At 62.6% G+C, this 68,532-nt stretch overlaps 1 protein-coding gene across 1 annotated transcript; it reads left to right on the top strand.

The window, feature by feature from the left end:
• The first annotated feature begins 14,271 nt into the window (after positions 1–14,271).
• Positions 14,272–43,636, top strand: TNK2 (tyrosine kinase non receptor 2). Its single transcript, XM_065410969.1, has 15 exons — positions 14,272–14,334; positions 18,681–18,858; positions 19,208–19,278; positions 21,925–22,134; positions 22,820–22,975; positions 23,534–23,811; positions 24,275–24,401; positions 25,987–26,133; positions 27,132–27,226; positions 32,947–33,141; positions 35,729–35,820; positions 36,831–36,935; positions 39,630–40,936; positions 42,874–42,969; positions 43,505–43,636. The coding sequence occupies exons 1-15, from the start codon at positions 14,272–14,274 to the stop codon at positions 43,634–43,636; spliced, it is 3,252 nt and encodes a 1,083-aa protein (XP_065267041.1).
• Positions 43,637–68,532: the final 24,896 nt, after the last annotated feature.

Raw genomic sequence — 68,532 nt, 5'->3', positions numbered from 1 at the left:
CCTGGGGGCTGGACTGTTCTAGCTCTTCCAGCACCCCGCGGGAGCAGCAGTGCTGTCATTAATCCTTGCTCTGGTAACACATTAACGGCCCCTAGTGCCTGCGGGGGTGGGGAGGCAGCATCCCTGGGGGCCGGGACTGCCCAGGACCCAGCTGGGGGGTGGCTACCCACACAGCACACCTGGGAGCAGTGGGTACTTGGCTATCGGCTGTTGTAGTGTCCTTTGTCCGGTCCCCTCCCATATGCCTGGGGAGCTGTACGAGGCAGGGCGACCCCCGGCCCACTGACAGACATGGGAGCTGAGCTGCCCCAGGTGCCCACAGCTCCGCTGGGGCTCAGCGGCAGTGGGTGGGGGGACAGCTCCCCTGGTGCTGTGGGGAAGATAATGCCTTGGGGCCTGTGTGCCATATGGGCTGTGGGGGGGACTCTGGGGTTGAGGGGGACTGTCTGCATGTGCCTTTGCTGCACCGTGGGGAGTCCCCCAAGCTGCCGAGATGAGCGCGGCCCATGGGGAGGGGGCTGTGGGGACCCAGCTTCTGTAAGCCAGCGGCTCTTCACCCAGGTGCCCATTCCCCTCCCAGCAGTGGGGCGCCGGATGCCACGACGGGATGTCAGTGTGTTGTGGGCAGTGGGGCCTGGGGAGGGCGGGGGGGCAGGATGGATCCGTGGGGCACCTCCTAGGGGCGGGTATGAGGGGCTGCTGGAGCCAGGGCAGTGCCGCCTACCCCTGCTGTATCCTGGGAGCAGGTCAGCAGCGCCCTCCCGGGCCGGCACAGCTCCCCTGTCGGGGGTCCCCTCAGACGGGTGGCAGGGAGCTCGCAGGCAGCAGGGGATGTTAGGGCGGGCGTGGGATTGGCCCTGTGTCACTGCGGGCGAGTGGGGCTCGTTCTGCATGGTCCCCTCTCGCCTCCGTGCGCTGGGGCCGGATGGTGGAGTCATCGCAGGTCAGTGTCCCTTTGACTCCCGGCTCCATGACTCACCAGCGCCCGTGGGTGGTGTGGGCAGCTTGTGGGTGTCGCTTGCCGGAGAGGTGACCCAACTAGCAGGGCTCGTGGCAAAGCCGGCTCCCCAGGGAGTGTCCCTGAAACTCTGCCTGGCCCTGCCCCGGGAATGAATGGCCTGCTCCAGCTGCTGAGCTCACTGCCATGTGACCAGCCACCCGAGAGTGGCAGACTGTAAACAAACGGCAGCCGGCTGTGCCACTGAGCCCTGGGACTCCAGCCCTGGCTGGCGAGATGCAGGAGGTGAGTGGTGATGCGCCAGCCCCCACCGTGCAGGCTGCACCAGGTCCTCTGCCTGTGAGCTCCCTGCCACCCGTCCGAGGGGACCCCTGCTCGCAGGCCCTGGCAAGTTGCTGGGGATTTTAAAAGGCCCCCTGTGCCGGGGATGTGACCGGAGCCTGAAACTGACCAGGCTGGGTTGCTGGCATTGCCTAGCATGCCAGGGGAGCAGGACCCCCCACCCCCGAGGTGAGTGACACCCGGAGGGTTTGCAGTGATCATGGTGGGAGTGTAACAGACAGATCTTATCCTGGTGCTGTGTGAGGAGCAGTGGGGTTTGAAGCGTGGCAGGCAGGGGGTGGGCTGCGCACAAGGTAGTGGTGTGGGACAGGACACGTGAGGCGGGTGGTGTCTGGGACGTGGGGCCTGGGCTATGTGGGGGCTGGAGAGTTCCTGGCTGCCTCTGGGCTAGTTAGTGAATCTCTGTTCCCAGTGGTGGCAGGCGGGTGGGTGTCTGGGGAGGAGCTGGCCCTCGGCCGATGCTCTCCTTGGTTTGCCGGGGGGTAGGAGCTAGCTGTGTGATGGGACATCTGGGCCCCCCATTGCAGGGACCCCTCACAGGCACCGTCAGTAGATGGGCTCAGCTGAATGGGCCACAGGGGCCGAGCTACCCTCTGCCCCCAGGAGGGGCTGGGTGCGGGGGCCGTTTGCTGTGCCGGGCTGGGGCACGTTCACTTGGTGTTTGATAGTAGCCCCCGCAGACCCCGCTTGCTGCCGGGCAGGCGAGGTGTCCATCCCCATACTCTGCCTGTCAGGTCAGAGCTGGCATAGCACACGTGTAAGTCATGGCTGCCTGGCATGCCAGTGCTGTGACACACGTGTGCAGACAGGATGCGCCTCACCAGCTTGTTACAGCCCCCGGGGCTCTTCCCAGAGCTGTAACGAATCCCCGAGCTCCCTTGGGCTGGGCTGGGCAGGTCCCCTCTGAACGCCCCCTGGGGTGAACCGCCCTATGGGGAGCTGCGGGCTGCCCTGACATGGACAACGAGACAGCAAGGCGAGCGTGGGGGTGTATGGGAGCCTGTCCAGTCTGGTGTCCGGCCAACGTAGACAGGACCCACGGCAAGAGGGAGAGCTCCTGAGCGACCCCCTCTGGCCAAGCTGGGAGCTGCACGGCCGAGACACCTTCCTCCCCAGGAGGGTGAGTCAGGCTGCCGTGGGGGAGGAAATGGGGGAGGGGGAAGCTCGTGCCACTTCAGTCATGGCAAGCGCGCTTTAAAAGGGCCCTGCAGTGACACAACAGGGATCTAACGCCAGGCTTCAGGGCAGTGACCGCTCCGCAGCCAGGGGTCAGGAGGAATCTCCCTGCCCCAGTGGTATCGCGTGGCACAGGGATTATGTCCATGGGCTCTGGCCGCCGGAGCAGCCAGGGGGCTGGACTGAGAGCATGACTCTGTTCCAGTGAGGCAAACCCCCACATACCTCCAGGTTGAAGGTAGCTCGCAGGGTCTTTGAAGTGTGGCCCAGGCTTGGGGCAGTTGTAGGGAGGGACTACACCCTACAGGGCACTGTCCCCCCCCCCCCCCTTCTCCCCGCAATGCAGGGAGCATGGAGGCATTGACTGTCTCCGGCCATGCGGGGTATTGAGGGGCCAGGCCAAAGCAGAGTGGGGAGCTCCAGGCTGGGAGGGGCGCTAGCCGGCCGGCCTTGGACATGGGGCAGCTTGGACAGTGCAGGCCGAGCTTCCTGAGGGGGTGCTCCGGGGATCGCTCAGGGCTTCGACTGAGGCCTCAGCCCAGGGATCGTGCGGGGCTGGGCTCTGGGAGTAGACCCGCAGCTGTTGCCTGGGCTCCCAAGTCACTCCCCCCCCCCCCTCCGCATCTAGTCTTCCACTGGCCCTGGGCAGGGCCGGCTCCTGGAGGGAGGCGGCGTGACGCTCCGGCCTGAGAGCGGGGCCACGACTGGGCTCACTGCCCTCCCCGCGGCGGGCTCGCCGCCCTCCCCCCGGCGCTCTGGCCAGCATCCACCTGGCCAGAGCATCTTCCCCTGCTCTGGCCATGGGGGCCTGGCTGCGTGCTGGGAGAAGGTCTGGCAGGTTTGCGGCTGGCCTGGGCGCTGGAGGGGGGGTTCTGCGCCTCCAGGCACTGGTGTCAACGGGCTCAGGTCCATGGTGGGAAGGTTGGGAGGAAGCTCCACTGAGTCAGTTGCTCTTCTGCCCCCCTGTCCTCCTCTCCCCCCCCCCCCCAGGCCTCTGCCCTCTGCAGTGGTGGCTGTTGCACCTGGGCTCGCAAGGGGTTAACATGCTGACCTTCACCTCCCAGGGCAGAGCTGGGATCCTGGCTGGGTCACAAACAAAGGGGAGGGTGGGGGCCTCGCTCTGCGGCCTGATTGTCCCTCTGCCGGAGAACCAGACTGGAATGTGGGGGGTTGGGGAACTGAGCTGGGGGGTGGGAGTGAGGGGGACTGGCAGGGCTGGGGGCAGGGTTGCCAACAGAACAGTTCCGTATTACAGGGGTCCCTTATTCTGTCATCTCTACAACAAGATGAGGAGTTGCTGAGTGCTGCAGGAAATACCCCTGGCGAATGGGGGTAAGTCCCACTCAGTATTGGTGTTAATTTGATGATATGGGGGGGCAGGGGTGCTAAGAAAACAGTCCCTTAGTTTTGAAATACAATGTTGGTGGGGAGCGCAGGGTGGGACAGCAGGGGGCTGTCGGTCGGGACTGAGGGGCACCGGCAGAGCTGGGTGTGGGGAGCCCAGGGCTGGGATAGCAGGGGCTGTGGGTCGGGACTGAGGGGCGCTGGCAGAGCTGGGTGGGGAGCCCGGGCTGTGGGTCGGGACTGAGGGGTGCTGGCAGAGCTGTGTGTGGGGAGTCCAGGGCTGGTACCTGGGGGCTGGGACTGAGGGGTGCTGGTAGAGCTGGGTGTAGGGAGCCCAGGGCTGGGACAGCAGGGGGCTGTGGGCTGGGATTGGGGTGGCAGGGGGATGTGTCGGGGCTGAGGGGCGCTGGCAGAGCTGGGTGCCAGGGAAGGTTGCTCTGGTCTGGGATACATCCACTGCCCGGTACCGATGCCAAGGCTGCGTCGGGTACGTGGGTTGGGCAGCTGATGCTCAAGGTTGGGCCCTTGCTAGCAGGTGAAGGGTTCGTATAACCCAGCCCAGCCCCACGCTTAGGGGCTGCCTGGGCCCCCTGGGGTTCTGCTGTGGGGCAGGGTTGGCTTAGCCAGTGATGGAGGGAATCACACCCCATGACCCAGGTGGGCTACCCCCACCCCCACACACGGGCTGTGCCCCCCCCTAGCAGGGCCGGCCCCCATCCCTCGGCTGTGCCTCTCGCCCCTATTCTCTCCCCCACCCCCGTCCCTTGGGCTGTGCCCGCCCCCAATAGCCCCCCCCCGAACTGTGCCCGCCCCCCGCTCATGGGCTGGGCCTCGCGCCCCTTGCCCCCCCCACCCCGGCTCCTGCCCCTGGCCCGTGCCGGGGGGGCCGAGCCGCCATCTTCCCCCGCTCGGGGCCGCTGCTGTGGCGGCGCCGGGAGCATGTGCAGAGCGCAGGCCCGGCCCAGCCCGGCCGGGGAGGATGCGCCCGCCCGGCCCCTGCGCCCCGCGGAGCGCAGCCGCCTCTCGCCCCGGCGGGGGGCGCGGCCCGGGCTCCCCCCGTGCGCGGCAGCCCCGGGAGCCGGCAGCCGGGCCCGGCCCCGGGCAGACGCCGGGGTCCCCGCGCCCCATGGGGGAGGCGCCCCACGACCAGCGCCCGGGCGGCCCCGGCCGGGAGGAAGACGAGGGGCCCGGCGGGTTCTCCCCGGGGGGCGCTGGGGAGATCGGGCTGGGCAGCCGGGCAGCGCCCTGCCAGCGGGTCAGTACAGCGGGGCCCCTCCGGGCGCGGGCCCCCAGCTCCCCGGGGAGCGGGGCGGGGGCGCTGGGCGAGCAGCTGGGGGCGACCCTTGTTCTGTAGGGCCCTGGGGTAGCAGCGCCCCTCAGAGAGTCCCTAGCCCCCCAAGGAGTTAACCCCTGTCCCATCCGATGCAGGCTGCTGGGCCTTCGGGGATGGTGGGGGGCAAAGGGGCCCTCCTCGTCTTAGTGCCTGACTGCGCTGTTAGTCCGGCGCTGTGGCCCTTCCCGAAAGCCGGGGGATTGTTCTCCTCATTTGACAGCTGGGGAAACTGAGGCACAAAGAGGGGCTGTGATGTGCCCCAGCAAGCGAGAACCTGGGGTCCTGGCTCTCTAATCCCACTAGGACATGCGGCCTCCTCCTTGAAACGCGGGTGAGGGGCTTCTGGGTGCAGCCTGGCTGTCCTGGGTGAGAGGACAGGGGCAGGGCTCTCTGCCCCGGGGCACCATCTGGATCCGGCCTCCAGCAGCTTGGTCAGTTCAGCGCCAACCCTCCCCACTGCTAGCTTGTGCTCAGACCCAGATGGATCCCAGCACCCGTGAATCTGGGCCTTTCCTAGCCTGGCACAGAGCAAACTGCCCCATGGGTTGGCACAGCTGGCAGTGCGATGCATGTCTGGACTGAGGTGCAGCTGGGGGAAGGGGGCTCCGAGCGGGGATGGCAGGAGCAGCTGATCGGGGTTGAGGGGCACTGGCAGGGATGTGTGTGGCGGGGGATCAGGGTGCAGGGGAGTTCAGGGCGGCAGCAGCAGCAGGGGGCTGTGGGTTGGGACTGAGGTGAGCTGCCAGGCAGTGGTTGGAGGGGCCCAGCCCAGGAGCAGCGGGAGGGGGGCAGGTACAGGAGTGGGCAGCGTGTGGGGAGCTAGTCCAGGACCTGGTGTGCTCTGGCCCCTGTTTTCTAAAGCACAGGTGAAGAACTGCCTTGGAAGGAGGCAATCGGCTCCCCATGTGGGGCTGCAGCCTGCCCTGTCCAGCCCAGGACCAAGCATCCTGGAAGCCTGGCTAGCCCGGGCCTGGCTCTGCTGCATCCAGGGAAGGGAGCACGCTCAGAGTGGCTGGATCCCTGGCCCCGGGCCGGGCTGTTCCAGGCAGGGGGTGGGGAGAGCGGGCAGCATGGCACAGGATTCAAGGGGCACCAGGTGCGTGGGGGAGGGATAGAGGAAGGTGGAGCGAGCTGGGCCGGGCTCTGCTGGGCCAGGCTCTGCCCCAGGGCAGTGGTGGGGGCTGCCTGGCCTGAGCAGTCCCATGCGCTTCTGCTCTCTGACGTGCGCTCCTGGGAACCCGAGCCAGGGGTCAGTGCTAGGAGGAGCAGCCTCCCCTGAGGGCTATGGATGCCCTTCTGGGCGAGCGCCCCAGGTGGGCGTGTGGAGCAGGGGTGTTCTCAGAGCTGTGGGGATGGGGGCTGCAGTCACAAGACCCCATGCCCTTCCTGGGGGGGATGCCAAGGTAGCACGCAGCCGGGCCGCCAGCTCGCTGCATCTGCGGTCTTGGACCAAGTCCAGGCCTCCAGCTGTTTCATGGAAATGGGCAGGGCTGGGCGCGCTGGAGCGGCACTGGGGTGTGTGGCCCAGCGTGTGCTGATGGATCCAGGCTGTATCCACACACCATGCCAACGAGCTCTTAGCAGGGCGCGATGGGATCGTGTTTCCCCTGCCTCTTGCCACAAATGCCTGGGTCTAGTCTGGCTGAAGTGCAGAAAATGCAGCAGTGTCCCCAGGCACCGGGGCATTGGTGGGCTCCCAGCTCCCCCTGAGGTGCAGTCGGACCCGCTGCACAGCTGCGTTTGCTGGGAGGAGCGTGAGCAGGTGCTGGCCACGGGCAGTCGGCCGTGTGGGGTGAGGTGTGTGCCCTCGCGGCTGGTGGATTCCAATGCTGCCCCCCCCCCCCCCCCGTTCCTCCCAACCCCACGCCCTTTCCATTCTTCTGTTTGCTTCACGCCAGCTGGGAACCTTGTTCCTTTTGTGGGTTGGGCGTGTTTTAAAGCAACTGGCCCTGTTCACCCAGGGAGGGAGTTTTGCCTAGTGGTTGGAGGAGTGGGGCTGGGCACAGGACTCCTTGGTCCTATCCCCACACTTGCCATCTGACCATGGGCAAGTCATTTAGGCCAGTATTTTTGGAAGCAGACAGCGCCCTGGGGTGCGCTCTGAGGTGCCACGCAGGCTGGGCACCTCAGAGAATCAGGCCCCAGTGGGAGCCCTGGAAATAGTGGCAGCAAAGCAGTGGCCAGCCTGTCACCGTGCCGGCTTCTGGCCTGAGGGACTCGCCCGAGATCAAAGAATGAGTCCAGTCGTCCCAGAGTGGTGGATGAGTGAGGGCCAGGGCCACCCCCTGCCAGAAGCGGGCGCCCCTCCATTGCCATTGGGTGTCTCCCGTGCTGTCGCAGGCTGGCAGCATTGACTGAGGGCTGTTCACTTGGGCTTCGCCATGTTGGGTTGATCTGATTTTGTAGCTCCTTATATTCTACGCACAGCGTGTAGCCTGCGGTCAGGACACGTGTCGGAAGAGATGTTACCACAGTACATTGCGGTCAATTTTTCTTAACATCCCCTCTTGGCACATTCTTGTGGTCCTGTGGCATAGGGTCACTCTCTGGGCACCTCCTTATGTCAAGAGTTTCTTACGCCTTTGGCCCCCTAGGGCCTCAGCTGAGTACCTGGGGCATAACTTCTCCTTTCAACAAGCCTGCCCTCAGATCTGCTTAGCAGGGGGGGACGTGGCTGGGAGAGTGCTGTCGGTGAATGGTGGGGAGCAGGGGGGAATGTGGCTGGGAGGGTGCTGTCGGTGAATGGTGGGGAGCAGGGGGGGACGTGGCTGGGAGAGTGCTGTCGGTGAATGGTGGGGAGCAGGGGGGGATGTGGCTGGGAGGGTGCTGTCGGTGAATGGTGGGGAGCAGGAGGGGATGTGGCTGGGAGGGTGCTGTCGGTGAATGGTGGGGAGCAGGAGGGGATGTGGCTGGTAGGGTGCTGTCTGTGAATGGTGGGGAGCAGGGGGGAATGTGGCTGGGAGGGTGCTGTCTGTGAATGGTGGGGATGTGGCAGGAGGGGCACTGTCCCTGAGCAGTAGGGAGTGGTGGGGAGCAGGCGGGTTCTGTGAATGGTGGGGAGCAGGCGGGTGCTGTCTGTGAGTGGCAGGGAGTGGGGAGGACGTAGCGGGGAGGGGGCGCTGTCTGTGAGTGGTGGGGAGCGGGGGGGGTCTGTCTATGAACGGCACGGGGACGCGGCAGGGGGGTGCTGGTCTGGCTGGCTGCTGAACGGTTCCTGCATGGCCCGGCCTTGGGAGAAGTCATGGGGCAACGCTGAGCGCGTGGTCAGGGCTGGGCTGGTCTCACGCTTTCACCGCCCAGGGCCATCGGTGCCGCCAGCAGCCAGGTTGCCTGTAGAACCTGTTGGGTTCCCAGGCCAGGCATGGGGGGAGATGGCATTGCCGGCTGGTGGCTGGGCCCAGAGAGAGGATGGGGCCTGCGTGGTTCCCTCTGTTCCCTTGCTCAGCTGCTCGTGGCTGGTGGCAGGCTGTGGGAGCAGCGGGGAGGTTCTGGGGTGAGCAGCGCCTGGCCCCATCACTGCCGTGGGGTGGGGAGGGTGCTGCCGCCTGGAGCCCCTCAGTTGGCTTCTTGTGGAGTGCTCCTGGCTCTATCGCCCAGGCTGGAATCTGGCGGGGCCAGGGCACTGTGGGGATTTGTCTCTGCACTCTGTGTTTAACCCCTTCCCATTGCGCTGCGCTCACCCGCCGTCAGGCCCATTTCTCAGCAGGGCTGTGCTCGGTTGACAGAGACCCACAGCCATCAGCCCCCCCACCCCCCGGGAGGCAGAGCAGGGGCATTATTGGGGAAACTGAGGCACGGAGCGACTTGACCAAGGTCACCCAGGAAGTCCGGCAGAGCAGGGAATTGAAACCAAGGCTGCCAATTCCTGGGCCCCTGTCCTCTCCTCCCGCCTCCCAGGCGTGTGCTTTGCCCACTAGCCTGCACTGCCTGTGGTGGGGGGTAGCAGGTCTGCCCTCTGTGTAGCCTGAGGCTTGGGGCCGTGCCAGCTGCACGGGAGGCTGGCTCAGATGCTGGCCTGCATGTTCGCGGGCGCAGAGCTGCAGTGTATTTGCAGCAGGGGTTGGCGGGAGAGAATCTCCTCTGTGACCGTGGCATGGGGCCAGCTGGGAGCCTGTGTCCCGGCCCCCCTTTGTGCCAGTCTGTGCCCCCCAGCACGCTGGCCCTGGGGTAGGGGCGGGGAATCCCCTGCATCCGGGGCTGGCCTTGCTCTGCCCTTGGCATGGCGGTGCCTGGCAGCCCGGAGCTGGCCCCCCTCCCCGCAGTGCTGCCTGGGCCTGCATGCCAATGAGCCCCTCGCCGCAGCTGCAGGGCGCTGTGTAATAGGGGAAGCAGGAGACACCTGCTCCTGGCCGGCTGCCCACCCCCCGCGCAGTGCGGCTGAAAATCCCCTCCAGGCTCCTGCTCCTCGCCTCCCATTGCAGCATGGGGGCTGGAGGCGCTCAGCCCCTGGCTGCATCGGGCCCATGCAGACCCTGGGGGGATGCCCCCATCTCTAGGAAGCGGGGCAGCGACCGTGCTGTGGCTTTGGGGCTGGGCTGGTGGCCGAGCTGCTCCGGGCTGGGAATAGTGCAATGAGTCTGCGGGCCTCAGCCCCTAGCCCTGCTCCTCCTTCGCCCACCTGCTGCTGTGTTTGGAGAGGGGGGGCAGGGCCGTATGATGCTGCTCGGCTCCCCCGTGTGCCCTGAAGGGCCAGGCAGGGCGTCCCCCGGCTCGCTGCGCCCGAATTCCTACAGCGGCTCAGCTCAGTGCAGGGCCCGGACGTGGGCCGTGCCCCCAGGGGGCCGCGCAGCTGTTCCATTAACTGTTCCCGGCTCAGCAGAGCGTGGCAGGACAGGGGACAGGGGGGTCAGACTGCGAAGAGCAGCGCCAGCCCGTGTGTGTGTGCGAAGGGCTAGCGGCGCATGGAAGACAATGAGCCGTGCGGGCTGCTGAGCGTCAGGTGGGGGCTCAGCTTTGGGAGTCAGGTGTGTGGGAATTAGTGCCAGCCCCAAACCTTAAGCCCACTCCCGCTGACACCTGCCCGCCTGGGAGCCTGCAGCTCCACGCCCCAGGGAAGGAGAGTGCTGGGGGCCAGGCGCAAAGGCGACTGGCTTGGCAGCCCAGCTCGGTTGCGGGGTGCCCGTCGCTCCCCCTCTTGCGCTAGGTTTGGGGGAGCTGCAGACGGGATGGTCAAACCCTGAGCACGGCCCCTGAGCGACTCCCCGTGTGTGCAAAGCACCATGGGTAAGACCCAGCCGGCGACAAGAAGAGGAGTTTGGAACTGGGGGCTGATATTGCAAGGGGCTAGGTGCTCTCGGCTGCCAACAACGATACAGCAGGGAGCTTGCTCACAGTCAGTGCTGGCCCCAGTACCCCGGCGTGGCACTAGGGGGCGCTGGCCCCATAGTTAGTGCTGGCCCCAGTACCCCAGCATGGCACTAGGGGGCACTGGCCCCTCAGTCAGAGATGGCCCCAGTGCAGTGCCAGGGGGCGCTGTGCTGCGGGGAGTGGGGTGGCTCAGCAGGGGGCGCTCTCCCCTCAGTCGGTGCTGGCCCCAGTGCAGTGCCATGGGGTGCTGTGCTGCGGGTAGTGGGGGGCTCAGCAGGGGGCGCTCTCCCCTCAGTCAGAGCTGGCCCCAGTGCAGTGCCAGGGGGCGCTGTGCTGCGGGGAGTGGGGGGCTCAGCAGGGGGCGCTCTCCCCTCAGTTGGTGCTGGCCCCAGTGCAGTGCCAGGGGGCGCTGTGCTGCGGACGAGGTTATCTTGGACCCACGTCTGGCAACGGGTGCTGAAGATGCGGGCCGAGGGGTATGAAACCTACCAGGTGTTTGATCTGGGGAAATCCGGCTGGGCCAAGCTCTCTTCCTCCCCCCCCCCCTCTTCGGCAGGAGAGGTCGGAAAGCAGCCCCCCTACTCCGGAGCAGGGGCTGCAGCTGGGCACACAGGCCCTGGGGGGCTGTGGGGTGAGGGCAGGGCAGGGTCTGGACATGGCGCGGGCTCTTCTCTCTCACGGCACCAGTGATCTCCGTGGAGCCGTTGGCTGCGCCCTCAGCCAGCTGTTCTCCCGCGGGACTGGCTGGAACCTCGGGCAAGACAAGGACGCAGTGTTAGGGAGCCAGGCCAGTGCTGCTCCCCCGGCTTGGACCGGGGACAAGCCCCCACACTGAGCCATCTGGCAGGTGCGCGGGGCGGGGGGAGCACAGGAAACGCAGCTGGGGAGGGGGGGACCTTCCTTGGCGTGACCTGGCCGAGTTCCCAGGCTGAATCTCAGAGAAGCAGGGACCAGCCCCGTTCCAGCTGGCGGGGGCTGCGGATGGGCTGTGAGATCCCCTTGGCTGGTGATGCTCAGTGCTCAGACCTGGGCCTAGCTGGGCTCACACGGCCATGGGGGCCAGTCGCTCAGCCGGGCGCTGTGCGGGCCCGAGGGCGGCAGGGCTGGCTGCTGCCCAGTTCTCTGCAGCCGTACGGGGGCAGATCCTGCCCCTGGGTGCATGGCGCACTGGGGTCTCTCCAGCAGGGGCTGGCCAGCGCTCTTCTCACCCACACTGTCTGTGTACCCAGAGCAGCTGGGGCCAGCCCTGCCAACACCCGGCCGTGAAGCCAGCCTTCACTCCCCCCCCACCACCACCTTAGGACTGAAGGGATGTTCTCCTCTCCTCCCCTCCCCCTCCCCACCTTCCCACTCTGCTGTTTCCTGGGAGCTCCCAGGCTCTGAGCAGGCCCAGGGCAGCCACATGCCTGTGGCCCAGCTCTGTAGGGCCAGCTGCAGAGTTCCTGCCCCGCCCTGCTGTGGCCTGCCTCCTTCCCTCCCTGGGGACATCCACCTGGCATTGTACAGCCGGCTCCTGGGACTCGCAGTTCCCAGCCTGTGCGTCCTCCCGGCATTGTAACCTGAGGTTCCCAGCCGTGCTATCCTGTCCATCCTGGCTCGGCTCCGCGGCTCCAGCTGCATCCACACTGCAAAATGACAGGGCTTGGACTCCAGATCTGGCAGGCCTCGGGCTCTGACCCACCCCCTGGCAGGGTCCTCGGACCCCATACCTGACGGGTTTGTGTGTGGCTGGAAGGGGGCTCGGGCTCAGCCTGGGCTTTGAGAGCTGCTTGGGGTCTGGGCGGGGAAGAGAAGTTGCTACCAAGCCAATTGAGGGGCTGGGAATGGGCCGCAGGAGCTGAGGGACTCCCCAAGAACGGAAGCCCTGGAGCTGGAGGTGCATGGAGCTCCCCTGTTTTCACTGGAGGTCGGTGGAGCAATGGTGTCTCTGGCCCTGGTCCTAGCCAGACATCCCTGGGGCAGAAGAAGGCGGAGAAGGGCCATGGCGCAACGAGAGGCTGGTGGCGGTTGAGGGTTAATGAACACGTGGGCCTTGCCTGGGAGAGAAGGGGGGATTCTTGTGACTCAGCTGCCCACTGGCCCCTTCCTACAGCAGGTCCTCCTCTGTGTACTCCCTGGTGGGCAGTGGTTAGTTCAGGGGTTGGTCTGGGGGCTCCCTTCTCAACCTCCGTCTCTCAGCAGGCTCAGGCAGCCGAACTGTGCGCTGCAGAGCCCTGGCTGCAGGCAGAGATTCGTGGGGGGCACTGTTTGGTAGGGTAGCGGCATCTGGCGCTGTGTGCACCCAGAGAGCAGACATGGGCTCACCGTCGAAAGCCCAGGGGCTCCTGGAGCCCTCAGGGGCCTAGTGCATGAGGCTACAGTGGGCAGATCTCAGTGATGCCTGGGGGAGAGATTCCCACATTTACATGGGGTGTTTACTGACTAATAGTGCTTCGCGTGTGCCTGTCACCAGGGTATGTGGGCCCAGGAATGCCTTTTCTTGGAGGCACACTAATAACGTGGCCTGCCAGTTGGGTTAGTAGCTTTCTCCCGATGGGGAAACTGAGGCATACAGCGTTTTCCAAGGCCAAGCAGCATTTCTATGGCAGAGCCAGAAATAGAATCCTGGCTCCCAGTCATCTTGGCTTCTGCATAGCAGGGCTCACAGAGCTGAGCTGAGCTGAGCGGTGGTTCCGAGCCTGGCCAAAGCGAACGAAAATAAACCCTCCGGGGAATGTGAACGCTGCGGCTCGGATATCCAGGTCGCCGCAAGCGGGCCGAGATTTTCAATTCCTCGGTGCAGACTGGGCGCGGGGGAGCGGGCTGGGGGGTGTCGCGGGGAGATGCACGGGGGAGGCCTGGAGATAGGGTGCCTTGTTGGAGGGCTAAGTGAGAGTGCAGGAGACTGTGGAGCTGTGTGAAATCCCGAGCCAGAGGCCCACCGGAAACAGCCTCTCCAGCCCGCAGTTAAATCTGACCTCTTGGCTGCCGATCAAAAAGTGTTCCCTGCAAATACCATCGAGTCTCTGTTCCAGCCAAGCTGGCGGCCGGGGAGAGAGGGTGGGAGCCAGCCACCGTGGACCGGAGCAGAGCAAGGGGGGTGGGCTCAAGACAAACACACACAAGCCCTGCAGTGTCCGGCCCGCGAAAGCAGGAACAGCCTCTCGGCTGCGGGGAGCACAGAGCTCGGCGCCCGCGGGAGGATTCCGGTTTTTTGGACAGAGAAGCCTTTAAAGCGCGTCTCAAAGGCTTGCCGATGTCTCGCAGCCCCTCTGTGCGGATGTCAGACTCAGCCGTGCCGTGACGCTGCGCTCCAGCCGGCTTCCCGGGCTCCCCCCGGTTACTGATCCACCGTTTGGGTTTTACGGAGGAGCTGTCCCCACGCAGTGGAGCCGAGCATGTGTGCCTGCGGGGCCCTGGCAGACTGCCACCCACCTGGCGTGGCGCAGGGGCAGCGGGCTGGCCAGGGTGCCACAGAGAGCCCGTGAGAGGCTGATCTGGGATGACACCCACGCAGGCTCCTGGGAGATTCGCCTCTCGCCGGGCGGGATCCTTTTATTCTGAGTAGAGGCTGTGGCTGCGCTCCACATGCTGGGCAGGGCATGCGGGGACAGCAGCCCCTCACCCAGCCCGGAGCTCCAGCGTACCACCAGGACCAGCGCTCGGGGAACCACTGACAGCCGTGTAATGCCCGTGGCCCCGGTGGGAATCCTGGAAGGGCCCTTCTCCTCTGACCTGGCCCCCTCGCGCCAGTGACTGGGGCATAGAGAATAGGGGTTCCCCGAGCCAACAGCCCCCTGTTCCCACCGGTGCCCAGCGTGGCAGAGGAGAGATGCGTCGCTTCGAGGTGCTGCGCCGCTCCTTCCCGTTCCTGGCCCGTTTCTGGGTCTATCGCGTAAGTCGATTTCGGCTCGGTTCCCAGGGGTGAGTCCCTCAATGCGTCGGATCTGTGTCCAGCACCTTCATCCTGGCTGCTCTGTCCTGGCTGCTGCATGGCACGGAGAGTGAGCCGAGCCCTGGGGGGCTGCGGGATGGGGGGGCTGTGGCTGGGATGGCACACAGCACTGCCTGGCCCACCCAGTCGGACGCCGCCCAGAGACCTAGCCCCTCCCCCTCGCAGGGGCAGAGCTCGGACGCCCCCCACCTGGCTACCGGCTGCAGGGAGCCCTGCGCTATCCTTGGGGCTCCCTGCTCCGTGTGTCCCTTGCACCTCACCGCATGTGTTGGGCTGTGCCCCAGCTTTGGCAATGGGGCAACTGCCCCCCCCACACACACACCCTACGGGAGCTGGGACACTGGCCATGCCCCGGCTGGCGGCTGACCGCACCCACCCTCCGTATTTTTAGACCAGACTATACTGCGGGGAATTTTAATTGTTGGCTGTAACCCAAGAGCTCTGGAGACAGAGCCCCAGCCCCGGGCTGTGTCTGTGGATGGCGGGTGTGTGTGTGTGTGTCTGTGTTAGGGGGCTCAGATTGGCCTGGAGTGATACCCCCTAGATTGGAGGTGCTGCAAACTGAGAGTTGGGAGGGTCCCGGGATGGAGTGGGGGGGGGGGGCGAGGTGCTGGGTCCCACTGGAGGGGAGGGAGGGAACACGCTGTCTTCTGCTTCTCGATCACTGTATGACCCAGCCCCCCATGGCGCCAGGCACTGCACAGACCCAGGTGGGCCCTGCCCCGAAGACCTTACAGTGGGAGTCCGTGGCCGCAGTGCTGCCTGTGCCCAGAGGAGGGGTTCTCCTGGCAGCGTGGGTTGTCCGAGGTTGATGGCAGAGCTCAGCTGGGGAGCCAGGGGACGCAGCCAGGCCGTAGCTGCAGCCAGCCAGGTTGTAGCGTGTCCAAGGGTGGCGTGAAGGGCAGTGCAGGTGGGAGGCATGTTTCTGGAAATGGAACAGGCGGGCGAAGGAGACCGGACAGGGCAGATCGGCAGTGGGATGCATCAGTCGTTGAAGAGCTCTGCCCAGCACGGTGACTGCGGGGCAGCTGAGCTCTGTGGCTGGAGGGGCCCATGGGTGTGGGGCGCAAAGGGATCCTGCCTCTTCCCTGCTCGCTCCACCCAGGGGCAGCCCCGGTGGTTTGGCTCGGGCAGGGCTGGTGCTTTCCCGGTTTGCTGTGTCGTTTCTGGAGCGGATGTCAGGGTGCATGGGGTACGGACAGGAGCATCGGGGAGACAGCCCATACCTCCAGGGGCAGTAGAAGGTTTCCTCTCTAGACATCAGGGAACAGCCCCCTCTGGGAGCTCTTGGCCCTGCAGAGCCAGCCTGGGGTCACCCCCCTCTGGGAGTCGGCCCCCGAGGGGTCTCATCGCTGCTGGGTGCAGATCAGCACAGCCGTGCTGCCCAAGTGGTTGGTGAGTCCCTAGTGGGGACAGGAAGGGTGCCCAGCTGGGCGCTGCCCTGGGCCTGGCCTGTGACGACCTTGGGGGGTGCAGGATGCCAGGGGGATTTTGTCCCCCTCAATAAACACTGCCTGCGAGCCATGTCCCCGCGCAGCCCTGTGGTCCGTGCTAGCCTTTCCTGCCACTCATAGAATCATAGAATATCAGGGTTGGAAGGGACCTCAGGAGGTCATCTAGTCCAACCCCCTGCTCAAAGCAGGACCAATTCCCAACTAAATCATCCCAGCCAGGGCTTTGTCAAGCCGGGCTTTAAAAACCTCCAAGGAAGGAGACTCCACCACCTCCCTAGGTAACGCATTCCAGTGCTTCACCACCCTCCTAGTGAAATAGTGTTTCCTAATATCCAACCTAGACCTCCCCCACTGCAACTTGAGACCATTGCTCCTTGTTCTGTCATCTGCCACCATTGAGAACAGCCGAGTTCCATCCTCTTTGGAACCCCCCTTCAGGTAGTTGAAGGCTGCTATCAAATCCCCCCTCATTCTTCTCTTCTGGAGACTAAACAATCCCAGTTCCCTCAGCCTCTCCTCATAAGTCATGTGCTCCAGACCCCTAATCATTTTTGTTGCCCTCCGCTGGACTCTTTCCAATTTTTCCACATCCTTCTTGTAGTGTGGGGCCCAAAACTGGACACAGTACTCCAGATGAGGCCTCACCAATGTCGAATAAAGGGGAACGATCACGTCCCTCGATCTGCTGGCAATGCCCCTACTTCTACAGCCCAAAATGCCGTTAGCCTTCTTGGCAACAAGAGCACACTGTTGACTCATATCCAGCTTCTCGTCCACTGTGACCCCTAGGTCCTTTTCTGCAGAACTGCTTCCTAGCCATTCGGTCCCTAGTCTGTAGCTGAGCATGGGATTCTTCCGTCCTAAGTGCAGGACTCTGCACTTGTCCTCAGAACGGGGAGCAGACCCTCCGCTCGTGAGGTGGAGCTGGCTGTGGACAGATGCCGCCAGGGACAGACAGACAGGCCCAGGAACATGCTGGCTTTGAGGGGAAGCCAGAACCTGGCTATGGAGCAGGGAGCGCGGGACATCTGTGCCCACGTGCCCAGGCCCCGCTGGCCGCAGGGCCCGGATCGGGGTGGGAGGGGGGCACATGCTCTGTTTTATAACCCAGACCTGTCGTCTCCAGTTTCCATCCCAAACATGGGCATGGGAAGCAGATCCGCCCATGCCTTGGCTGGAGCGCCGTGCGTCGGTGGTGCCAGGGGGTGCTGAGCCCTGGTGGGCGGCAGCGTGAGTGCCTGGCACCCCGGCCAGCTGCAGCGGCGTAGCGCAGCTGTGCTTTTATCCCTCTCTGTGCTATTGATAACCAGGCCCTTCGCTCGCGGGGCGGGGGGATGCCGATGGGGCACCATCTGGCCGCTGGGGAGGGCAGCAAAACCTCCTGGCCCCTTCCCCGCTGCTCTGCCCACTCACTTCCCTGCAGCCAGGGTCAGGAGCTGATCCCAGGTCTGCACAAGCTGCAGCATCGCAACCTGCAGCTTGTTTGAAATGCTGCCTGCTGTGTCCTGTTCCCCCCGCCCCCATGGACCCTGGGACTCCCCCTAATTCGGGCGAGCTCCGTGCTCCCATACCAGCCCAGAGCAGCTCCGCCAGGCTGAGCTCAGCCAGGGTTCCCCTCTCCCGGGCATTGCCCGTGAGCATGGGGCCCGGCCCATGGTGGCAGGGGGAGGGGGAATGCAGCAGCTCCCAGCATGCAACAGGCTTGGGTGTGAGCACATGGCAGGGGGGAGGGGCTGCTGCTCCCAGCATGCACTGCTGCATCTGATCTGGAGCAGGGCAGGGAGCAGTGACCCAATCCCTGGTGCCTGGCTGACGTATGTCGGGGGGACGGGGCTCCCATTGGGTCCTGGTGGGGTGGTTAGGGCCTGTCTTCTCTGCCTCTCATACCCTTGTGGATGGCGCCTGTCGTGCCCAGGGGTCCTAGCCAGGGTGGGGGCTGATGTGCTGGGCACTGCAGGGCCGTGGACTGGGATCCCCACGGGTGGCAAAGCCCTCTGGGCAGTCATGCACTGTGGGGTTTAGTTCTGGAGTGAAATCTCCCCCAGATGCCAGCCACTGCCCGGGCACGTGGGGCTGGCAGGAGGAGAGGGCCTCGGCCTGCCGGGTCAGATGCCAGTGGCGGAGGAGCCGAGCGGCCGGCTGGGGCGGAAGGGTGACTCTGCTGGGAAAGGGGCTGTCACATGACCCCTTGTTATGCCCTGCTGAGCGGTGAGGGGGCTAGCTGGCAGTGCTCCCCGTAGCCCGCCCGGCAGCTGCTGGCACCTCGTCCGGCCCCCTGCAGGCAGTGGGGTGCCCTGGTACCTCTGAAGGCCTCATGTAGCCGCAGATCCCCTCTCCCTGTCTGTCCCAGTCCCCCCACAGCGAGGTCTCTGCTTCGACCTCGGTGGCACTGGGACGGCCCTGCCGGCTCTGGGGTGGATCCTGTCCCTGGACAAGGCGATGGCCAAAGTCTCGCTGGCTTCTCCAGGGGCAAAATCCGGCCCCCGGGAATTTCTGTCCCCCTGGCTCTGCCCGTCCTGGTTATGGCAGGGTGTGTAGTATAGCCAGGTGTGCCCATCCCCGGCTGCTCAGCGACGTGGCTGCTGCCACTGTGACCAGCCTGCAGCCACTGCTTCAGCCGGCGCAGGTAACGGAGACTCTCCTGTCACTATTAGCCCTACAGAGCCTGGGACACCCTCTGAGCAGTACGTCCCACGCTAGTGATGCCTCCAACTGGGGCCCAGGCAGCCGTTCGGGGGAGCCGGGTTCCCCGGCTGGCGTGTGCTGAGCCAGGTCAGTCAGTGCCCTGAGCCGCTGGCTGCCCCCTAACCCCGCTGTCTCTGGTCTCTGCAGACGCTGCCCTGTAGCATGGAGTCGGACGAGGGCACAGACTGGCTCCTGGAGCTCCTGACCGAGGTGCAGCTCCAGCAGTACTTCCTGCGCATCCGCGACGACCTCAACGTCACCCGCCTCTCGCACTTCGACTACGTCAAAAATGAAGATCTGGAGAAGATCGGCATGGGGCGGCCTGGTGCGTATGACCCCTGACCTCCTCCCACGCCCCCAGCCCCCAAGCTGCTCCTCCCTCACCTGCAATCAACGCTGCATCTGTCTCTGCTGGTCCGTTGTCTCCCCCCCCCCCCCCGCCCCCCCCCCCCCGCTCCCGGATCACATGGCTTTGTTGTTGGAGCTCCAGGTTTGTTGTAGGGTTAACACCTCTCCAGCAGGGCCCGTGATCCTCCAGAAAGTCCTGCTGGGCTCCCTCTTGCGGGGTCTGACTGCTCTGGGCTGGGGTGGAGGCAGATTCCCCTCTGGAGCTGGCCGAGGGGTGCCGCAGGAGGGAGCGGGGCGAGCGCTGTGACCGTCCTTTGTCTCTGCAGGCCAGCGGCGGCTGTGGGAAGCCGTGAAGCGCAGGAAAGCCATGTGCAAGCGCAAGTCGTGGATGAGCAAGGTAACGCCTGGGAAGGGGCACCCCGGGATGTGGAGCGGGGAGCTGGCGCAGCAGCCTGGTGCCATGCGGGTATTGGGCCATTCACGGGCCAGAGCCCTGGCACCAGCAGCTCCATTTCACAGATGGGGAGACGCAGAGCGGCCCCGGGACTGGCCTGAGGCTGCAGAGAGTGCCCCAGACACACCAGCACAGCCCTGCTGGGCGCAGGGCAGTGAAGGCTGGAATTTGGCCCGGTGGCTTTAGATGCCCAGCGGCGGCGCCATCTGCTGCCTCCCACAGCCCTCGCCGCTGTCTGTCCCCCTGCTTTGAGGGGTAGGGAAGCTCCCCACGCCCCCGAGCCAGGCTCTCTGCAGGATCCCCAGAGGGGAACATCCTGGGCTAGGGTTGCCAATTTTGGTTGGACATTCCTGGGGATTTCATCACATGACATAATAAAGATTAATCTTTAATTCCTGGAGACTCCAGGCCAATCCTGGAGGGTTGGCAACCTTCGCCTGGGCTGGGGCCAGGAGGCGCTCTGCCAATTGCTGGAGAGCAGGGGAAAGACGTGGGCGGCAGAGAGCCTGCTGGGAAATGTAGTCCTGCCGTTATCTGTGGCGCCGCCCAGCTGGCCGGAAGCTGGACCTGTATCTCCATGTGGGAATCCTGTGTGGGAGGAGGGGGCCAGTTCTCGGAAAATGGGGCTCTGGGACATGCCCCAAGCCCTGCAAGTCCACGGGGAGCTCATTTCCCAGCCCTGGCATTAGTTCGGGAAGAAGTGGGTGGCTGACAGAAATTGACAGTGGCTGCAGGGTCCTTTGATCGCAAGGTCGTGGATTGCAGTGACCGGGCGCGAGGGCAGCGACCGGCTGCCCCCCAACGTGCACGGGGCACCCTGCGGGGCGCAGGGTGGACAATCAGTTTGCTGGCTGGCTGGCTGGGGCCGGCTCTGGCGTGCCCGCTGCTGGCTGGGTGATGGCGTTCAGACTGGGGTTGCTTGTGTCACTGAGCATTGGTGAGTGCCCCTCTGCCCGAGGGGCAGGCAGGAAATTCCTTCCCCTGGTGATCGGTCTGTGCCCCTGGAAGCCAATTAAGCGTTAAGTAGCTGAATACGCATCCCTGCCTGGTGCTGCGTGCACACGGTGCCCCAGAGCGTCCCCTCAGGGTGCAGCGAGTCTGTCGGCTCCCAGGGGGTGCGCTCTGATGCCAGCCCCGTGAGATTGGGGGGCCTAAGGGTGCTGCCCCCTGACTCAAATGGGCGTCTCAGCCAGCGCTCTGCCCAGCCGCCATTCACACTGCCCGTGGCTTGCACCCAGCTTTCGTTCTCACCCACACGTCCGTGGCACACCAAGGGCTGCGGTCCCTGCCATGGAGAGCTGGGTCTCAAGCCAAGACGATGGGCACAGACCAAAGGAGGACGCAGCAGGGTCAGCAGAGTGGGACCGAGGTAGGAAGTGTTCTGGGGCCGTCCGGAGCATGGAGCCTGGCATCAGCCCAGCAATGCGTTCTGGGCTGGCACCCGTTCAGCAGTAGCACAGGCTGTCTGCAGGGAAATGCAGCCACCTCTGGGGCAGAGCATGGCAGCTGTGTATCAGTACCCAGCAGCACTTGGGCAGCCGGGGACAGGAAGTGGTGGAACATCCGCATCCTGCTGAAACTCCCGGGGAAATCAGCGCAAGGGGGGCTGTCATAGCAGGGGCACCTGGCCAGGGCTCATTTGAAAGAGGGCATCTCCTCACACCCCACTGGGGAGCTGGGCTTAGTGCTAACTTGGAGGTGGCAGCGCCCCCTGCTAAGTCACTCATGCCGCTCCCTGGGGCCAGGACCCCCTAGTGCCACAATGGGGCATTGGCATCAGCACTGACTTGGGCGGGAGAGCACCCCAACTCAGCACAGGGTCAGCATTGACTCCCGCTGATACACTGTCTTCCTCTTTCCGTCCCAAACTGCTGGGTAGCTTTGCTGTGTGCTGTTCAACGGCTGCCATGCTCCACCCCAGAGGCAGCTGCATTGGTGGGCTCAGAGGGGCAACTGCAGGTTAAGTGCTGTGGATTCATGGGTGAGGGGCACTAGAGAACAGCTGCCAAGGACAGAGCTAGAGAAGTGCTTGGAGCCTCCCCACCCTTTGCCTACCACGAGGGCTTTGGTGTGATGCCACCCCGGGGGTGTTCATAGCTTGGCCAGACCCAACGGCGTGCGCTACGGGGCTGGAGCAGGCTGCATTCCTCTGGGCCGGCCTGTGACCCTGCCCTGGGGCCCGTCCCGGCCCTGCCACCTCTGGGCTGGCTCTGCTCACACACCAGCCTGGGCTGCCTTTCCCTCCCTCAGCGTGCTGGCCCTTGATGCCAGTTACAAAGACAGGTGCCACTGTTACAGATGGGGAAACTGAGGCACAGAGCGGGGATGTGAGTCAGCGCTGGGGGTAGAACCCAGGAGTCCGGATCCTCCCAATCCTCTGCTCACACCACGAGGCCATGCTGCCATAAAGGTGCTGCCCTAAACCTTCCTCCCACCGTGGGCTCTGCGGTCCCTGATGTCAGGGCTAGAGGCAAGTGTGTGTGGAAGGGTTGCCTGATGCTGGCGGAATCATGGGGCGTTGACTGGTGTTGTCTCTCCACCCCCAAGCCCACGTGCCTGTGACCCACACCCATCTGTCTGTCCATCCAGGTGTTCAGCGGGAAGCGCCCCGAGGCGGAGTTCCCACCCCAGCCCCAGCCCACCTTCCCCAAGCTCTCCAGCCCGCCGCCCGCCGAGGAAGGGCAGCAGGCCCTGACCTGCCTGATCAGCGAGAAGGACCTGACGCTCTTCGAGAAGCTGGGGGACGGCTCCTTCGGCGTGGTGCGGCGCGGCGAGTGGGGCACGCCCACCGGCAAGACAGTAAGGGGCCCAGAGCACGCCAGGGCGAGCCCAGCACACGGCCCGAGGGGCAGGATATGGGGCTAGCCCAGGATTGCCTGGCTGAGGCCCTTCGCTGGGCCGGGGCAGCAAATCCAGGCTGGTCAGTTTCCCCATCGGCGTCGAGTTGGTTTCACTAGCTGCTGCTGGGTCTGGGATTCCAGCGCTGCCGTCGACCCGCACCGGCCCCCGAATCTGCAGCTGGCTCTGCCCCCGCCAGGGCGCCCACCCCCTGAGTGCCAGGCATTGCCCCCGACACCGCTCCTCACTCCTGGCCCACACGGCCCCTGCCCTCCACTCTGGATCTGTCCCTGTTACCGCCCAGGGCCGTGTGGACCTAGAGACTGGACCGGGACCACAAATTCCTTTCATGCAGGGCCTGCCTTTGGGTCCCCAGCCTGAGGCGGTGCTGGGGCCGATACTCTTTGCAGCCAGCGCCACCCCCTTCCCCATCATTCCCATGCCTGGGGTGTGGCGGGGGGGCCCGAGCAGCCCCCGCTGAGCCCCACGGTCCAGCGACCTCCCTGGGCTGTGTGAATACATGAATAATACCAGGACAGTGTCCATACCCTGCGGTGCCCGCCGCTGCGGCCTACCCCAGAGGTGAGCAGATTGGTCCCCTGGGGTGGGAGCTGCCGCAGGGTCCTCACTGGCCCGTGTTTCCCAGCAGCTCAGCGTGGCTGTGAAGTGTCTCAAGACGGATGTGCTGAGCCAGCCGGAGGCGCTGGACGACTTCATCCGGGAGGTGAACGCCATGCACTCGCTGGACCACCGCAACCTCATCCGGCTCTACGGCGTGGTGCTCTCGCCCCCCATGAAGATGGTGAGTGTGGGAGCATGGGGGGGCGTTCAGGGAGGAACTGCCTCTCTGGTGCTGAGAGCTGGCTCCTCCAGGCGGGACGGACCCCCAGGCCTGGGGCGTAGCTGTGTGGGTGCAGAGCCCCGTGGGGCAGGGACAGACCCCCAAGCCGTGGCTGTGTGGGTGCAGAGCCCCGTGGCACCGTGGGGCAGGGACAGACCCCCAGGCCGTGGCTGTGTGGGCGCAGAGCCCAGGGGCACCGTGGGGCAGGGACAGACCCCCAGGCTGTGGCTGTGTGGGCACAGAGCCCAGGGGCACTGTGGGGCAGGGACAGACCCCCAGGCCGTGGCTGTGTGGGCGCAGAGCCCCATGGCACCGTGGGGCAGGGACAGACCCCCAGGCTGTGGCTGTGTGGGCGCAGAGCCCAGGGGCACTGTGGGGCAGGGACAGACCCCCAGGCTGTGGCTGTGTGGGCGCAGAGCCCTATGACACCACAGGAACGGAGCCCATCCCCATGGATTGCCCCCCATCCCGCTCTCCCGGGCTGGGGCCTGACTTGACCCCTCTGCCCCATTCGCCCAGGTGACGGAGCTGGCCCCGCTGGGCTCCCTGCTGGACCGGCTGCGGAAGAACCAGGGCCATTTCCTCCTCTCCACGCTGTGCCAGTACGCCGTGCAGATCGCCACGGGCATGGCCTACCTGGAGTCCAAGCGCTTCATCCACCGCGACCTGGCTGCCCGCAACATCCTGCTGGCCTCCAGCGACCTGGTCAAGATCGGCGACTTCGGGCTCATGCGGGCGCTGCCCAAGAACGACGACCACTACGTCATGCAGGAGCACCGCAAGGTGCCCTTCGCCTGGTGAGCCCCGCCAGCGCCAGCCGTGTGCATTTCGCTCGCAGCACCCCCTGCCAGCTCGCCTGCCCGCGGAGGGGGGCCCAGTAGCTGTGGGTGGCTCTGTGTAACGGCTCTGTGCCCCCCCCCCGCCCCCCACGCCTCCTTGTCCCTCCAGCTGGGCGCCGGGGAAGGCCGAGAAGCCGAGGCGCTGGCCCTTGTGGTGTCTGTGGACCGTGGCAGAGTCTGCACCCGGAGGCGGAGGGGAAAGGGCAGCAGGTATCTGCTTTCTCTGGGGTGGAGTCTGCCTGGGGCGTCCCTGCCCTGCCAGCGCCGTTCCAGGGAGAGGGAAGTGGCGACCTGGGAGGCAGCTGGCTTGGCTGGCCCTGGGCCCCTGTGTGGGGGGACCCCGGAGGGCTGGAGCTGAGCGGGGAGCTCTGCTCCGCCAGGCTGGATGGGGGCGCCAGTAACTGCGAGCCCTTCTCTGCAGGTGTGCCCCGGAGAGCCTGAAGACACGCACCTTCTCGCACGCCAGCGACACCTGGATGTTCGGGGTCACCCTCTGGGAGATGTTCACCTATGGGCAAGAGCCGTGGGTCGGTCTCAGCGGCAGCCAGGTACCTAGCACGGCCCCACGCCGCGTGCCCTGCACTCTCGGGCCTGGCCCCTCTGGGAAGGGGAGATACCCTCTACCCCCAGCATATGGGGATTGCTGCCCCGGGCCCAGCCAGCATCGCTCGGGCCCAGCCGGCCTCACTGAGCTATGGCCCCCCAGGGCCGTTCCTGGCAGAGCAGGAGGGAGGGGCTGACGCAGAGCAAGGGGGCGTTGGGGCCTGGAGATCCCAGGGAGTTTTTTCAGGGGCTTCTGTCCCCTAGTGGCACACACTGCACCCCTGAGGGAGCCTGCAGGGGAACATCTGGCTTGTGCCTGTGGGTGCCTGACGGGGCAGGTGCTGTGAGCTTCTTCCACACCCAGCTCTGCCGATGCCCCTCAGTCCTGACCCGCAGCCCCCCACTATCCCAGCCCTGGGCACCCCACAAGCAGCTCTGTGGTGCCCCACTCCCGACCTGCAGCCCCCCACTATCCCAGCCCTGGGCACCCCACACGCAGCTCTGCTGGTGCCCCTCAATCCCAACCCACAGCCCCCCACTATCCCAGCCCTGGGCACCCCACATGCATCTCTGCAGTGCCCCACTCCCGACCTGCAGCCCCCCACTATCCCAGCCCTGGGCACCCCACATGCATCTCTGCAGTGCCCCACTCCCGACCTGCAGCCCCCCACTATCCCAGCCCTGGGCACCCCACATGCATCTCTGCAGTGCCCCACTCCCGACCTGCAGCCCCCCACTATCCCAGCCCTGGGCACCCCACATGCATCTCTGCAGTGCCCCACTCCCGACCTGCAGCCCCCCACTATCCCAGCCCTGGGCTCCCCACACGCAGCTCTGCCGGTGCCCCTCAATCCCAACCCGCAGCCCCCTGCTAGCCCAGTCCTGGCCCTTCTTCATCAGAGATCCCTGAAATGGGAATGGGCTGAGACCTGCCTGATGGATTTTGGCTTGGGAGCTAGGGCAGGGTTCGAACGGGGGCTCCAGGCTGGGGCGCACGCACATTGGCCCCGATGCCCCCGTGCAGGGAGGAGTGGTGTGGTTAGGGTGCCCATGGCCCCTCAATTCTGATGGCTGGTGCCTGCCCCTGGCTGTACGACTCCCAGATGCCCGTGCCCTGTCCTGTCCCAGGGGCACCCTTCAAGCCAGGCAATTTGATTCCTGCTTTCGCTGGCGGCTTGATGCCCGTCGGTCGCGCCGGAAGGGGACTCTGTGCCCCCCACCTGACCCAGCCAGCCTGTGTCCCGCCCCGCGGCTAATCCGTGCGGCTCGCCCGGCAGGATTCCTTGCTGACGGGGAGGGCCGGGCCCCATGTAATACCCCGCCGGCCCTGCCCCCCTCGGGCCTCTCCTGGGCAGGACTGAGCCCCGCCCCGCTCTGCCAGCGCCTCAACCAAACCCCCGTCGGGCAATCTTCCTCCTGCGCCTGGCCAGTCTCCGCTCCCGCCTCTGCTGCTGCTCCCGGGGTGCCCAGGTGTGATCCCGTCCAGCCCCAGCACCTCCCCTGCCACGGCCGCCCGAGCCCCCTCTGCTCTGCCCCCCGCCCCCCCCCGTGCCTGAGCCTGACTGCGGCGTCTGCCCTCCATGCCCGCAGATCCTCCACAAGATTGACAAGGAGGGCGAGCGGCTGCCGCGGCCCGAGGACTGCCCGCAGGACATCTACAATGTCATGCTGCAATGCTGGGCACACAAGCCCGAGGACCGGCCCACCTTCGTGGCCCTGCGCGACTTCCTGCTGGAGGTAGGCGGCACGGGGTGGGAGGGCGGCTGGCCCAGGCGTGCATGGGTCCATGCCCCTCTGTGCCATGCGGCCCAGGCGTCACCCCCAGAGCTGTATGCCAGGCACCGAGGCCCTGCAAATCCCACCCTTCCCGGAGGAGCCGTCGGGGCCAGCGCTGCGGGAGCCCAAATACGGGCCAAGCTGCTCAGAACTCCGGGGCCCAGCCCCGTTGGTTTCCCGGGAGGCTCTGGGCCTAGGTGCAGACTGTGGCCCATGGGCCTGCAGGTGCTGGCCGAGCCGGCCAGAAGGAGCCCCGGGAGCTCCCCCGTCTCTGCCCCTCCCTGCCGGGCCCCTGCACTCTGCAGAGCTGCGGGGGGGAAGTGATGTGCCCCCGGGGGAGCAGCCAGGCTGAAGGGGAGAGGTGCATGCTGGACCCGTTGTCTCCGTATCGACGCTGGGGCCAGGCTGCGCTGCCCTCCCCACCCCACCCAGCCTTCAGCCTCAGCTCTGGTGGGGGACAGACTCGACTTGGCCGCTGGCCAGCACCCCGTGGGCCTTTGGCAAGGAGCTGTGCTGTGCCCAACCGGGGGCACCTCTGGCCTGGAGACTTCCCCTCCTCTGCTCAGCATGGCGCTAGGAGGGGAGTGCGGCCTGGTGGGGAGAGCAGGGGGCAGGCCCCGCTGCAGAGTCGCAGTTAGGAGCTCTCTTGTCCCCCCGGGGGGGGGATTCTGGCCGTAGGGGTGGCCTGTGCTCAGGGGCAGGGAGGGTGCAGCGTGGCTCCGGGCTGGCTGGGGCAGCTAGCTCCATTCCTGCGAGTTGGCTGCTTCCTGGCCTGTCGCCAGCCTGGCCACTTGGGGCCCAGGACTCTGGATCTGGGTGTCTGGCCTATCACAAAGGGCCCAGGCTCCTGCTGTGAGCTCTCACCCAAGGGGTGGGTCAGGCCCGGCCGTAGCGTGGACGGCTCTGGGGGGGGCCTGCCGCTGCCGGCCCTCACCCTCACCGGCTCTCTGCCTTCCCAGGCCCAGCCCACGGACATGAGGGCCCTGCAGGACGTGGAGGAGCCGGAGAAGCTGCACATCCAGATGAACGACGTCATCACAGTCATCGAGGGCAGGTATCGGCGTCCCCCCACCTCGCTCCCCTCAGCCCCCCCTTCCCTGGGGCGGCTCCACGGCCGGCCCCTCCCCCCACCCCGTTCCCCTCAGCCCCCATTCCCTGGGGCAGCTCCACGGCCGGCCCGTCCCCCCACCCTGCTCCCCTCAGCCCCCCCTTCCCTGGGGCGGCTCCACGGCCGGCCCCTCCCCCCACCCCGTTCCCCTCAGCCCCCATTCCCTGGGGCGGCTCCACGGCCGGCCCCTCCCCTCACCCCGCTCCCCTCAGCCCCCCCTTCCCTCCATGCGCTGAGTGCCCAGGTTGGACGGGGGGGTCCTGGCCTGTCAGTGGCCAGACTTGGCTTCTGACCCTGGCTGTGCCCGCAGAGAACGCAGCCCTACCTAGTCCCCCAGCTGTGTGTGTCCCCAGACTGCTGTGCCGGGTGCCATGACAGCCCGTGTCTGCTCAAGGGCAATGGGCCAATGGCAGAGCTGCGGGGGGGGGGGGGGCAGAGGGCTGTGGGTTGGGGCTGAGGGGTGATGGCAAACCTGGGGGAGGGGCAGGGGGCTGCGGGTCGGGGCTGAGGGGCGATGGCAGAGCTGTGGGGGAGCCCAGGGGGCTGGGAGGGGGCAGGGGGTTGCAGGTCGGGGCTGAGGGGCAATGGCAGAGCTGTGGGGGAGCCCAGGGGGCTGAGGGAGACAGGGGGCTGTAGGTCGGGGCTGAGGGGCGATGGCAGAGCTGGGGGGGAGCCCAGGGGGCTGAGGGGCAATGGCAGAGCTGGGGGGACAGGGGGCTGCAGGTCGGGGCGGAGGGGCAATGGCAGAGCTGTGGGGGCAGGGGGCTGCAGGTCGGGGCTGAGGTCCAGTGCGAGGATCCTCCCTCTGCCACAAATGGGGAAACTGAGGCCCAGTGAGGGGAAGGGCTATGCATATGTTCCCACAGCGAGTCAGTGGCGGAGCTGGGACTGGAAGCCAGGAGTCCTGCCTCCCAGCGCCCCTGCTCCGACCACTCGACCCCACTCCCTGCGAGTGCCCACAGTGCCAGGGCAGACACCGTCCCGTCGGAACTGGCCCTGCCCGTCTCCGGGGCTTGTCCCTCGGCTGCGGGGCCAAAGGATGGGCCCGGAGAGGGAGCCTCGGTGCCCAGGTGCCTTTCCCGCCCGTGATATGCTGTGAGCCACTGCTCTGCCTTTGTCCATCCCCCGCAGCCCTGGGTGAGTCACTTCCCTGGGTGCCGCTGCACTTGTTAGTTTGCCTTTGCCCTCCCTTGTGTGCCGCCGGAGCACTGCCCTTGGCGCACACGCCCCCGCCCCCGCGGCCAGTCCCGCTGCCCACGGTTATCTGAGCCGCCGGGAGCGGGAAGTCACGCCGGGGCTAATCTGGGACGACTTCCCAGAACTGAGCAACGGGGACGGGAAGGGGACAGAACAGCTGCTCCTTCCTTAGCCCCAGCGTGGAGGGTCCCAGATGCCCCAAGCCCCCTGTGCGCTGGATCGGTGGCTTATGGGTGGGTAAACTGAGGCACATAGTGGTGATTGTGACCGGAATAGAGCTGGGATCTCTTAAATCCCAGGAGCCTCCTGCTTCCCATCTGCTTTGCTGCTGTCCTGCCCCCACGCTGCCCTGTGCCCGTGCTGGCACAAGGGGCAGGGGTTGAGAGTTCTGGGCGTGCCAGAGAAACTGGTGCTGCCCATCCCGGGCCTTCATTCCCAGGTGGCCCCCAGCGGAGGGCTGGAGAGAGGACAGGGCATTTGGAGACTCTCCAGAAATGCTGAGCTCTCAGGACCGAGCGAAGGGTTTGGGGGGCTGGTGGAGGGGCCGGGGGCTCTGCAATGGTAGAAGCGGAACCAGGTGCAGAGGGTCTCAGCATGGGGGGGCAGCGGGTCCAGGGGGCCCTGCTCCAGGACAGGCAGAGTGCAGGAACGTGGCTAATTACAGAGCCCCATGGTGCGTTTGGTGGTATCCCACCCAGGGGGTGTTTGTGCGGGAACACGTGTGTGTGTGTCTAGAACACACCCCATGGGATGTAGACACAGAATCCTGCCAGCTTTCCCCTCCAGCTCTGCAGGCACCCCTGAATCCGAGCCTGCAGCCCCCCGTCCTGCTCCTCTCCCAGCCCGAGGAGGGGGATCCCACCCCGCCCCGGCTCTCCCGAGGGCAGCAGCCTCTGCTGCGGGGGCCGTGCGGTTCGTCACGGCAGACGGGATGAATCAGGCAGGACTGTGTGTCTTTAGGGACCGGCGATGACTCTTGCACGAGGGCTGGCAGTTTAATTGCAGGGAGGGATTCGTCAGCGGAGCCAGAGCGAGGGTGTAGTTAATGCAGAACCAGTGTGTGCACGCCGCCCCGATTGCATCATGGTCTGGGGCCGGGGCTGAGCTGCTCCAGCTGCCGGGTTCAACCACTTCCAGGCAGACGCTCTCTGGGCCACACGCCGGGAGCACCCTGGCCCCGGCGCGGGGCTTGGCTGGGCTGCCCGCCCGCAGCGAGGAGCCGGTTCGGCGCACGCCTCGTTCCCCGGGAGACCCGACGGACCCGTCCGAGGTGAAAGGCAGGCTCTCCGGGGCCACTGCCTGCTGGCTTGGGGCTGGGGTTCTGCTGCGCTGGGTCTGAGGGGGGCTAAGGCGAGCACTGGCCGGGGGCCTGGCGTGTGCTGTGAAAGGGGCTGCGGGGGCTAGAGGACAGAGCCCAGGACCAGGACGGCGAGTGTCTGTGTTCTCGGTGCAGTGACCCCTCGGGGAGCAGGTGGCAGGCACGCTGCTCATCCCACCCGTGCCTCAGTTTCCCCTGTGAAAGGGGAGGGCCGTGCTGGGCGGTGGGAAGGGTGAAGTAGTGACACGAGGGAAGGGAAGCAATGCCGGTCGCTGAGTGCTGCTTTTGCCACGGGACCGTTGGCATCAGTGGTTCGGAACAGTGACCGTGGAGAATCCGGGAACCCGGATGGCAGCAGGTGGTACTGCCCTGTGGCATCGTCCTGTTCCCAAAGCACCAGCCCGAGCAGGCGGAGTTCGTGCTTTGCCACTGCAGTTGTGGGAGCTTCGGGCCAGGCCCGACGGGCTTGGTAAGGGGGTGGCTTGTGCACCATCTGCCGCCGCGCTCTGAGGGGCTGGGAGGGGACCCGGCTGGCTGAGAGCCAGGACATGGCCCAGCACTGCGGCAGGCAGAGGCTGGCAGGGCGGGAAAGGCGGCTGCCTAGGGGTTGTGCTGCAAGGGCGTCTCCCAACCGGCCTTGGCAACGTGATTCCCTGTGGCCGTGTGCGTGGGGCCGGCCTTCCCTGCCCGAAGCTGGGGGGGGGGGTCTAGTTGTGCCTCAGTTTCCCTGTCTGTGACTGGTGGGATAACTGACCTTCTCCTTGGGGATTCTCGGCCATATGAAACTCAGAAGCTGCTGGCCTGTAGGGCCAAAGGGAGCCCCCAAGGGGAGAACAGCAGCCAGCTGCATGACACGAGTTGTGTCCTTTGTCAGACCTGCTCCATCCCTCAGGGAAATGGTTCCCACAAGCCCTGGAAGGCTGTATATACAGTGGGACCTACGTTAAACCCATTTGCTCCTGGCCAGAGCCCACATGGGGAAATAGAATCCAAGTTAATAATACAGCAGGACCTACCTTAACGCCCGTTAGGTTCTCTCCTTTGCTCGGGCCAGTGTGCGGGCCCCTAGCATTAAACACGAAGGGCTGCGAACTTTGCGCCCTCGGGGCTGGGCCCAGCGTCCTGGCTGGGGGGCGCTAGATGGGCCCAGCGGGGGGTGCCAGAGGAGAGGGGTGGGCTCCTGGCCATGGGGCACTGGCCCCGCGGGGAGCGGAGGTGGCTGGGGTGATGGAGGGGGAGAAGGAGTGGGGAGAGCGATGGGGGCCCTGGTGGAGGGCTGTCCTGCTGGGGTGCAGCTCCCGCAGGCGAGGGAGGAGGCGCTGGTGCCGGCGGCTTGCTCAGGGGTCCGGCCGTTGAGTAATATCCTGGGCCCCGGAGCGGAGCCGGGGCTGGGCCGGGAGGCAGGGCTGCCAGCCGCCGGCTCCTGCCCGGCTCGGAGGTAAACAGGAAAAGGGCTGAGCCGGGCCTGCAGTGAGTCACAGGTAGTTCCAGGAAACGCCAAGGCTCAGCCTGGGCGGGGATCCCGGCGCCTCCTCCCTCAGCAGCCAGGGGAGGGACCCAGGGATCTGCGGGGGTGGGGGGGTGCTTCAATCCCTGTCATTGATAATACCCCCCCCCCCGAAAGCTTTACAAGGGGGTCTGTGTTCTCCCCCCATGACTCGCCCTCCGGGGGCTTGTGGGGCTGCTGCTGAGGACGGGGTGATGTTGGTGGCCCAGTAGGGGGCACACTCCATTGGTCGGTGCTGAGCCCTGCACCCCCGCCTGGCACTAGGGGGCGCTGCACTGTGGGGAGCAGTAGGGGGTTGGTGGGGGTGCTGTGCGGAGCGATGGGAGGGTCGACAGGGAGTGGGGGGCCATCGGGGGGTGCTGCGCTGCAGAGAGTGGTGGGAGGGTTGGCAGGAGGCACTGCGCTGCGGGGAGTGGGGGGATTGGCGGGGAGCGGTGAAGGGTTGGCGGGGGTGCTGCATTGCGGGGAGCAGTGGGAGGGTCAGCGGGGGGCGCTGCGGGGAGTGGTGAAGGGGCGTCGGCGCTGCATTACAGGGAGTGGAGGGGGGGTCGGCGGGGGGTGCTGCATTGCGGGGAGCGGTGGGGGGTGCTGTGCTGCGGGGAGCAGTGGGGAGGGTCGGCGTGGGTGCTGCAGGGTGGGGAGCGGTGGGGGGTCAGTGGGGGCGCTGCATTGCGGGGAGCAGTGGGGAGGGGTCTGCGGGGGGCGCTGTGCTGTGGGGAGCAGTGAAGGGTTGGCAGGGGCACTGCGCTGCGGGGAGTAGGGGTATTGACAGGGAGCGGTGGGGGGGGTCGGTGGGGGCGCTGCGCTGCGGGGAGCGGTGGGGAGGGGTCTGCGGGGGGCGCTGTGCTGTGGGGAGCAGTGAAGGGTCGGCGGGGGTGCTGCGCTGCGGGGAATGGGGGGATTGGCAGGGAGCGGTGGGGGGGTCGGGGGGGGCGCTGCGCTGCGGGGAGCGGTGGGGGGGGTCGGCGGGGGTGCTGCATGGCGGGGAGTGGGGGGGGGGTCAGCAGGGGTGCTGCCCTGCAGGGAGCGGTGAAGGGTCAGCGGGGGGCGCTGTGGGGGCAGTTCATTGTGGTCCTTCTCCCCTCAGAGTCAGCGCCCCAGTGTGGTCCTAGGGCTGCTGCTTGTGCCTCTTTCCGATTTGATGGGTACCTGAGGTCCCAGCCAGCGGTGGCCATTGACCATCCCACAGCAATTCCTGGGGCCGTCGGGCGTCAGGCCAGTGTCCTGGGCAAACCCCACCTGGGGCATTGTACACAGCTCCCCAAAATCCCCCAGTGCAGTGTTGCTGTGCCGTGCTAAGCAGCTGCCACCTTCCACCCCAGAGGTGGCTGCATTTCACTAATGGGTGCAGTGATTCCGCTCGGGCCAGTGACAGCCTGAGGGGCGGGGAAGTGCAGATCTGCTCCTGGCTCTCGAGAGGGGAGCGGGGCACATTGGTCCCAGCTGGGACCTGGGACACAGGACTCCGGATTCTGCTACTGACTGGCCGGGTGAACTTGGGCGAGTCCCTTATCCCCGTGTGCAAACCGGGGACAACCCTGGCCGGCGCTGGGAGGGCCCTGCGGTGCCCGAGTCTCACTTGGCAGCGCTGGCCGTGGCTGGACGCTTTCTCGGGTCAGTAACCAGGGCCTTTTTGTTCCTTAGGGCTGAGAATTATTGGTGGCGGGGTCAGAATAAGAGGACCCTTAAAGTGGGGCAGTTCCCGCGAAACACGGTGACCTCCGTGGCAGGGCTGTCGGCCCACGACATCAGCCAGCCGCTAAAAAACAGCTTCATCCACACTGGCCATGGAGACACCAACCCACAGCACTGCTGGGGCTTCCCTGATAAGATCGATGAGTAAGAACCACGTCCCTCTGCTCTGCTTTCCTCTGCCTCTTCTCTGCTCCCCGCGGCCCTGGGAGCAGGGACGGGCCTGGTGGGGTGGGGGCCGCGGGTCGCCTGCCCTCTGTGGGCACGGAGCCTGAGGGGACGTGGGGGGCCCGTGTGGCTGTTTGGTTTGCAGGCCGGTCCACCCTGTCCGTGACCCTCCCCTCCTTGCCCCCCGGAAGGGGCGCAGGCTACTGGGGAGCCCACAGGGAGTGGGGGGAGATGCCAGGAATCATGCTGCGTGGGGACCGCGTAGCTTGTGGAGTCTAACTTCTGCCCCCTCTCTTCGTACTAACGGGGCGCTCGTGGGCATGGCTGATCTGCCCTCACCCCTGCTGGGGCTTTGGGAGGGGCTCGGGCACGCCAGCCCTCGGGCAGGGGGCAGCAGGAGCTGGCAATGCAGCAGGAGGCGCTGATCCCTGGGTGGGGGTTCAGCCCAAGGTGCAGACCTCTCCTGGCCCCCTGGGCCCTTTGCCTGAGAGTTTGGGGTCACAGCGCTGTGTGAGCACTACAGGAGGCCTATCTTTGAGGAACCCCTTTCCCTTCTAATGGGGTGGGCCCTAAACTGCCATGTGTTGCTCTGAGCTGTTAAACAGCTGCCTCGCTGCATCCCAGAGGTGGCTGCATTTCAGTGAGGCGGGAAGTTTCCCCCTGTTGGTTGTGCATGTTTATAGCATACATGTTAGTTCCAGCTTCTGTTAAAACCTCCCTTTCGTGGTTGCTCACAGATTTCCAAACCAAATCCGTGACGTGGCCCACACTTGCTCTCGGCTCCCGGGAGAGGTTTGCTCAGTTTTGGTTCAGCCATTTTTGAATTCTGTGTGTCCATGGAAAACCCCACATCCCCGTGTGTGACAGAGAAACGATGCAAATACCAGGGGTCAAACTGGGCGTGTTTTGTAGATCCCGTTGAGCTCTAAGAAATAAGCTCCTTTTGGGGAATCGGGACAGTGGGTTTAAAGTCAGAAGCACGTACTGTTTTCCCCCCCATGCTTGTCCAGCTCTCTGGGTGTCAGACGTGTCAGGGGTCGTGCCAGGAGAGTTTTAGCCTCTTGGTTCCCATTCCCACCAAGGCACAGTGCCAAGAACTTCAGTGGGACGGGGCGGGCAGAAACTGGCGATAAAGCTCAGCTCAGCGAGCCGGCGCCCGCAGAGGCTGAGACGGCCTGGAGCAGCAGGAGGTGGCTGTAGAATTAGGTCCAAGTCCCCACAAAGCAGCCTCTGCCCCCGCCCCGGCTGGGATGCCTAACGTTGGCTTGAACTCCTCCTTGAACAGCCCCCTGCTAGGCCAGCCCTGGGCCCCTGTACACAGCTCTGCCAGTGCCCCCCAATACCGACTCACAGCCCCCTGCTAGCCCAGCCCTGGGCACCTGTACACAGCTCTGTAGTGCCCCCCAATCCCGACCCGCAGCCCCTGCTAGCCCAGCCCTGGGCTCCTATACACAGCTCTGCCAGTGCCCCATACCCAACCCCTGCCTGGCTGCGCTCTGGCACTAAGCTCCCTGCCCTGCTGCTTATCTTTATCACCCTCTGCATCTCCCCCAAGCCTTTCCCACGACCTGCCCAGCAGGAGGCCTGCACTGCCCTGCCCAGGTGCGAAGCATGGGGCTGTGGCGTCCAGGCCAGCACGTACCCAGGGAGAGGGAACCTACGCCCAGGCCTCCGGATCCCTCCCTCTCACTCGCCTGGCACTTTCCCACCACACCCTGCTTGGCACAGCTCACCCAGGGAGAGCCCAGCCCTGGCACTGCCATCTCTGGGCACTGGCCCTGGCCTTGCCCTGTGCCCTGGCCCTTGGCTGCTCCTGGGGGCCCGGCCCAGTCCAGCCAGCACGTGGGGATGGAGCTGGGGGAGGGGCTCTGGAGATGGTCTGAGTGGGGTCAGGGGAGTGTGAAATCCTCAGAGCTGCCAGGGGTCGCAGCCTGTGGGAGCTGGATATTGGAGACCTTGGCTGTCATGGGAGCTGAGTGTATGGTCCCCCGGGCACACACGCACCAAGGCCAGGGAGATGCCGGGTGGCCCATGGTTACGGCACGAGGCTGGGATTCTGGGGACCCCACGTCGATCCCCTGCTCTGCCACTGACACCCTGTCTGACCATGGCCACATCCCTTAGCGCCCCCCCCCACCTGTTCCCAGGGGTGAGAATCTGGCCCTGCCCCATGGGTGGGGGCTGCCAGCTGCTGCGGATTGGCAGTGCTGAGGGCCAGCCACGGTCAGTACCTGGGAGTGGAAGGGGCGGCAAAACGGGGGCTCCTCGGCCGGGAGGGGTTAGCAGGCTATGCTAGTCTCTGGGGCCAGCCCAGGGGAGATCCGAGCAGCCCCCCTGGCCCTACCACTTGGCTCTCCCGCCCTCGGGGGCCCTGCAGATGGGGCTGCGCCTTTCAGCCACCAGGCCCCTGAGCCGAGGGGATGGGACTGGACTCTCGCCTGAGAGGGGCAGCGGCATGTGGCCAGGTGCCAGGAGTGCCCAAGGGCCAGGCTCCCCACAGCACCGGGGGGGTGAGCCCCGGGCGTGGGGCGTGCTGCTGACCGTCCTGTGTGTTCTCTCTCCACAGGCTGTACCTGGGAAACCCCATGGACCCTCCCGACGTGCTAGGCGTGGGCCTGAACGCAGCCAGACCCACCCAGCTCCCGAGCCGGGCGAAAAGTAAGCCACGTTGCCATCCTGCTGCGGGGCGCTGCCCAGGCAGGCATGCCTACAGCCCATGCCGCATGGCCTGCAACAGTCCTGGACCTCAAACTACGAGTCCCAGCATGCAATGCTCCTTGGGACCCTGGCGCCTGCCATCCCCAGCACTTGCCTGCTGGGACCTGTAGTCTCCACAGGCCGCTCATTCCCCTTGGGGAGGGCAGCTGCAGTGGGGTGCCAGGTGGCCCCTGGCTGGGCTCCCAGGCCACGTGGTGCCAGGAGGAGAGCGTGGGTGCAGGGACGAGCGTGCCCAGCGAAGTGGGCGTGTCGCTCCTGCCGGCCTTAGACCTTCCGCCCTTCTGTCAAGGGAGCCTTTCCCCGGCGCTCGACCGGCTCCATGGTTCCACTGCGGCTGCTTCGCGGAGCTGGTCGAGTGCCAGCCCCCAGCCCTGGCCGGCGGCAGAGCACCTCCCGCCGCACGGCCGCCCCAGATCTCCTGCACTTCCAGCAGGACCCAGGCCTCTGCTTCCTGTCCTAAACTGTCGAGCGGCTTTGCAGAGCCCAGCTGCCACCCTGGAGCGGGTTTCTCCTTCCTGTGGTGTTCAGGTGGTGCTGGAGCCCTGAGGATCCCAGGAGGGAGGCCCTAGGCACACACCTGCCATGTCGGGCTTGTTCTGTGACGGGCTTCAAATGCTTGGGCACCCTTGAAAATTTGCCTGAGTTTTGGGTGCCCAGCTGGAGACCGCTTGGCCCTGACTCTCTGCAGTGCCCCATGCCCGCCGCTCCCAGTGACCCAGGTGGAGCTGAGGGCTCCAGCCCGGCTGGCTCCAGTGGAGCATCCAAACTCAGGGGCCACATCGGAGAAACCCAGCGTTAGCTGTTCCAGCCGGATCTCCGGCCAGGCTGTGCTGCTGCTACCTGCTCCGTTACTGAACCAGCTGCCTCCCTGCTTCCTCTGGCTTCTCTGCCTCTGCGCTCTGCCAGCTAACCCCTCCTCTCTCCTCTGGGGCCTCTCTCTTCTCCTGCAGGGGATCCACCGCCTCGGCCACCGCAGCCGGCGATCCTCCTTACGAGTAAGTCGGGCCGTTCTCTGCTCCTCTCCTCTCTCTTCTCTCCTCACTCCTCTCTGCCAGGTATGGGGGCGTGCGGGGCGCTTCCTGGCCTGGGAGCTGCTGGCTCCCGGCACCGAGACGCCAGTGCCAACGGCGCATAGACACAGACATGCACACGCCCTGTGTGAGCAGCAGCGAGGGCACTTAGAGCGCGGGCAGTGCCAGGTTCCCCGCATGGCCCTGCTCAGGGTGCTCCAGCCCTGCTCCCCTCTAGGGGGCAGAGGTGAGTCCACACTCCCTGCACCATTCGGTCTCTCGGCTGAGCTGGCCGGCCGCGGCAGAGACTGGTGGATTCCCCGGTCTCTCCCACCACCAGACACACCCGACTGGCACACGCACCTGGGCTCTCCGTGGGACCAGCCCTCGGCTCAGTGACTCAGGCCCCTCTCTGCTTCCAACCCGCTGGCGACTCCGAACGCCCCCTGCCCCGTGGCTCTCACTGGCCTGGACTCTACTGCATGTACTAACCTCTGGGCTGGGCGGGAGGCAGGTAGAGTAGGCGGGAGGCCGCTGGGCGGGCAGGGTCTGCGGTGAGAGCTGGCACCTCCAGGGGTGTGCCCCCGAGGAGCAGAGTCCAATGCATGGGGTGTTGGATGCATGCAGTGAGCTCCGACCCCAGACCTAGACCTCTAGGGCAAAGCTCGGGGACACCTGGTCCAGGCAAAGCTTAAACAGAGAGACTGGGGAGGGCAAGGTAGGGGGTGAATACATGGTGGTCCTGGGTTCAGATCCTGTGTGGGTCAGGAGTGAACATTGAATTTCGGTGGCTTCCCTTCCTAAGCCCCAGTGGCTGCTTCTCAGTTTCACACGCCTGTCATCCGGGAAGCCTGTGCTCGGGAAAGTGATCAGGAGCAGTCAACGTGGATTCACCACGGGCAAGTCATGCCTGACCAACCTGATTGCCTTCGATGATGAGATCACTGTCTCTGTGGATATGGGGAAAGCGGTGGACGTGATATATCTTGACTTTAGCAAAGCTTTTGATACGGTCTCCCACAGTATTCTTGCCAGCAAATTTAAAAAGTATGGATTGGATGAATAGACTATGAGGTGGATAGAAAGCTGGCTAGATTGTCGGGCTCAATGGGGAGTGATCAACGGCTCGATGTCTAGTTGGCAGCCGGTATCAAGCAGAGTGCCCCAGGGGTCAGTTTTGTTCAACATCTTCATTAATGATCTGGACGATGGGATGGATTGCACCCTCAGCAAGTTCGCAGATGACACTAAGCTGGGGGGAGCGGTAGATATGGTGGAGGGTAGGGATAGGGTCCAGAGTGACCTAGACAAATTGGAGGATTGGGCCAAAAGAAATCTGATGAGGTTCAACAAGGACAAGTGCAGAGTCCTGCACTTAGGACAGAAGAATCCCATGCACTGCTACAGGCTGGGGACCGACTGGCTAAGCGGCAGTTCTGCAGAAAAGGACCTAGGGGTTACAGTGGGCGAGAAGCTGGATATGAGTCAGCAGTGTGCCCTCGTTGCCAAGAAGGCTAACGGCATATTGGGCTGCATTAGTAGGAGCATTGCCAGCAGATCAAGGGAAGTGATTATTCCCCTCTATTCGGCACTGGTGATGCCTCATCTGGAGTATTAGTTTTGGTCCCCCCACTACAGAAGTGATGTGGACAAATTGGGGAGAGTCCAGCGGAGGGCAACGAAAATTATTAGGGGGCTGGGGCACATGACTTATGAGGAGAGACTGAGGGAACTGGGGTTATTTAGTCTGCAGAAGAGAAGAGCGAGGGGGGATTTGATAGCTGCCTTCAACTACCTGAACGGGGGGTTCCAAAGAGGATGGAGCTCGGCTGTTCTCAGTGGTGGCAGATGACAGAACAAGGAGTAATGGTCTCAAGTTGCAGTGGGTGAGGTCTAGGTTGGATATTAGGAAACACTATTTCACTAGGAGGGTGGTGAAGCACTGGAATGGGTTACCTAGGGAGGTGGTGGAATCTCCTTCCTTAGAGGTTTTTAAGGTCAGGCTTGACAAAGCCCTGGCTGGGATGATTTAGTTGGGGATTGGTCCTGCCTTGAGCAGGGGGTTGGACAAGATGACCTCCTGAGGTCTCTTCTAACCCCAATCTTCTATGATTCTGTGATTCTAAGCCTGTGCTCAGGAGGGGCTCAGGGCTGGGCTAGCAGGGGCTGTGGGTCAGGCCTGAGGGGCGCTGGCAGAGCTGGGTTTGGGGAGCCCAGGGCTGGGCTAGCAGGGGCTGTGGGTCCGGACTGAGGGGCACTGGCAGAGAGGGGTTTGGGGAGCCCAGGGCTGGGCTAGCAGGGGCTGTGGGTCCGGACTGAGGGGCACTGGCAGAGATGGGTTTGGGGAGCCCAGGGCTGGGCTAGCAGGGGCTGTGGGTCCGGACTGAGGGGCGCTGGCAGAGCTGGGTTTGGGGAGCCCACGGCTGGGATGGCAGGAGGCTGTGGGTCAGGACTTTCAGCCCCTCACAGGCACATGCTGAACTGCCCTGTATTTGCCCCAAAAGCCCCACGCCGGGGGCAGCACCGTCTCCTCCTCCCGCAGTATGGATCCAGTTGGGGAGGGGCCCGGAGTTCTGCGCCCCTCGTCCCACCGGGGCTCCAGGCTGGGCGCAGTACTGCCTGGGGAAGGGGCCCTCAGCAGGGCCTGTTCCCATGCCAGGCAGGTGCGGGAGTCACCCCGTCGGTGCCTGGCCCATGGGCGCCCTGCGGTGCTGAGAACTCCCCCTCCCTGTGTTCCAGAGCCCTCCTACGACCCCGTCAGCGAGGACGACTCCCTCTCCACAGGCCTCAAGCGGCTGTGCCTGAGGAAGCCGGGCCCCCCGAAGGGGCTGAAGCTGGTGAAGCCGTCGGCCTGGGTGTCGGGCACCAAGGTGGGCGAGCGGCAGCTGAGCCGGGCCAAGGGTGGGGGTCCCTCCTGTGGCGAGGCGCCACTGATTGACTTTGGGGACGAGCCGCCCCCCGCCACCCCCTCGCCGGTCGGGGAGCTGGGTGCCCCCTCCCTCGCCAGGCTGGCCATGGAGGCTTTCTCCCTGCTGGACAAGACGCCCCCCCAGAGCCCCACACGGGCACTGCCCCGGCCCCTCCACCCCACCCCGGTGGTGGACTGGGACGCTCGGCCTCTGCCCCCGCCACCGGCCTACGACGACGTGGCGCAGGACGAGGCCGACTTCGAGGTGTGCTCCATAAACAGCGTGGAGGGGCTGGTGGGGCGGCCGGCCTGGGACGAGGACGAGAAGGCGGCGCCGCTGGAGGACAACCTCTTCCTGCCGCCCCACGGGGCCAAGCAGCCCAGCCTGGCGCAGACCACCGAGATCTTCCAGGAGCTGCAGCAGGAGTGCATGAAGCGGCTGCACGTGCCCCGGAGCCCCGCGCCCGGCCCCGGCGAGGACAAGCCGCAGATCCCGCCCCGCGTGCCCATCCCGCCCCGGCCCCTGCGGAGGAACGAGCCCGGGTGCTGGTCGGGGGAGCTGTCCCCGGCCTCAGGGGGCGAGGAGGACCGGCCACCCCAGATCCCGCCCCGCGACCCCTTATCCCAGCCCACCTCCAGGACTCCCAGCCCCATGGCTCTGCAGGTGGGCTCCCCGCAGCAAAGGGCCAGCCTCTGCTCCCCCTTGGCCCTGGCCGCCTCCCTCTCCACCTCCCCGGGCAAGGCCATGCCCACCACGCAGAGCTTCGCCTCGGACCCCAAGTACGCCACGCCCAAGGTCATCCTGGCGCAGGACAAGGACAGCGCCAGGGGCCCCTGCATCCTGCCCATTGTCAAGGACGGCCGGAAGGTGAGCAACACCCACTACTACCTGCTGCCCGAGCCCCCGGCCTACCTGCACAAGTACGAGAAGTTCTTCAAGGAAGCCCGGAGCCCTGAGGAGCCAGCGCCCCGCATGGTCAGCACCGCCACCGTCCGCCCCATGGTGCAGCAGCCCAACTGCTCGGCCAACAACAGCAACCCCGGCCCCCGGGGGGTGCTCAGGGCCTCCTGCAGTGTCCAGAACATCATCTACGACAGCAGCAGCGACGGCTGCCGGGCCGCCGAGAAAGTGCAACTGGTGAGTGGCTCCTCGCGGGGCGATTGGCGAAGGGGGCTGGGCCAGCCAGTGTAGGGGTGGGGCCAGCTCGGGGCCCAGCCCGGGAGCGACAGCAGGGCCTTGCCCCCAGCCGCATGGGGAGCTGCCGCAGCGCTGCACCAGCTCTAGTGTGAGACGAGGCCGTCCCTGCCCAGCAGGGTTCGCAGCTGGGGGAGATCCCAGGGGCCAGGGCAGGAAGCTGACGCTGCTCAGCCTGGGAGAGCAGGGCTGTGCCTCACCTGGGACGCATCCCAGCCCTTCGCCGTGCCTCAGTTTCCCTACTCCCCAGGCCCCTCTCCTAGAGGCAGCAGGCGAATGAATTGGGTGCGAGCGGACCGAGCCCCTCAGAGGGGGGAACCCCGCGCAGCTTCCGCGCAGCATGGTGCACCAGGTGGGTGCCCGGCTGTGGGGCAGCGTGGGGTGAGATGCCTGTGCCCTACCCACTCAGTGGGCTGCAGGCTCCAGCCCTTTCGCCAGCGCTAATGTCAGAGCCAGCCTGCCCCGCTCCTGTGCGCTGTGCCCGGCACCAGACTCTCTGGGACTGATCCTGCTTGGTTGGACCCGCGTGACTCCCTTGCCACCCGCGCTCCCATGCCACTCGTGTGCACTGGTGGGGCAGACACCGACCCCTACCCCGGCACGCCGGGCCTGACAGTCACGTCAAGGGCACCCGTGGGCTCAGCTCTGGCTGGCTGCCCGCCGATGCCAGGGCTGGCTGCGCGGCTGCCTCTGCCCAGCGAAGCGCAGTCACTAGCAAGTAGCATCCGGGGCAGGGGGAGGTCACCCTGCCTGGGAGCAGCTGGTGTGACGGCATTGGCACTGCAGGTCCCTGGCCCCACAGGGCACCAGCCCCAGGGCTGCCCCGAGCACCAAGAGAGAGGGCGCTACTGCCTGTCTCCCCCTCTCTGCACCTCGTTTCCCTGTTTGTGCCCCGGAGGTATGAGGGGGGAGCCGTCCGTGGCCAGCAGCCGTTCGGCCGAAGAGCAGGAGATCTGCACCAGCACCGGACGGCATGTTGGGGAGCAGACTGCCGGGGCCAGGGGTGGGACAACTCGGGCACTTCCCTCCCCAAGCCCTGCGGCTCACGGGGGGGAGGAGTGACCCCCTTTCCCCTGCTGGAGCCCCAAAGCCAGGCCCTGTCTCTGGCGAGTGCCACAGCAGCCGTCTGGAGCGGGGCCCAGTCCTCTGACCTTGAAGTCCTGGGGCGCCACCTACAGTCCCAGTGTGAGATTACAGCCTCTCGCTGCTGGGCCCCACAGAGCAGCCTGCCCAACAGGGCCGGGGGAGATCTGGGGGGAGCCACAGGCTGCAGGGGATGTTGTGCTAGAAAGGGGGCAGCCAGCAGCCATTGCAGGTGGCGGGGCTCAGGACTCCTGGGTTCTCTTCCTAACACCGTCACCATGGACAAGTCACTGTCTCTCCCGCCCCCGTGTGCCTCAGTGTCCCCATCTGTAAGTGGGGCTGATGTGAAGCTGCCTCCCAGCGGGGGCGTGAGGGTGGCTGATGGTCCCAAACAGTGAAAGGAGCTCCCTGACGCCGAGCTGCATTGCCACCGCTGCTGGGGCCCAGACACCCCCTTACTGACGCCCGTAACGTGGCCTTTGGGTGCTGCTGAAACGCCTGGGGAGCCCAGAGGCAGCTACGCCAGCCGCGTCCCTGCACTGGCCCTATGAAACCAGCCCCTTCCTTGGCCCCGTGTGCAGAGGGGAATGAGCTGCCCAAGGACAGCCTGCCCACTCGCCCGCCCGGAGTCCTGCCCCCGCCCTGCCTTCGGCGTGCTGCTCTCAGGCTGTTCAGTGGGGCCCAGCAGAGCTCCCAGCTCCCCGCCACTCAATGGCCTGCGAGCCCTCGGCTACCTTCCAGCCCCCTGGCAGTGCCAGCCTGTCCGGAGCAAGCGCTCACGGGGTGCGTCTCCACAGGTGCAGGAGATGGTGCACGGCGTGACCACCGAGGAGTGCCAGGCTGCCCTGCAGAACCACGGCTGGAACGTCCAGCGGGCCATCCAGTATCTGAAGGTACCGGGCAGGGGCCGGGCTGGATAGCGGCCCTGGGACCCCCTCTTCCTCCACCCCGCAGGCCGTGTCCGGAGCAGTGCACCGCTGTCCTCTGGCCCGGGCTGGCACCGCAGCAGCCGGTGCCCTGCCTGCAGGGACGGGCCGTGGGTTTTGGAGGGGCGGCAGGACCTGAGCCCTGGCTTGTGTGACTGCACCGAGCCTGGAGCGCCACCTGCTGGGGGTGGCCTGATCCCTTGGGGGGCGGGGCGCTCAATGCCAGAGGGCCCAGGAGCAGAGCTGGGCATGTGCGCCCTCCCATCTGACCCGGGTACAGTCAGCACAGCCCTGTGCCACTGCCCCCACACTGGCACCGTGTCTGCCTATCATCCCATTGGGGGGATGAAGAACCACGGGGGAGCCCACCCCGCCCCACTCTACGCATGGGCCAGGCTGGCACAGCTCCTGGGGGATGGCGGGATTCTGCGTGGACATCGTCCCTACCCCTCCCGCTGCCCGGGGCGCCCCCCACTCACCCTCTGTGCCCTGTGGTTTGCAGGTGGAGCAGCTTTTCTGCCTGGGCCTGAAGACCAGGGGGGAGTGCCACAGGGTCCTGGAGATGTTCGACTGGAACCTGGAGCAGGCCAGCTGCCACCTGCTGGACCCCGCCAGCGCCGCCAGGCAGAAGTAGGCCGCCCCCTTTCCCCAGTGCCTCCCCTGCGCTGGCGCGGCAACCCCGAGGGGTTCACAGCCTCAGCACGAGCTCTCGGGGATCCCCCTTTTGTAACCCGACAGCTGGGCCCCTCAGGGGGCACCACAGGAGCTGCTGCCCGCCCGGGCGGGCCAGGCTCCATCCCGTGGCTGCTTGGTGTCGCCCGGCAGGACGGACGCCACTCTCGGAATCGGCGCCAGGCGGGCAGCTGTGGCCACGGAGCCTGACCCCCATCCCTGGCAGGGCACGGGCAGAGCTGGTCTGGAGAGATGGGGGAACGGACCCATCTGTGTTTCCCCAGGGGGCGGGGCCCAGCAGGGAAGGAGCAGGGGCTCAGGGCCAGGCTTTGCCCCAGCGGGAGCCCCTCCCTGGGAGCTATGTGGGGCCCCCAGCACATGCTCCATCCGATGGCAGAGCGGCTGCCCCAGGGGCCCGTGCAGCCGGGACTGGGTGGGCCAGAGCAGAGCCTGCTGCCCAGCATGGCTAGGGGAAGAAGGGCATGTTCCAGCCCAGGGAGGGACTGGCCGGGCAGCCGGTGGGGCTCAGACCCAGAGAGCCTGATGCCGTGGGGCACCCCTGTGAGCACAGAGGGCCTGCTGTGTCTCAGGATTGGGCCCCCAGCTCACCTGCTCCCCTTGTCCCGCAGGCGGTGACGGCAGCAGGCCGGGAAGCTGAGTCAGACCTGGAGCGGGCACCTCCCGCCCCACCTCCGCGGTGCCTGCCCCCCACGTTGGATTGAGCTGGCCGGAGAGCCAGGAGCAGGGCTGAGAGCCTGACCGGGGCTCGGGACTGGCAAGGGGCAGCCCCCGGGACCCCGCTGGGGGTTGCCCCGGAGCTCGCTGGAGAATTGTTTTGTAAAGAGAAATGTAATTTTAATATATATATATATAAATGTTCTATTGGAGAGGAACCCGGTGCCGCCCTGGCTGTGTGCTGCACCCCACCTGCCCCTGGGCCTTGGCTAGCAAAGGGGACTCAGGAGCGGCCTCCCCTGGCCCCCCGCTCCGGTGCCAGGGGGCCCAGAGGAAGAGAGCAGCACTCAGCTTGGACCTGGCTCTTCTCTCCCGAGCTCCATGAAAGGGATGGAGCCATCACCCAGGCCCGGCGGGCATCCTGCGGCGGGCGAGGGCCAACGTCCCGCTGACCAGCCCTGCAGCAGGCCCAAGGGCCTGGAGGAGAAGGGCACACCAACCCCTGCGGCCCTTCCTGGGCAGGGGGCAGTGTTCAGCCTGGTCCTGCCCGGCCCTGGAGTGGCTGGCAGAGCGGGCGAGGAACCCGGGCTCACTCCATTGGCAGGGCCGGGCGAGGGCAGACACTGGCTCAGCAAGCACCAGCCACACCTCTGCCCTCCACTTGCTTGGCAACCCCGGGGATTGGGGTCGGGGGAGAGCCCTAGGGCACAGAGCTCACTGTGGGGCCAAAGCCACCCCCCATCAGCCCCAGGGAGAGTCCTGTCCCAGCCCAGCTGTGTGTGCCCCCCGCATTCCTCCCCAAGGCTGCTTCGCTCCCGCCCCATATTAGCGGCCTCGTCCGTCACACCGCTGGGGCAGTGCCCAGGGGCTCCCTAGAGGGGCAAAGGGATGGGAGCAGAGCCCACGGGCACAGTGTGAGAGGCAGAGAGGTGGGGACAGTTCCTGCAGGCCCAAGGATGGGGGGGCAGAGGGATTGGAGGCAGTGCCCATGGGCCCTGCTTGGGAGGCAGAGAGATGGGGGGGCTGCACCTGTGAGCACAGGGATGGGCACAGTGCCTGTGGGCACTGTCTGGGAGGCAAAGAGCTGGGGCAGGCCCACAGACACACGGATGGGGCCAGCGCCCATGGACACAAGGCCAGAGGGCTGGGGCAACGCCCACGGGCATGGTTGGGAGCAGTGCCAAAGGACACAGGAATGGGGGGGGATGTCCATGGGCACAGGGATGGGGGATGCCCTTTGCCTGTGGAGGAAGCTAGTGCAGGTGAGGCCAAGGGCCGGGGGGCCACGGGGCCCCGGCCTGGGGCAGAGTTTGTGACTCGCTTTGACGCGCGGCGAAGGGCCCCAGCTGAGCGTCGCCCACCAGCACCTGCTGCCGCTCCTTGAATGGGCCTCATCAGTTCCACACACACACACACACCGCCTTGCCAACGGGCTGCTCTAGTGAGCAGCGCAGGGTCCCGGCAACGCAGGGTTCTAGTCCCCATTCTGTTTCGGACCTGCTGGGTGACCTTGGGCAGGTCCCGGCCTCTCAATGTGCCTCAGTTTCCCCTCCCGCAGCATGCAGTGAGGGCACTGGTGTGTCCCAGCTCATCCATGTCTGTGAAGCGCATTGTGGGCCTGTGCCCTTAAGCCCCGCCAGTACAGCTCGTACCCCTGATCTGCTAGGCCCCGGGCTGTGTGCCACGCCCTGGTTGCATCCTGGGCCCAGGCGAATGGGCAGGGATGGCCAGGGTGGGAACGGATGTCACACCACAGGTGAGTCCTCACAGCAGGGCTGGCTTAGCACCAGGGCCCCAGACTGCCCAGGGGTCTGTGCCCCCCTCCCCAGGGCAGCCTTTGGGGAGCTGGGGCTGGGGAAGGTGTAGTGGCCATGGGATGGCTTGGGGGGAGGGGGGCTGTGGCAGCAGAGGCGGGTTAAGGTTTCCTGGGCCAGAGCAAATGGGGGACCCCTCCCCACCCCTTCTGCCTGCAGACACCCCCCCCCTTTCTGCCCCTTCCCTGGGCTCTGCCCCTGTTCCACCCAGGCCCCCCCCCCCATTCCCTCCCAAGACCGAAGAAGCTCTGTCCCCCCCTATGTCCCGCAAGGCTTCAATGGGGAGCCAGAGCACCTCCAGTCCTGGGGCTGCGGGGGGGGGGGTCCAGGTGCTGGGGCTTCCCCCGCCACCCCCCACGCTTCTGCGAGTGACCAGGGTCCGGGAGCTGGGGCTTCTCCCACCCTGCAGCTTCCCCCACCCCGCCCTCCTGCCTAGCCACCGGGGTAGCCATGGACCCTGGCTAATCCGCCACTGTGGCAGCCTCTTGCCCAGCTGTAAGGATTGGACCCTCCCTGCTCACGTGCCCCTCCCCGCCCCCCCCATGCCAGGCAAACTGTCGCCTCTGTGGTACAAAGCCCTGATTTGGGGCCCAGCCCCCTGAGGAACTGCCGGGACCGCCCGGCGCCGTGGTATTCCTTGAGGGGCCTGCCGCTAGGTTTGGGATGGGCCTGGGGGCACCTCCTGAGTCTTGACCCCATTGGGCCCAAAGAGCACGAGTCTATTGGCCTTGAGGGCCTGGTGTGAGGCCCAGCTGGTCGGCCAGGGCTCCAGCAGTTCGTTCCCATGAGCCACACGTCATGGCTAAGGAGCCCATGGCGCTGCCGGCTGGGACAGGTGCCTGAGCGGCGCTGAACACACTTGGTTGGTGTTTATGTTACGCACGTGTCCCGTGGCACCAGCTGAGCTCAGGGCCCTGTTGCACCAGGAGCTGCAGGAACATGAGAGCGCCAGACAGCTCAGCGGCGCCATGGCCAAGCCCGCCAGTGCAGACCTGGGCTAAGCCCCTGTCAGGGCTTGGGGAGGGCGGCCATGGGGCTGGCTACTGCTCAGTGACTGTCAGCCATGCTTGGGACGGGGGGGTGGGCGCGTTTACATTAATTTTCATCTAGAAGTGAAGTAGAACTGAATCGCCCTCACCCCTTGGCCCGCCTGCACCTTTTGAATTGACTAATTCCACGGGGGGGTGTTTCCTGCTCCCCGCTGCTCTTTGTGCAGCTCCTGCGGACACTTGCTAACTTGCAGCTGCCTTTTCCCACCCGCCCGTGGTTTTTGGGTGCCAGAGCCCTAGGGGCCCGTTCGCTGCCGGGCAGTGGGGCTCAGCGCTCTGACCCAGGGCCCAGTCACCCCCGGGCGCTCCGCCACTAGCCAGCACGGAGGCCGAGTGCACAGGGAGGGGGTATTTCTGTGGCTAATGGGAACGGCCACAGCTGTGGTAGAGAGACTCAGGTTTCCTTTCTAGACGGCTCCCAGCCCTTCCATTTCAGCGCACAAGCCAACTAGCAGAAACTGCCCCCAGAGGGGCCGCTTGCCCCATAACTTCTTGCCCCATCCATTGGAGCTGGCCGGAGACAGGACGCTGGACGCCATGGGGCCTTGGTGGGTTCAGGTCTGGAAGTTCCTAACGGCCCAGTGGCTGGACGCTGGTTTTCCTGGATTGGAGGCACTACAGAGGAGCATCCTGCCCACCCTCTGTTACCGAGCTCTTGAATGGCCCAATGCAGGCCTTGTAAGCCCCCGCGATGCCATGGTGATAGGCAAAAACTAGCCGTCTACGCTTGTAGCAACACTACGAGCAGCGAGCGAGCGGGCTGTGGGCCCAGGGAGGGAAACCAGCTCGTGCAGAGGGCCGGTGCCACTTGCGGCCTGTTCATGGCTGTTTTGGAGGCCGTACTCATCTGTGGGATTCCGGTGTGCCCTACACAGAGTGGAAAATGTCCCCCCATAGGCGTAGGGTCCGTGTGGGATGAGGAGGGGGCTAGCACCGGCCCTGCCCAAGGTGTGCGTCTAAAGAGGCGTCTTTGGCGTAGTCGCTCGGGGCTGTTACACTTACAAGCGTATTCGACGGCTCGTCACGTTTGTAACATGTCTGTCTATGGAATCTAGGGCTTAATTTGTTTTTTTCTTTCAAGAACATAAAATGAAACTTCAGAATGAGGCTCCCAGCCAGCAAATTGTCCCAGCCCTGAAAGCAAAACTGGGGGAGGTGTGAAGTGCTGCTGAAGTGAGGGTGTATTTGCTTTGCAAAGCCAGCAGCACAAAGGGAACACGGAGTTCCCTCACCTACAGGTGAGTCAACACAGCCCGTCAAAAAGCCGGCGCCCTGGTCTGGCCATGAGCGTAGGGGTGGGTGTCGGGACTCCTCGATTCCCAGGCCAGAAGGGACCGGTACAATCACCTCCTCAGAGCTGCATCATCCAGGCCAGAGGCTTCCACCCTGCGATTCCTGCATCCAGCCCCTCATTTCTGATGGAGCGAGAGCACAGCTCTTAGAAAGAGACATCCAGTCTTGCTGTCTCGTGCTGGCGGCTCCGCCACGTTCCTAGGGGAGCTGTGGCAAAGGTTCATTATCCCCGTTGTTAAAATTCTGCGCCTTATACCCACCCACTTTGGACTCACCTGCCTTCCCCGGCCTCCAACTGTCCTTTGTTCTGCGTCTGGCTGGTGTGTTAAGATTCAAGCAGCTGAGTTTTCTGGGTCACTTGTTCATCTAGTGGATGAAATTCACCCAGGCCCAGATGTCCCACCCACAACCCCCGCACCGACGGCCTCAGAACAGGGCTGAAGGAGGACTTACCGGGTGCCATTCGCCAGGCATATGCACCACTCCTGAGTGGTGGATTAGTAGAGGGAACCAGCTTATTGTGTGTGTCCGCCCGGGAACCCAACTCCCGGCTTCTGCTCAGCCCGGCCGGGAGCAGAAACGTGCCACGTGCCAGAGTTATTGCCTGTCAAATGCTCACGACAACCCGCTCTCCAGCTGCCTGATGTCACCAGCACTAGCCACATGAGCCTGCAGGCAGGAGCAGCCCTTTTGTCCAAGGTTAAGTGGCTAGAAGGGTTTTGTCCCCTTCTGGTTCCTTCCCTTCCACTCACAGCTCCCTCCTTTTGCAGCCAGCAGCTTGCCTCTCACCCTTCCTATCACTCCCTTTGAAACACCGTTCAGTGATGATCTACCACACAGAAAAGCATTCTACAGCACACGAGTGGCCTCCCCCTGTAGCATGTTCCCCATCCATGGGCATGGGCCGGGTGATCCCCTATGCTGGGGCTTAAATACCACAATGGTAGGCGTTCCGGCAACCGCCAGATCCGACTGCGTGTGCCAAGCACGCTGCTGGCACACAGTCACTGATGCGAATACTCTTCCAAGTCTTTATTTGCAAACAGGAATTGCTCTTTGGGTAACACGGACGCCCTCTTACAAAAACCCGCCGGATTTCCCCCCCAAGCGTCCCACCAGCTCTGCGAATCAGGAACACTTCAGCCCTACCATCCGCGGAGGAGATCTCAGATCGCATTAGAGATTCTTTACCGGTCCCATTTAGCAAAGCGTCGGAGGAGCGAGGCTGGCCGTGGAGAATAGCTAAGGCCTGGAGCAGATGGATTCTCAATCTGTAATGAATAAAAAGAAGCATTAGGGGCTTCTGCTAAAGGAAAACACCAGCAGTTCGTCCCTAACCCTCATTTACCGCAAGGCCTGAAATGAAGAGGGCGGGAAATTGGCCCCTGGCGTAACTGCCATCACGGAGCTGAGCCCAGAAGCCCGCTGCAGCAGCACGAGGTGGCTGAAATGGGAATGTAATTGTCCACGTGTGACATTCGCTACCCGGCTTGCGGAACAACCCCAAGGTGCGAAAATTTGTCCTGCTCACTCCAGGAAAACCCTGGTAGGCTTCCGAGCTGCAGATCAGTCAGTGAACAAACCCCACAGAAATCGTACATTACTAGCGACGCCCGTCCCAGCGCGAGTGACATCAGCACGACCCACGTGTCCTCTCTCCAAGGGGGGTCTGACTCAGATGAGAGGATCGTGCAATAACAGGGGACCGCTGCCGGCCCTTTGTCTCCCTGGCCGTGGTGAACACATTGGACAGAATGAACCGGGCCCGGATCTTCAAAGATCCAGCTTCTTGAGGTGCATCACTCCTATTGATTTCAACGGGCGCTGGCCCCAGGAGCAGCACCCGGAGAGCGTATCGCAAAAGCCAGAGCCCAGCTGCCAGGTAAGAAGGCTAGTGAGCTACCACCACTGGGCAGCGCAGTTAGGATCCACACACATTGCTCACTTACCCCCCCTCCCAAAACCAAGCAGGCACATTTACACTGGCAGATCCTGTGCCCTGAGGAAATGCAGCTCCCTTCGCCGAGGGTCCCTTGCTCCCCGCACACCTCGGGGACGGAAACCCAATAAAACGACAAAGGCCCTGGTGGGGCATTGCAGGAATCCAGTCCCTGCACTCAGCACCTGCAGCTCCCGTTGGCTTTCACCGGCACTGCAGGTGCTCAGCACCCCGGCCAAATCAGCTCCTCCACTCTGAGCTGCTCTGCCTGCTTTCGGCTAGTGAGAAAGTTCTTGGGCTAGGGGACCAGGGTGCAGGAGGAACGCAAAGCCCCGCCCCGCCCAGTGTGCTCACCTCTTCCTTCCTCGGAGGAGCTCGCTGCCTCTTCGGAGGACGTTGCTGTTGGTGACAAGAAAGAGTGAAAACGGCGTGAGCTGGCATCACATTATTCTTTACTCCCACCTTGAGTCCAGCATCCTCCGATTGTGACAGCTTATTAACAAGCTGGGATCCTGGTCTCGCTACATGATCAATACAGGAGCAATCAGAGCTTTTACCGTAGGACTTGCTATCCTGGCTCTGAGCAGTGACCCATCGAGTCTTGTCTCCAACAGTAGCCAGCTCAAGAAGAAGGCATGAAACGTTGAGCGTGAACAGTTAAACACGATGTACATTTCTCCCTGTGGCACTTCAGCAGTGCATAGGCCTGGTGTTGGCCTGCTGCGCAGAGATCCATTTCACCACACCCTTTCCCCCCGTCCTAGGCATGGCCAAAGTATAACCCTACAAGCTGGGGCCATATGACCCCGAAGACCCACAGGGCCAACCAGCTCCAGATTCTATACAAATCCTTACCTGGCCCAGTGGGTTCGGCATGGAAATCTCTTGACACCAAGTGTGCAGAGGACACAGTGCGAGGGGGTGAAAATAATGTATAGGTGGAGACAGAAAGCGACCCACGCCCGGATTCTCTGGAGTGCTTCTAGTTTTTGTTGCTGGCTGTTGTTAAATTGGCCAAAGGGACATTCACTTTCAGCCCCCAACCCCTAGGAAAACAATGCCCACGCTGGCAGATGACAGGTGCACTCCCCAGTCCCTGCGTCCTGGCTCCGGGAACTCACTTTGGTTCGGCAGCCTGTCTCCAGCACAGCCGATCTTTGGTCTCTTCTGACTGTACTTAGCACAGAGCTGGGGGCTCCCCGCCTGCCGGCAGCACCAGTCGTGCAACTTTAACTCTGCATCTGGAGATGGAAATTGCAGCGCAGTGTCATGAAGGGAAAAGTTACAAACATCTGCCAGGAAACTGGGCAGAACCGGCCTAATCCGATGCCCCGTGGAGTCAGTGAAACAAACGCCCCATTTCTGTCAGTGGCTCTTGGCGTGGGTCCCACGAGTCGCTCCTCCCTTAGCAGACAAATTGACAAAACCTGATGTGCAGAGAAGTTACAACGGTTCATAAGCCTTGTTTATGGGCAACGGCGAATGCCGAATCAGTGTTTGCTCACCTAACTCTTCCATTAGAGCCAAGAGGGGATTTTACTTAACCCAGGAACTCCGGCCCAAGCCCTTTCTGAGTGAAAAAATGGCAAACGCTGGGAGCTCGTATTTAGTGACATTATTCTAATTAGCGGGAGCTGACATTAGTAACACGTCGATCCCGCTGCAGAACCTGGTCTGCCCTGTCTTGTGTCTCCAGCGCTCGGTGTGCACCAGTTAGGAACAGGTTCGGACTTCCACTGGGCAGGCACCCACTGGCCTCACAGCTACGCAGACAGTCAAAGAAAAAAATCTTAAATTTCCCTGGAAAAATCACCGAAAAGCTGAGGTGGGCCCAGCCCACGTGGCTCCCATTGCACGACGGGGGGGCAGCTGCCAAAACTCCTAGGCCGTGCTTACCGCGGTCAGGGGACGCTTGGCGCGAGTCCTTCCAGGATCTCTCCTGCCGCCCGTCGACGAGCTCGCTTTGGCTGTTGTAGAGACAGCGGATCCCGGCGCCGTATTGGTTCGGGGAGGCTGGATACAGCATCGTCACACGGGCGTCCGCCAAACCTGCAACAACCCGCCATTCGCGCGGCAGCTTTCAGACTCTGGGCGCGGACGGGCCCCGGAGCCGTGCAGCGCAAGAGGCCTCCCTGGCCGTGCAGCCCCTGGGTTTCCAGCCCAATCCAAAGCCCAGTGAAGCCATGGAAAGGTTCCCCTGGATTTCAGCAGGCTCTGGCTCAGGATCTTAGAGAGCCCAGTTCGCACAAAGCTCCTCTGAGCCCCTGAACGCACGCACTCGTGTGTCGGGATTGATTCTCCAGCCCACCAAGCAATGGTGACATCCAGCAATACCCGGTCAGCTCATTAGGCATTGTGGCTGCTGCGGGCCGTGGTGAACCAGCAACAAACGTAAGCGGGGGACACCCCGGAATCATTAAACTACAACCGAGTGTAAAAAAATAGAGGGCCCGAGTGACGTTGGAGCGGGGTGAATTTCCTGCTGCTGTTTCTGGCAAGCCGCTCTAGGCAATGCCTCGCTCGCAAAGAGGAAACACGAGCAGCTAGTATCAATTCACCTGCAAAGGCTAAATCCCCGAAAAAGCAGCCTGGACTAGTCCTGGGCACACAGGCTGGGCATGGCATGGCTTTGACCGGTCTCAGATCACAGCGGGAGACAGGGTTCATGGCCCCTGCAGTCGCCCCACTGTGTAGAGAGAGTCAATTACCAACGCTTGCCTGCCCCCAGGGGGGTTTTGAGGATGAACGAGATGAGCCATTGGCTAAGCACCATTATTGAGAAGACGGCCCCAAACCACAGGGGACAGAGTTCAGGGCCCGAATGGGCTTGGGGCCCATGGTGAGTTGTATTTCCGCTGGCAGGACTGGGATTCTCTCTCCTCACGGGTGCTGAGCTGGGATCATCGCTTGGGGCAGGATGGGCCCACGTGACTGATTCCCTGTCACTGCAGGGGAAGAGGTACTGGGGGGGATTGCGCCCCTTCTCAGCTGCTGGGTCTCCATGGAGATGACCCTCCTAGGTCAGCAGGTCTGGCCCTCTCTGTGGGGCAGGCGCTTTCTCCATACTAACCCCTCACAGCCTCGTAAGGAGGAGGCATTAGTTCATCTCACTCACAGTGAAGGGAGGTGCCGTGTTAGAGCTAACCTCGCGCAGAGCAAGGAAAGGGACCACAGGGTGAGGACTAGATCTAACAGGCCCATCTGGCCCTGGCACTGCCAGCATACCCCACCTCCTCTGCTCCGTCGGTAGTGCCGATCCAACGCTCCATCTCGCAGAGAGCAAGGGCAGGACGGCAGATCCTTGTTCCAACCAGCTGGATCTTGCTGCGTGCTAAGCCAGGCCAGACACCTCAGTCTGTAGTTCACACGCACCTGACTGGCTAGACTGTATATCCACAGCCCACGCAGATCTAGGGCCAAAACAATCAACAGGTTTTGCCTTCCACTGAGTCAACGGCAAGATTGTACTAGCTCAGGCAGAGAGAGACTGGACTAAGCTGAGTTCTCGGACAACTTTGACCATACGGGAGACTGACTGGTGATATTTTCGGAAATGGAAAGCTAACCCGGGCCTCGTTCCACAGCCTCCGACTGTTGCCATTGGAACGCTCCCGAAACTCACGCGCCGAGTGTGAAAGCTGCATCGCGGTAGCTCTGGGGATGTTCTCTCAGCTAGGCACTGTCCCTGTGAGTAGGCGTAGGACTCAGCCCCGACTTGTAAAGCAATAGGCCGTGGGCGCAGCCAGTCCTGACGGGCATGTCTGACTGGGCCAGTGCCGCGCAAGGGGCATTCCTGGGGCGTTAGCTGCACATCAAGGTGGCCATTCAGCGGGTCAGTGTTGGCCCCACTGACAGCCCTGGGAGATTTTCCCCTGGTTTCAATAGGGCCAGAAGCTCACCCACAGCATCTGGGGCAACCTGGGAACCTCTCACCTCGGCACAGTCTTGGCCCATCTCAGCCGCAGAATGAAACGGTTTGGCTGCGGGGCCCGTACCTGTGTTGTAGCCTCTGAACTGGTCGGGGCGATATTTGGCGGCTGGGGGCCTTCGGGTCAGATCGTCATTTCGGTAAAATCCATCCCCGCTGAACGACAAAGCAAACCCATCATCACCCTTCCTGACAGGAGCAGGGATCTACCCCTCCCCGGGCCCCTTGAACAACTCCCAACCTGCCACCTGACAGACACAGGGGGATGGGGGCCCACAGCAGATCAACGGATAAGCATCCCCAGCTCACAGAGCACAAGGCTGAGCCTATGGCCGTCTCGCCAGGAAGCAGCTGTGGTGCTGAGAGCTCTGAAGCGGCAATGCCTTTGCTGGCGGGGTAATGCTCCTTTTAAGGATTCACGGAGTGTGCAGAGAACTGCCGCCATTTTGGTTTCAGCCCTCCTGTAGCCTGTTACTGAGGAGACACGCACACTCTGCTTTCTCCCAGGGGAACTTTAGTTTGGGTCGTATTGTACTTGTTTGGCTTCATCTAGACTAAAAGACTGAAAGCCGGTGCTGCTCTCTGTGTATGGAAAGAGAGAGCCGGGAGTGACTCTCATTCATTAGATTACAAGCAAAGCAAAGGAGAGCTCCCTTAATCCTGATCGGTCCAAAGTTCACAAGACACCCAATGCTCATTTATATTTGTAAATCCTCAGCCTTTCAAGGGGTCGCCTGCATTTTAACGATACGACACCCTCGGGAGACATAGGGGCACCGTCAGGGGCACATTATGGTAGTTCTGAGGTTGCAATGTGACCCAGCTGCAAAGGGGTAAATACAGAATTGGGAGTCGTATCAATTGATCCATAGAGGAGTGAGCATACAGCACCTGGAGTAGCCCATCAGCACGTTGGTCAAACCCAGCTTGGTGTAATCCCATTGCATGCCGCCATCTTGGTAAAGGATGAGGACGTAGGACTTGATTCCGTCCGTGGTGAGCACAGCCTGGTACGTGTTTGTCTAGAGAAACACAAGGTGCGCGGGGAAGGGAGAGGATGAGGCTGTGTTCCATAAAGTGTAAGCGAGGGGGTACAAATCACTATTCAGTGAGAGACAACAAACAGCGCTAATGCTAACGAGGAGTTCTCCGTTGTGACAGTGGGGCGTAGGGGTGAATCTCTGCAACTCCCGGAGAGCTTGGCAGTAATAAAACCAGACACAGGAAGCAACGACAGGCGTAATTCTCGAAATAAATGTCAAAGGCCACCAAAGAATGTGCAAGCAAACTTGGCCACCAAACACTGTCAACCTTTCTTATTTTTTGTGGAAAGCGTTGTGACATTTTCGTCCAAGGTTTTATCAAAAATGTTATCAAAACGATTGTCAAACACTTTAATTTACTGAAAATTGCGCTTTTGGTCAAGCAAAGCTTCCCATAACCACTTCGAAAAGGTTTCCAATAAAAATGTGTATAGATGCCAAATTAAAAATATATTTTGAAAAATAATTCAAGATCACCAAAAAATGGGCCTATTTCAAAGGGTTTGAAACAAACAACTTAAAAATTGGTTTCAACGTGTGATAGTTTTTGATCAGCTCTGTATGCAATTGATCATGTAACAAACAGAAAGATTATATTACTTAGGGTGTTTCCATGAAAAGTGAGCGTAGGGGGCTTTACCTAGAGACCCATGTAAGCCCTCTTTTGCATAGGTCTCATGCATGGGGTGAATTTATCTTCGCTAAATGTTCAAGTGAAACACTCAAAAGTTAACTTGTTTCTCCCACACAGTAGTAGTGCACAGTAGTAATGGTAGCATGGGTTCTGAATTCATGCCCGCTCCAAGTTCATGAATTCAGGCTATCATAGGTTATCTGGTCCCCGTCACTAGCATCTGAGCACTTCATCGTGTTTAATGTAGGTATTGTCCCATTTTACAGATGGGAAACTGAGGCACGGAGAGACAGGGACTTGCCCAAGGTCACATGGGACCTGTGTAGTGGAGCAGTAAACTGAACCCAAGTTTCCCGAGTCCCAGACTAGCACCCTAATCACTGAATCATCCTTCCTCCCGTAGAAGTTCCCCAGAACGTTTGGAAATTGATCCAGACCAATCCAGAAGCAACAGCTCTCTGGAGAAAAGCTGCCGGGGGCGTCTAAATATGACCCGCGTATCACAGGACACAGACACAATGCAGCAGCCTAAGCCTGACCAACACTGGGGGGTGCGGGTCATTGGGGCAGGAAGCCACTTTGACAGTAGCTTCCTGAAGCCCATGTGGCCACTTACCCGAGTGACAGGCTGCCATGCTGGATAGGCTGGGGCCTTCTCCCAGGTGATCTTAAGGGTCCATTTTGCAGAGTACGAAGTCTTCAGGTATCGCCGAATCTTGGCCTCCACGTCTCGGACAAACGGGTGTTCGGCAGAATCCAGAGTAACAAACGCCTGCGGGTTGTGCATGGGTATGTTACAGCTCCAGGGCAGGGAAGTGCAGAGCTAGCATTACGCATGCGAAGGTCTCAAAGGAGACCACAACCCCTCGGCTCACTCATGCATTCCTCCCGTTGACTAAGGACTTACATGACGCTTAGGCCTTACGCAAACCCTCTGCAAAGGGGCGAATTTCATGCCGAGTGAGGCTGGACTCGGACGTTAGGGGACCAGCAGGAACCGCTGAATCCGGCAACGCCTATAAAGCCCCACTGCTCGGTCGTCTCCACATCGGCAGGATATCTAATGACTTGCTAAATCATAAGCCGCATAATGCGAACAAGTGTAGCATAACTGTGCCTGACGTTTAGCACGTCTAGCTGGGCCTCCCCACGTGTAAAAACTGACCTGGTAAAACGTGGTGCCAACGCCTTTGGAGAAATCCGCGTTAGCCCAAAACACAGCAACCATTGGTACTTTCTCACGGCCGGTAAATCCTCCGGGAGGTGGGTTTGGAGATGGGAACATGTCCCTGTCTGAGGCTGGAAAAATGATTTGTCCGTTGTCTGTAAACTAAACGACAGTATTCCTTATGTTAGAGCTCCTTCGCAGGAGAGACGAACTAATGCATAACGAAGCACAGGCTCTGTCTACACAGCAACTACACACCCACAGCTGGCCCGTGCAAGTTGACCCGGGCTCACGGGGCTGGGGCTGTGGGGCTGTTTCATTGCTGTGTAGACGTCTGGAGCCCGGGCTTTAGGACCCTGCGAGGTGGGAGGTTCCCAGAGCTCAGGCTCCAGCCCAAGACATCTACACAGCAATGGAACAGCCCCACGAGCCCGTCGGCTGGCACAGGACAGCTGCAGGTTTTTCTTTGCTGTGTAGACAGATAGTCACAGGCTTGCTGCAGAGTCCACTGAAGTCAATAGAAAGACGCCCGTTGACATTAGGGGATTTGGGGATCAGATCTATCTGTAGTGTGTATTTGATCATTATTACTGATTTTTGTATTGCTGTAGTGCCCAGGAGATCCAGCCACCGGCCAGGCCTGCACTGAGCCAGGCGCCGAGCAAAAAGGCAGCCCCTGCTGTAGTTAATTTTTTACTGCTTCATTGCAAAACATTTTTTTTAAATTAGAAAGTGACTGTGATCTTAATAAACCCTCTAAATCCAGTGACAACACCTCTGGCTCAGACACTGGAGATAAAATCCAAGGAACATTTTTTCCAGCCACCAATAAAAATGATTTTTATGTCTACAAAAATTAATCCACAGTTGTTGAAAATGAGGGGGAAAAACTCCCCACATTTATACCCGACCAGCTAAAATCTTAATACGCTCTGCATGTTCCAACAGATCTTTGTTCGTTTCTAAAGGACTGGCCAAGGGCACCTCTCATTTAGACTCACGTAGAGAGAATCGCGCAGCGTTTTCCCAAACGGGAACCCAATCTCGGGTTTGAAGACACGGGAGTTAAAATCCACTCTTCTCTCCACGTATTGCTTATCGCTTTCCTTTGCTCCATATGGATACAGTGGCACGGCTGCAACTAAAACACAACGATTACAAGCAGCTTCCTTTAGTTCACTAGCTAACGATTTTCAAATATCAAAGGGACCGAGCGGATGGCAGGGGACAAAAGACCCGCTTTGGGCAGGGGAAGCGGAGTGGAATTAAGGCAGGTTCCTTGGACCATAGGATCCGGGTCAGAGGGGACCCCGATGCTGCAGATGTGAGTCACCCGCAGAGCAGCAGGTAATCGTACAGGGGGGTAAATCGTCAGGGGGACAGCGGAGGTCATGTTCGGTTGCAGAAATCTGTCTATTGCTCAGAAATTCATGGGAGGTGGCTTACCTGTTGCTGACTGTCCTGTACCACTTGTAGTGGCCTCTCTGGTCCCAGCTGACACCGACGCCGCTGTTCTCTCCTGGTCAAACCCTGCTCTAGTATCGGACTGAAGGGCTGTTGACACAACCAGAGCAATATCTCAGGAGTTGGGAGGGGAAATCACACACAACTCAGAACCCTCCATGTTTACAAATGGTACAAATTAGATGTTCAACTACCTGCTGTGTGGCCAGATGGTCAAGTGCCTACCTGACCTCAGCTGCACTCTGTTATTTGGGCCAGCACCAAAAAGGGAAAGGCTGGCTGTGAAATATTCAAAGATAAGTCTTTGCCCAAACCCTTGTTGGCAGGGAGAGGCCTAGGGGGGCATCTGCCATTGCTTCCTAGGGGTTAGGCACAATAAAGTACAGCTCAAAGACATGAGTAAATATTATGAGGCTCCTATCGCAAGCGCTGAATTCATCCCTTTCATTTAGAAACCGGGGCTTTCACAAAGACACTGAGTGACCCTTCATAACAGAGCTCCACAAAACCAACATGGCTTCCACCCTGACACCTGCCCTCACCATGGCCCCTGTCCCCAGGAAAACAGGTCTCCCAGCGTGCCCCAGACCTCAGCTCGGGAGACCCAAGACATGCTACTGCACATGGACAACCAGCTTGGAGAGCAGATGGGACTGAGCTGAAAAACACCAGCCTGAAACGAACCCATCTGGGGACACTAGTTATCAGCGTGGGACATACCTGTTGTTCTCAAGAGGGGGAACGGTGTCGCTGCCCGTCCTCTGGAGGGTGCTGGAGTGGTGGCAGCTGGCACATGGGACGCTCCAGCCAAACCCAAGTTAGCCCCCCGTTCTGGGGGCGTTTTCCCCTTCTCCGAATGGAGGGAAGGGGCGTGGGATCCCGTGGCAGCGGGAGTACAAGAGGTGGCCAGGCGTAGTGTCGTGAGTGGTTGCCCGGTCACTGCCTCCAGTCCTGGGAATGCCGCGGGGACTCCTGAGTCACTGGCTGCTTCTTTCGTAACCCCAGCGGGCCCAATTACTGTCGGCCTCTCGGGAGAGGAGGGGGAGGGCACCGGGGCACTAGAAAACAAAGGTCCTGGCCGTGCAGTCTCTGAAGCGGAGGGCCCAGCAGCGGTTTCACCGGGAGAGGCAAAGGCAGCTGGGGTTGTTTCCCCCGACGGCGCGTGTATTCCTGTGGCTCTCCCATCCCCTAAGGACGAATATGGGGAGGTCTCAGCATTGGCCCAGGCGCCTCTTTGTCCTGGGGGCGGCTCTGCCCCGTGTGCCGGACTCGCCTCTGCATGCTGGGCATCGGGGTTAGAGGGGCTGGTTTCCTCGTTGGCTGCGGAGGCGGAACCAGCCGCGTCCCCTCTTCCTTCTGGAGCTACAGGTGGGACGGTCCCTCTCTCGCCAGCTGCAGACGGAGGAGCAGAACCCACGGCGCTGGGGCCCCCCGGTGAGTCTGAGATGGCGGGGAGAGAGGCTGGCTCCCCAGGCACTCCCTCGTTGGCTGCAGACGTCTCCCTCGCAGGGGCTGGACGGGCAGCCCCGGACAATCCGTCTGTGGCCTCGCCCGTGGTTTCGGGCTCCGCCGGGGCTCCGCGGAGAGCTGCAAAGGCCGGTGGGGATGTTATTCGCGATGGAGCGAGTCTGCCTGGCACGGTCCCGTCTCCTAAGGGCGCACGAGGGGCTGCGTCGGCGCTGGCCAAGGCAGGCACCTCGGCTGCGTCCCCGGGACTCCGCTCCGGGACGGAGGGCGAGGGGTTGGAAATCGGGGTTTCTCCAGGCACCGCAGACACCGGACTAGCCGTAGCCCCTCCGTTTTCTGCGAGTGCGGGGGCCAGCGCTGGGTCCCGAGCCGAGGATGGCTGAGGAGAAGCCCCAGCCAACGCTCCAGCTTCTCCTGTTGGCAGCTCGTCCGTGGGAGCTGGACTCGGCTCTGCGCGCTGGGGCGAGGGGTCTGTTTCACTCCGGGTGCCCGCGTGAGATGTCGTGGCGGCCTCGTTCGCCGAGGGTGCAGCTCCCCCGCTGGCAAAGCCGCCAGACACATTTGCTCCTGCGGGACCTTTGGCTGCTGCAGCAGGGGCCGCGGACTCTCGGGCTGATGGAGCGCGGGGCGTTCCCTGCACACTGGCGTGGGCAGAGTTTGCCAATTCCTCTCCCGCCCCAGGAGCGACAGGGGCTGTCCCTCCTGCAGCGTCTGGAGGGGGCTGGGGAGAACCGGGAGCACCCGAGAATCCAGGCGAGGAGGATCCCGTACTTCCACTCTCTGAAACGGACGGCTCGGCAGGGATGTCCCCGGGAGACGGGGCCGTTTCTCCTGACAGCGTAGGTCTGGCTGTCACCGTCCCAGGCTCTAGGAAGGAACGAGGGGAAGTTTCGGCGTTGGACAAAGCCCCCAGATCTCCTGTCGGTAGCTCCTCTGTGTTAGCCGCACTCTGCTCTGCGCCGGAGGGCGAGGGATTTGTTCGGCTCTGGGGATCAAGCACAGATATGGGGGTTTCCTCATTTGTGGCGGACACGGACTTACCCGGATCCCCTCTTCCTTCCGGAGCGCTCTCTGAAGCCAGATGATGGGAACCAGTAATGCTGGGAAATGCACTTGGGGAGAGCCCCTCTCCCTCAGTCTCTGCGGGTCCTAGTGACCCAGCCGCTTCCCCCCCAGCTACAAAGGCAGGTGGGGATGTTTCCCCTGCCAGTGCCGATGTTCCTCGTCCTGTCTCGCTCTCTGAAGGTGGTTCTGGGGATTCCGGAGCACTAGATCCATCGTGCCCTGGGCTTTCGGTCTCTGAGACGGGGGCCTCAGCGGGAGAGGCAGCAGGAGACAGGAACGCCGCAGGAGTTGACTCCATCTCTCCCACCGATGGAGAAAGAGGTGGTCCATGGGACACAGCAGTGCCAGTGGATGCCAAGTCCTCTGGCCCCCATCCAGTGCCGGGGGTGGCTGTCCAGTCCTCAGTCGCTGCGGAGAGAGGAGAGGAGGTGGTGACACCGGAGAACGCGCCAGGAACAGATCTCGTTACCTCCAGCTCGGAATGTGAGAAGAGGGTCGGGTGAGGGTCTGTTGGGCTGGAGTAGAACAAGGCCAACGTGGCGACCGCTTCTCCTGCCGGAGTTGTGGCAACTGTCCTGTTTTCCGGAGAGGCGTGCAAAGAGTTTGTCGCGCTGACTGAAATGTCTGCTTCTTCTGTAGGGATCTCGGCTGCTTCACCGCCGCTGGCTCCTGGCTCGGGGGAGGAAGACGCTGTTTCTGGGACAGAATTTACATTGGCCCCATTCACTGCTGACACCAAACTAGCTGTTTGAAAAGAGGCGCTGGCTTGGCTGGCGTGGCCGCTTGAAATGGTGCTTTCTCCAGGCAACGTGGTCACGTCGGTGTTTGCGGCCATGTCGGACAGGGACGGAGGAGATCGTGCTGTCTCTGTGGCTGCCAGGACTCCGGCACGGAGCAAACTGCTCTCCGCCGTTGTGGGAGACGCAGCTCCAGGGCTGAACTCATCCCCTGGAGAGGCTGGGACAGCAGAGGTGGGCCCAGGGTCTGCACAGGCTGGAGGAAATGAAGCAAAGGCGTAAGTAATTCTAATAAGCAGCTTGGTTATAAATCCAGCCTGGTTTGCAAACTACTCAGTGCTTTTCTGTGCAGGACAACGCTAGCCAGCAGGGTCCTTTTGGTGCGCCCAGGAAAGGGCTCAGACACTGAGCTGGCATCAATGCTAATTACATTAGACTTCAGTTTGCCAGGGCAGGTAAGGAATCCACATAAACTGGTTTCTCCTTCAGGGGCTGCAGGTCACACGTTTGCCGTTGGTTTCCTGTGTTTTCGGGCTTCTGCGCACCCCCAGGGTAATCCACCCGCAGGATTACTAAGAACGGGCCTGGCCTGGCACATTCTTCTATGGGCCACTGCATCTTGGCAACACCATTCTGACACCTTGGGGCGGGGGGCTGTTGGTTTTGAGCAGCGGAGCGAGGGTGGCAGTCTCCCCAAATTGCCTGAACTCCCGGGTTCAGTTCCTTGCTCTGCTGCTGAGGGTGGCCATTCCCTTGGAAAAGCAGGCCATCAACCACTAGCTGTGTGCCTCAGTTTCCCTCTGTCAGAGTGGGATAGTGACAGCTAGCTCAGAGGGCTGACGTGAGGACCGATTAGTTAATGTCTTTACAATGCAGGAAAGTGCTGTATAAAGCCTTCAAAATATGACCCTTATCACCCATGTGACCTTGCTTACCCTGAGCCAAATTTGGGGGCAAACTTCACTGCAAGGATGGGGCCCAGACTGGAACGGCTGTTTTCCCAAAACACTCAGGAGGCCAAAGTTCCTGTTTTGTCCACCTTACACTGGGGGTAGCAGAACTGTGGGACTCCTTGAGTCTTGTCCTGATCCAAGGTGCATCTTAGCACCGAACGGTCCCAGAGAACCACGTACCAGCTGGGCCTAGCCAGAGAGCAGCTTGTTATGGTCACTCCCCATCACCTTCTCCTGCACGGGGGGCTGTGGAGGGGGAGAGGGAGGAGTTGGCTACGCTGGCTCTACACCTGCCAGAGACTCCCCACCCAGCAGAGGACTTGTGGCCGGTTTCACATTCCCTTTACCCCACCTGAGTGATGTAAAGGGAGCAAAAGGGGCTGAGAATCCAACCCAGGGTCTCTTTGGCCCGTCCAGGAGTCTGACTTTGTGCTTTGATCTCCCAGGTGTTTGAAGAAGGGGATGATTTCAGGGGGTTGCGGAGAAGGCTGGGCGCTGCCGTCAGCTCGATGGTTTAGGGAAGTTGACTTGCAAGGGGTGAGAAAGCCGGTCGCTCCTGCAGAGGTTAGGGCATTTCCCAAGCGGCTGGGTTGAGGTATTGTTTGGCTAGTCTATTGGCTGGCCATGGTGCAACCGGACTCCTCACTTAGGCACATCTGGGAAGGAGCGTGCAGGGGTGTGGATGGAGAGAGGTGCTGAATACATATTCGCTCATTTGCATAACGGATGCCAAGCGGCTGGCACGTCAGCCAGAGCACTGCAGTGTGTAGCCCCAGTGCCCACGTCTCCCCCACCTCGATCATTAACGTCCAGGCCCCCAGCACCTTGGCACCCTCTAAGCCTGTCTACGGGTACAGTGCAGAGGGGCAGAAGGGGACACGGGGTAGGACAAAAGCTGGCACTGCAGCAAGCCAATGGTAGATTGGGCTGGGGGTTAGGAGGGGACCTGGGGTGGGGAGGTGGAACGTGTGGCTGGGCAGGGAGAGCCGGGAGGTGAGGGGGGATCTCCTTCCCAGGATCATTGGCAGCTGTGAGCAGCTGCCTGAGGGTGCCAAGATGGGACACACCACAGAGGGCCCCCTTCAGGGAATGCTCTTGATGCTATGTCCCCTATAGGCAAATCTCTAGGGGACCTACAGTGGGATATGGGTGCCTCTCTAGGCAGCCAGTGCCATCGCTGTGCCCACCGCAGGGTGCCTGAAATCGAGGCTCCTGGGGAGAAAGGCAGGACGGCATCTGGCAAACAGCTGTTCCAAGCCAGGTTGCTAGATCCTGATCCTGCTGAGTAGCGCCTTGACCCCTCCCCCCCCCCCCCCAGGCATGCCCCCCGGTTCACAGGGTAACCGACAGGTAAACTGCAGCACACGGCTTATTTCTTTGGGTGGCGGGGAGATTTTATGTGCACGTGCAGGAATGTTTCGCGGCAGGAGGCATTTTTAAAAACCCCTTTTGGCTGATTTTATCTGCAGGCTCCGGATTGGTCAGGAGGAGGCGCCACGTTTCTGCAGGCCCAGTGCATGACCAGCACGTGCACTGGCCCAGGCAGCGAGCAATGGCTGAGCACATGGCAACCTGTTCCGGACACACCAGAGCCGCTGGGTGGAGGTGATACATCTGGAACTCAGAGCAGCAGCGCCACTGACAGCCCGACGGGCCGCAATGTATTCCAGAGAGGCTAGCGAGGGGCTCTCAGGAGCGCTCAGACTGTGTCGGTCACAGGATGGACCATCCTAACGTAGGAAGCTGCAGAGCCGTGCAACGCCGCTCCCGGTAACACGAGAAGACGTGGTGTTTACAGCTCCGGGAACGACGCTATGGGACTTACCCTACCTCAGTTTCCCTAGCTGTCAAATGGGAACAACAACATATCCCCACGTTTGTCAAGTACTTTCACATCCTCTGATGGAGGCGTCTCTGTAAAGGGCAACATGTGGGTATTACTGTGCCTGTCGTTTTTACCCTCTTCCTATTTCCCTCTGGTTGGGGGCGGGTGGGGGGCGGTTTATTAAAGCACAAAATTGTTGCCAGAAATCTTTGGCATACGGTCAAAGAACGCACAATGCCTCCGTGATGCATTGGGTTTACAGAGAACCACCTGGGACCAAATACCAGTTGTAAGGAGAACAGGTTAATTCACCCCCTTCTTGGGCTTGATCCTACACAGCTCCTGCAAAATACGGAGCTGCCTTAACTCCTATGTTCTCAGCACCTCGGAGGAAATGATCAGCAGATCTCAGGATCAGGCCCCAGTTCTATTCTCAAGTCGCCCTGGCTCAGTTTCCCCAGCTATCAGGAGACCTGCCTGTGGGAAGCACCTGTCGCCCCGCTGACGAAAGGCTGGGCTAGAAAAGTGCAGGAGTACGGTTAATAAAAGCTTCAGCAATAGTCTCTTACCATCTCCGCCTCTGAGGCCGGGCGAGCTTGATCCAGTTTACAGTAGCACACACGCTAGTGAGCAAAGCGCAGGACTTACCGTGTAGAATCCACAACCAGCAGCCCAAGCAGCCCACCGGGACTGGTCTCCACGTCCCCATGTCTCCGTGGAGCGCGCCGAGCACTGAGATCTGCGAAGGCGGAGAAATGCGCTAGGGAAAAGGTAGCTAATGGGAAATGCAGGTCTCCTCCCTCCGTCCTCCGGGAGCTGGAATTAAACAGGTGCAATCCCCTGGCTCTTATAGGGGCTGACAAAAGAAGGCGGGCTGTGACCATTGCATCACACCCTGAGCCCCCTCATGTTCTTCCCCCCTGGGCCCCCCCCCCGAAAAACCCCTCCCCTAATAGCCTCCTGTTACCGTCCCTGTTCCTGGCCAGCCCCTGGGAACACACATTCCTGTCGCTCTCACATGAGTGCCCAGCAATAAAGTGAAGTGTCTGGCTTGGAGTTCCCGCCTGGCGTCCCTACCCCCGAGGGCTGAGGAGCACACCAGGGGTGCCCATGGTGCCCCACAGGCGACTGGGGACCCCGCAGGAGAACACCCCCGCCGGGGGCGTGGTGCCCTGGGTGGCGGTTTAGGGGACCTGAACACTGGGAAGGGGGTGTAAGGGTGGAGACCCCCCCCGGGGGGGGCTGGGTGAAATTCGGCCTGCCCCCAGCCCGCTCACCCCCTTTTCTGCGTCAGAGACAGGTATGAAAGCCCTGCGTCTCCAGCCTCCCCCCACGAGGGGCTGCCCCTCTGGCGGGGGAGGGGTGTCTAACAAGACCCTATTCAATAGGGGGGCCACAGGCGCCAGTTTAGCACATGGGCCAGAGTCAAAGCTAGTTAGGAGCCTAACGCCCATTGGTTTCAATGGGAGTTAGGTGCCTAGATACCCTTGTGAATCCGGGCCGAGGCCTATGCTGGCCAGGGAAAACGAACCCGCCAGCAAGTCCCACTCCTTACACACAAGGTGTAGCTGAGGCTGGTGGGCTCTGGACAGAGTCTGCTCTAGACTGTGCTATGCATCACATGCAGCTGGGGGGGGGAGGGGTTCTGGCTCCTTCCTACCATGACGTGCTACAGCGCCCAGCGTTCAAATGTGGGGGGCACCTGCCTTTGGGGCTGTTCACTCCCTCCACCAGGGAGGAATCGCTGGGGCCCTTCTGGAGAAGGTATTTTCCCTGTGACTTTAGCATGACGAGAGGAACTGGAGCAAGCGGGTCAGGCTCCAGGCGGGCCCAACTCTGGTGCAGCACTTGGGGTTCAGGGGGTGCAAGCTGAACCAGGCTGCTACCGGATAGACACAGGCCTCTCAGCACGTAACACTGGCCTCCACATCGGCTCAGTGAAGATCCTTTTCCTATAACTCTGCCTGCTCGCTGCGTCACTTATTGCTAATGAAACATGGTGGCCGCAGTGGGATTTGAACCCAACACTCACAAAGCGGCGGCACCAAATGTCCCTGACGGTGTCAGTGTTGAGGCATGAAGCCAATCCAGCTCTTCTGGCTCTCAATCCATTTCCGTACCCACTACATTACACCGCTCCCCACGCTCTGCATTCACACCTAACAACCGCCATGCCTGTCACTGCAGTGCTGAGAATGTGTTGGTCCTGCAGCCAGCCAGCAGCTCACACGTCCACTTTGTCATGGAGAGACCAAGTCACAGCAGCGCCCCCAGGGAATCGCCATAGGTGATGGAAGAAAGCATGAGGCAGGAAACCAAGGGTATAGGGGACGCCACACAGCAAACCCTGTGAGGAGATGAAATTACCAGATACCCGTGCAAAAATAAAACATGGGTGCCATGCCTGTGATCACCAGGTACCACCATTCGGCCCCTTCATGATGGAGCACTAGCGCCGTGAACCAGGGTCTGATGGATGGGGGCATGGCAAACACGCCCAGCAAAGCACCACGACTGCGTGCAATGTTTGCCTCAAAAACCCATTCAGACTTCGCAGCAGCTTGCAACACTGGTGAACTCACCCAACACCCAAGGAGGTGCAACCCAGCACCTAGAGGATGCAGGAGAAGTCAGGAGCAGGCCAACATTGTCACTGCCACCTGAGAAGACATCTAAGATAAGTAGAGGTTTCCTGGGGCTTGTTGGGAGAGGCAGGAAGAGAAGAGATGGCTAGAGAGGAAGTCTGGGACAGAGAAGGGCATCAGCAAATTATTGTGGGAGCAGTGTTGTCTAGGGGTTAGAGCAGCAACTGGCAGTCAGACCTGAATTTGATTCCCCAGTAGTGGCACTGACTCTCTGTTATATCACATAACCGCTCTGTGCCTCAGTTTCCCCCATCAAACAACAGAGTAATGCTACTTAGCCCCCATTTGTAAGGTGCTTTGAGATCCTTGGAAGAAAGGCGTGTAAATGCAGAGTATCAAGGTGGTATTTACTGTCGTAACAGATTAAATGCGTTTCCTAGCCATAAATACCTCCAAGCGCCCAAAGCGATTGCTGCTAGGTGTTATTGCTAGTGTTGTAACCAACAAACAATTAGTACATTGTGTCCCAGGAGACCCTGCCAGGGAGCAGCGCCTTAGGTTAAGTAGTCACTAGAGTCAAGCATCACCCGAACCTGCTGGCCAGCTGCCCTGAAACCCGCAGCGCTTGGAAGGGAAATGCCAAGTGAAGTCACGTCACGGCTGATGAGAGCTGGTCGTATAAACACACTAGTTCTACCAATGCCGGTCCATTAGCACTGCTGATGGGGTCACAGATTGCAAATCATTAAGGGCTCTCTGCTCACTTGGAACAAACGCCAAGAGCAATTCAAACCCATTTGCAAAGTTAGGAAAGAGCCACATGTTACCAGCATATGAAATCTGACACGGCTGATAATGGGGAAATGGCTTATGAATGGACATAGAGACAAATGTCACAATCAGGCTGATATCAGTCTGGAATCATGAAAGGTTAGTGAGGGGTGGAAAAAGATCTGGTACCAGTAAGATCGAATTCTTTTTAGTAGCGCATAAATTTTTCGTGTTCCTTTGAGACTGGAATTTTCCAATCTTGGCAGCAGCCCAATGCTGATTTTTATTTTTATTTTTTAAGTGTGAGGAAAATTGTTCCAACCAGCTCACTTCTGAGTTACGTGAGTGCATGTGGGAGGAGAGAAACTGCACTTTTCCTATTTTGTGCCAACCATAAAGTTTGCACTCAGCTAACTCAAAGAGCAGAAGCAAGGCACTTCAAACTTGT

This window comes from Emys orbicularis, chromosome 9 (genome assembly GCF_028017835.1).
Source record: "Emys orbicularis isolate rEmyOrb1 chromosome 9, rEmyOrb1.hap1, whole genome shotgun sequence".
Taxonomy (NCBI): Eukaryota; Metazoa; Chordata; order Testudines; family Emydidae; genus Emys; species Emys orbicularis.
This window is presented reverse-complemented; position numbering and strand designations above follow the sequence as displayed.

Bases quoted from the DNA above. Each gene is read 5' to 3' on its own strand.
- TNK2 (XM_065410969.1), top strand. From the start codon at position 14,272: ATGCGTCGCTTCGAGGTGCTGCGCCGCTCCTTCCCGTTCCTGGCCCGT. The intron at 23,812-24,274 runs GTGAGCCCCGCC...CCTTCTCTGCAG, and splicing joins CGCAAGGTGCCCTTCGCCTG to GTGTGCCCCGGAGAGCCTGA. The intron at 42,970-43,504 runs GTACCGGGCAGG...TGTGGTTTGCAG, and splicing joins GGGCCATCCAGTATCTGAAG to GTGGAGCAGCTTTTCTGCCT.